Here is a 60,809-nt window from a genome sequence, read left to right as displayed (position 1 = left end):
GGTCGGCGGGCGCCCGCCTCTCCTCGGTGTGGGGCGCATGCTCAGCGTCATGAGACGCTAGTTGCTAGGGACTCTTCCAGTAAAGTCATGGGGAGCGCAAGGAGACAGACTCGGCCCAGGCCGTTTCGCCGATGTGGACTATTGGCGTTGGTGATGCTACAGCTGCTGCTCGTCGGTCACTATTCTGCCGCAGTCGATGCAGCCAGAAGTGCGGATATACCTGTGGTGGAGAATGTGGAGGAAGTGAGTGCTCATACGGCTGGCCGTGTTGCGCAAAGCGGTGCTTCTGCAGGAGTCGATGCAGGCGTTGCATCGCAGAATGCAGGTCCTATGGGCGTCACTGTTTCATCGGAAGAGCAAGAGAGGGCAAATCTCGAGCTTCTTCGTACTTTCATGCTTGAGGCAGATGCAACAGAGACGGAGAAGTCGTCAGACACGCAGTATTTGTAAGCATTTAGAGAAGGCGGGACATTGCTTACATGTAATCGGACTACGCCCTTGCCTTAGCCGCCGCCACCGTGGTGCCGCCATGATGCATGCCTTCGACTAACTGCTGGGTGGCTCATTTCGAAAGACTCGCTGAGTTCCTGCTCTGTAGATTAAGGCGCTCTTTTCCCCAAAGTTGCCTTCAGATTCTCTTGCGTGTGTGTGTTTACGTGCAGTTTGGGCGTCATGTCCCAGAAAATCAAGCGACATTTTTTTGTCGATCTTCTCTCGGTGGTATTGCTGTTTGCCGGATATTATATTCTGGCAACTGGACTTGAACCAAGGCCTACACCGAAGCCTACATCCAAAGCACCACGAGCCTGACCTACACCGAAGCCGACAGCCAAAGCACCACGGGTCTGAATGTCCATTGGGCGGGCTCTGAGGAACTTTATGTCCAAATGGTGCTCATAACGGTGGATGGCAGCGCGAATGTCATCTTGGATGACTTTTGCACTACGTGTGTGCATTTTATGGTGCGGGAGGCTAGATTAGACCGCATGACAGCTCCGATATGCATCGCAATTTTTTGATATTGGATTGAATTTCACTTGTGTTATTGAAGTATGGGAGAGGCGCTTATTGTGGGCGTTACTCGAAGTAGCGGGATGCCACGGCGTTGGAGATTTATCTCCGATTGTTAGATGTCCAGGGTATTCTTGTATGGACTCAAGACGAATAATATGGGCATTCGAAATATGAGCAAGGAGGCAGGCTTCCTCAGTTTCGTACTGCCTTCACAACGGCGACAAGCCGTCATGACGGGCGCATTATCAAAGCACATTTTCGGTGGGCGTCGTGCTGGAGCAGTAGAATATTAAAACGAGACCCCGAGCGCACCCTTTCTAGTAGCATTGTGGCAAGCAGCAGGTATCCCAAAAGGGAGGGCAAGCCTGACTTCAGGGCACCATAGGCATCCATCCCAAGGTCTTGGGACTGCTAGTATTGCATCGACAAAGTGTCATATTTTCTTGCTGAAATGTTGAATTGGCAGTACTGGGTGCACCGTAAGAAGTATCAGGATTCGCCGCATACCTGTGAAGCAATCCCTTAGAACACGTTCCATCATTTTGTGCCTGTAGTGCTTAGAACTGCAAGCACATCAGCTGCTGGTCTTTCTCCACAGTTTTCAGTTAAATGCGTTGGCTAGGTTAACATCAAGATGCGAAAGAGGAGGATTCTTGCGTTTGCGTAGCTTTGTGCTTACTTTTCACGGCCTCTTCATTAGGTTTTGCCAGGTTAATGCACGTCCTTCAGCAAAGATGCACTTGAAGTCATACATTTTCGCCTAGATCATCGCTTTTGTTCTGCTGCATTCCATGTGTCGTGGATGCCTACATTGTAAGCAATGGTGTAGCTTTGGCCTCACCTTCGGGCTTCGCTCCAAGCATTTGCTGAGCATTGTGGAGTATACAGCCATTCGATTTAGGGACCAGGTTCAAGGTCCCAGTGGAATTATTTGTAGTGCTGGTGTCCGCAAGCACGTGTCAACACGCAGGGCTTTCTACTTGACACTCGCCGTCTAACTTCAGTGTGACGGGTCTTTGTAGCCCTTGGGGCGAATAGCATGGCGCCTGCTATTTGTTTTGGGAGGATTTGTAACCCGCGGATTGAATAGCATGACGTCTGCTATTTGTATTAGGTAGAATTTGTAACCCTTGGGGCGAATAGCATGACGTCTGCTATTTGTATTAGGTAGGATTTGTAACCCTTGGGGCGAATAGCATGGTGCCTGCTATTTGTATTAAATGCCGTAGAACATCGGGGATCACATTTGCTGCCTGTGAAAACGACAGAGCTGTGTCCCGTGCAGTAGTATCACAACTATGAAGGATGAACAAGTCTCCTAGTTGCCAGCAAGTACTAGTGAAGCGACTGCAAGGTAGCTCAGTTGCGCACAGTCCTTTAAAAGCAGAAGCCATGCTTGCTCCACGTGGCCTCGACCACACCTCCGCAGACAGCTGTAAGGCTCGAGGGCTCGTCGTCTTGTCGTTAATGATGAGGGCTGAACAGTCAACTAGGAGTTTAGGAGAGACGGCTAGGAATACAGTCTGCAAGGTCGCAAACGCTGTAGCGCCCCTTCTGCTCTACTAATGCGTGGCGGATGCCCCACATTGTTTGGTATGAGTGAGTCAGCACTTCCAGCGTGTGAGTGGCGGGCTTTCGGTGTTCCTGGTCTGCTTCAGTACCGGTGTGACTACCCTGCTGCGGCAACAACAGGTTAGCATGAGTCCAGCTTTAAGCAGGCTAGATAGGGAATCGAGAATTCTCCGAGCCTCTTACGCTGACCAAGGGAAGCGGAAGATAGAGAAAATCGACGTAAAGGCCGATATGTGCGCTGTGAAGAACCAGCTCTTAAGGTCCCGACGTAGACAATGGGAAAGATAATTAATGCAGCCAACATGTTACGTATGTGGTATTCTAAACAAGCGTATCAACGAAGTAGCCCAGATGCGACGTTCTGCCTCTTTGGAGTTAAGCTGGCAGATTGATTGCCCCAGTGTCACTTGATGCGGCACTTCCACAAGCTACGGAAAACTAGTATAACGAGGGGAACTGGCCTAGTGCAACCCGCGGGGACCCCGCGGTCTTGAGAACAACGAACGTGCCCATGGCGTGGAGTTTTGTTGCTGGGATCTGCTAATGGGGCTCACTGGAATTCAGGTCCCTGGAGGAACGGAACGAATCAAAAGCCATCGAGCCGGAGGCAGAGACAGAAGGCAATGCAATGAAAATCGCCTACTAAAGCTTACGGTGCTTACAGAGGCACCTCACAGGTAGCACATCGCCTAGTGAAATCGAAAACTAATGCATAATTTGCGCGTTGTGTTGAGCTACCGAAAGAGAGTTTCGGTCTGTCAATAGCAAGCGCAGGCCATCTTTCAAGCGCGAAACCAGTGGTCACTTGCAGCCACCAATAGGGCAGCACTGCGTTTCTAGCTGGCTGAAAATTCTTGAATTCAGTGCACTCATCCAGATTTCTGCTTGTAACAATATGTTTGAATTCAGCTGGCGCATGCCTTTCTTTTAGTGATCCAAATTCCTTCCTTGTGCCTAGAAGGCCTGTGGGGCCGATGCATGCTGATATAAGGCCTTTATCCGCAGCTTCCAGATTTTACCCACGAATTCTGAAAGTATTTAAAAATCACCGTGGTATTTGGCGTTTTCATATATTGGCGACATTTGGGGAGCGGCAAATGCATCGAGCTCCAGTCAATGTTCCATTCCCATAGCGCGGAAGGGTTACAGCTCAGGCCACTCACGCTTTTTACTGTGCGAAGTACTATGTAATTTTCGCATAAACAACGCACAGAGGATGGCTCCCACGAAGGGCAACGTCCAAAAAGCACAACAAAAGGCTGCACGACGGGAACTGCAGCAGAGAAAAGCCGCAGCTAAAGAGCAAAAGAAAAAGCAGAAAAAAGGCGAGGTAGACTGTGATGAGACTCCAATAGAAGTGCTGCTTCAGCAACTGGAAGAAGAACAGCGACAAAGACAAATCAATAAGACCCAAGCTGTACAGTGTGAACAACCGTCACCTAGGGCCCATGCATCTCTAACCCTCGTACCAAGGTATGGTCACGGCTTCTATATGTTGTAATCCGTCGCCATTACTTGGTGGTTATCTCTTCATTGAATGATGAGATGTTTTGCCGACTGCTTGCGTGTCTCACTGCGAAGTGGGGACTTCTTGCTTTTTGGTGGGGAGAGTTTTGACGGCAAGAAAGTCCGTGTCTTCGGTGACCTCTTCAAGTGGGATATGGACAAAGCTGAATGGAGACGTCTCGAAGCCCCCGAAATGCCGAAGGCACGCTGCTCTCACCAAGCCGTATATCACAAGTGAGCCCAAGAGCTTGCCTTGCGGAGCCATTGGCTGCAAGGAACCAGAATGGACTGAGTTTTTTTGGTGACAAAGCGCAGCCGTATTCGAGGATACTTTGGAGGAATTCTAGGCGGTTTGTAGGGCCGAAAGTGTTCGGATATTTGGAGTTCGCTCATGAAAGCGAAAAAGTTGGGGTTTGTCGAACTGCCTCATGTTTCTCGTGCTGCTTTCAGTGACGCATTGTATATATTTGGAGGTGAATTTTCGACATATTATCAGTTCCACCATTTCAAAGACTTTTGGAAATTTGATCTGAAGACGAATTTGTGGAGCAAAATACTCGTGGAGTCCTCTACACAGGTTCCTTCACCTCGGAGCGGACACAGAATGGTTTGTCTTCAGCGGGTTCTCTTAAGTCCATGAAGGCTTGAAGAAGCGTAAATTACTGGTTTAGCTGCACAGCGAAATAGGAAGAGAGCACCGATGGGGACGTTGGGATGCTTCACATGGTGCTGCAGTTGGTTTCATGTTGTTCCGTGGCAGAATATTGTTGGTGTGGGTCCGAGAGGTCATGCCAAGGAGCCATGCAGGAACTTCGGAGAGTAGTTTTGCCTAGGGTCGGAAGTAGAGGCGCCGCATATGGATAATTCGCTAAGGCGATACAACTCTACATTTGCGGATGCTGCAGGTCGTTTGGCGTGGCTTGTTGATTCTGTTTGGCGGGTTTCACGACACGGGGAGAGATACACGCTACTACAACGATTTATATATATTTATCTTTGGCGAAAACAGGTTTGTTCGCTGATTTAACCCCCTGATTTTGCGCTGAGTGTTGACTCAGCGATCAGCCAAAGAAGGTGACAGTCCTGCGTTGAGCTTGATCTACTGATAGCTGCCAGTGTTATGTGTTGGTAGTTACGGCAGTTTATTGAAAAAATAACCAATCTAGTGAGGTTAACTTTTGTCAGATGGAGGAAAATAGAGTTTCCTCCTCATGCTCACATTCCTGAGGCCCGAGGCGGCTGTATCTTTATTGCTGTTGGAGATGCGATACTGCTTCATGGTGGCTTCGCCAAGATCAGAGACACTAACAAACGTGTCCAAGGGAAAACATTTACTGTAGGTTTTGGATTCACAGGCCCAGCCAAATCTCGTGTATTGAGGTTGCCATGCATTGTGGTACACGCATTTCACGCCAGGGGTGCTTGGCGCATGTTAAAGCCATAAGGTCTTAGTGAAAATCGTTTTATAAACTAGAAAGCAGCTTGCAGTGAAGATCACTAAAATTAAGTGTAAAAAACGTCAAGGGCTGTGAATCGACTCAGGACTCGTGGCTTTTGGACTTGAAGCCTCTGGCTAAGGGAGCACGGACGCAAACTCCCAACTGGGAAAAAATTAGAAATGGCGGTACTCCACCCTCGCCGAGAACAGGTGAGCTGATGCATGCTCCTGAAGATCCTTTGCCGTGCACTTGCTGGATTATATGCTATTGTAGTATAAGTTTGGAGCTAGTCTGAATGCCGGTGTTTGCAGTTTCGTGCACTGCCTGCTGAATCAGAATCTGAGCTGCCCTTGGCCGACGTTCTGGTAACGTGTTTTGCGGACTTCCCTGACTTTCTTTCAGGAATGTGCGCAACTGGATACAAGTCTAGTGTGATTGTTTTTGGCGGCGTCGCCGACCAAGATGATGGAGGGACAAACCTGGCATCCGTGTTTTTCAACGATCTTCATTCGTTTGATATGACCAAGAGGTAGGTCCAAAGGCATGTTTTCTGCTCTTTGCGTCGTTCACGCGGTTGTCTGGACAATTCTTCAGCAAGCCCCGCCTGCTTGGAGAGAGCTATTTTTATGAATACCTCGCATATTAGTTTTAGGAGAGAGTTGTCTCAAACTTATTTTGCTTAGGCGCTGGTACCGGCTCGAGCTTAAGGATGGAAAGAAGAAGAACCGCAAAAGGCAACCTTGCGAGCAGCTTGAGCAAGCTGTAGGTAAGCTTGACGAGGCGGATTTCGTGGTCAGCAATTTCAGCAAGTCAAGTGCATTGATACCAAAGATGTGCAGAACTGCTATTAAGGACACAGCGAAAGTCATGGATGTTGGTTTCCAGGTCAACAGGGCCTTGTGGAAGAGCAAAGCAACTGCGAAAACAACGCTGATGAAGAATATTCTGACGGTGAAGAAAACTGGAAAGTATGTTGAAAGAAGATGGTTCATGTTAAGCACAACAAAAGGGTTTTTGGGTAATTTGAGAGTATGCGTGTAGTGCTGTAGAGCTCACTAGCCGCGTTGCGGGTTTCAGTGGTCTTTTATCTCAGGAAACATTCGCTTACTTTGATGCCAAAGGCCGCCTGGTGAAGCTACGTCTTCAGGATTTTTCGGAAGTGAAGCAGCCCCTAATGCCTACTCAAGACGACGCCCCTAGGCGGAGAGAACCAGATAATGAACCGGCAGTCCATGGGGCTTCTTTAGTTCATGGCAACGAGAAGAATGCCGACACAACTGAGACTCTGTCCAGTCTCTCTGAGATTCATTCATGTGTGGAAGCGCATAACTCCGCCGAGTGTCATGATACGCAGACGCAGCCTAATGGTTCCCCGGCTGATGCAACAAAGATCGACGCAGCTCCACTGAGGGCATTAGAAACGCAAAAGACTCCTCCACTGTTTTCGGCTGATATGCCGCTACCGCGTCTTCATGGAATGCTTTGCGTGCGTGGTTCGAACTTGGTCCTCATGGGGGGCATAATGGAGCTGGGGAGCAAGGAGATCACTCTAGATGACTGCTGGACCCTCAATCTAAATAAGAGGTGTGTGATTTGGGTAGAAACCCATGCATAACTCCAGCATTGGGCGGTTTTTAAAGTGGCTATTGCGCTAATTCGCAGCTGTCCAATTACCACTGACATACTTAAACGCTTCCTGGAAGACTTTGCCTCACAGTTGGTGTTCCGCGTAGATGACAAGCCTTTTACGGTTTTAAAAAGCAGTAAGTATGAACTTGAAGCGGAGTGCTTCTGAGAAGATTTGCCTACAGAGATCGCTGGATTCGAGTGCTGGAGGGCACTATGCACGAACAGGAATGGCAAGGAGCAGACAGTGACCATGAGAGTAGCAATGAAAGCGACGGCGATGCTAACAGCAGCAGCAGTGGTTCCAGTAGCTTGGAGAGCGATGAGCTGGACGACGGAACATCAGAGTCGGATGAGGGTACGCCATGTGGCACAGGTAGCAGGCTTTGACTGGGATGACGACTGCAGAGGTACACCGCACATGAGCTTCTTTTGCCCTCAGAAGTACCACGACGGCAAGGCAATGTACAGCGGGTGCGACGTCGCGTGCAGGAGGAAATACAGCAGCTGAGGGTAAATGGAATGCTGCATGGAATAATTTGATCACTTTTCGTATCATATTCAGTGGGTAGCATCGTAGCAACGCTCGACATACTGGTAAACTGTCAAAAGCTCCGCAGCTGCAGAGTGCATTCAGAGCATTCTGTATGATTAAAGCCGGGTCATTAGCTGCACTGCAGCCTTCATTCGTATGGCATAGATGCCCGAGAATGCAAATATGTTCGTCGCAGGAGCAGTACGACCTTGACGACCCCCTGGAAACACCTGCGCAGGGCGAGTGCTTAAGGGATTTCTTCGATCGCACAAGAGCACACTGGATTGAGAAGGTGTCTACTGCAGGTACGGGACGAGTTGCAGTTTCTTTCATTAGACTGCAGAGCCTGTGCCGTCGCATGCCACTAAAAGCATTGTGGCAGGTTCTTGCCATGGTGAATTCATCTTTAGAATCATTGAAACCCGAGGAAATTCATTCGACTTTGAACAGTGCAGAACCTCCAATCAAAACAACGATACAAAGTGATTGGAGCAGTGGAAATTGTAAGCATTCGTGTATGCCCTGCTGTGGTGGCGTTCCTGTTCCTCAGGGAACGTAGAGCGAAACAGCAAGGAACTGACGCGGGAAGCTTTTGAGGCTGCCTCAGCCCGCGTCTCGTTTATCCGGGAACCACTGCACCGAATAGACGAACTGCTACGACTAGATGAAGATCAAGCAGAAGAGGATGATTCGCCAAATGACAGACATACGGGCCACGCACTTAAGCGGCACTAGTAGCAAGACAGTTAGGATATTCTCGGTCCGAAGGTAAGCAATCTGCAGGCGACGTCACACAGCGGCGAGAAGTAGCCTGCGTGAGAGCCCAGCAAATGTTTCCACTTCTTCACTTTACATGCAACATCCCAGCGACCATTCAGTCGCTGCGTAGTCGCTTTGAATAGCTGTCATGACTTAGTGTCGCCCTCAAGGAGTCGTACTTTAAGCTGTCTCCCCAATGCACGCGCGACATGGGAAGCCACCAGCAGGGTAGAGAACAAAGCAGCATACATAGTCAAAATGTGAGGCGAAAGCAGTTAGGTCTTGGGCGTGGTCGGCATCTGATGTTCCTTCGCCACGCGGCTGCTTCTTCAAGACTTCCCCTCGTCTTTATATAGACTTCCCCTCGTCTTTATATGCGTCTGATGCCCCCTCAGAACCCGAACTACGATGAAAGGTGTCCAGCTATTAGTTGACGAGCATGTGTTTGCTTCGCTTCGGAGCTGACACGTGTGTGCGCCCACAAAGCTGGCAGGGATAGGGCGAGCGCTCTGAGGGCCGCACTTCGGGTGAAACGGAACGAGCCGAGTGCTTCAACGAAAGCCTTGTCTTCTTAGGGCGATCAACCCGGCGAGCCTTCGCTCCAATCGGCACCTCGTATGAAGGTGTTCCGAGGCCAGTTGGTGCTGTGAACAAGAACTTAGTTTGTGCATTTAGAGACCCATACAGCGCTCAATCTTCCTACGCCGTCTTCGGATGTCACACACACAAAGGGTTTGTTTGGGGTACTCCACCGCCAGAAGTAATGACATAAACGGCTCATTGTATACCGGGGCACTCTATCCTCACACAACTGGCACTGTGGTGAATCGTTGCTACTTTAGAAGCACGGTAGTCGCTGCGGCGCTGCGACGCTTACTGGTTGCGTCGCGAGTGGTTTCCTACAGCAGCTTTATTCGTCTCCTTGCGTCGAGCCAACAACGTCCCTCCCCTGACTGGCATGCGTCCTAACAAGCACGTTTTACACAGTGCGCTTTGGACAGCCTACGATGTTTCCTAGGAAACAGCATTGTCAGGCTCCAGCATGCTGGAGCTTTGAATGCAGGAAGACAATTATCTCGGAAATCTTTGCACGAAAGCAGGTTATAATTACCTCCTCGGGATGCCTGCTCAGAGGTTGCATCCTCCTGCGTGGATTCCCGAGATGAGGAGGACTCCTCTTCCTCGGCTGCAAAACACAACGTTGATCCGCAGAAAAGCACTAAGTATGCATTTCACGTAACTGGGGAAGTTTCTCTTGAGGGCCCCATGATCTGCAGTGTGGCGGCCGGGGTGACTGCCTGCACAGAAGCTTTTGTTGTTAACTAAGGGTAGCATATGCTCTCTAAGTTAACGCTGACACTCTACATGGTTCCACGGCGTGGTCACGCCATCCGCGAGGAGATCATCGTTAGCATCATCGTCGTAGAGTGAACCACCCGAGTCTTCACTACCCTGCAGAACTTCTTCAGCAGCCCTTTCCCTGCGCTCGCATACGTGGCTTTCTCTGGCTCTTGATTTGCTCCCAACTACTGCATAGGCAGAAGAACTGAAAGGCTGCAGGGATAAAAGTTTCAAATTCATTTTACAATGACGACAGAAGGGCTACAATGTGAGCTCCAAGGTGCGTGAACTCACGCGAGAGCAAGGACCTGCCGCTCAATATCTCCGCTGTGAAGGATCTTGTTTGATAGTGCAGCTGCACCCTTCTCTTCCTGTTCTATGTACTCCGCCGCATCTGGGGTAACAGCATTGTTGGAAGAGTTCTGACACACTTGCTGTGGTTGAGGGAATACAAATAGCAGCTGCTGTTCCGCAAGACCATCACGCCCCAAACACCATTACCGCATGCATGGCAAAAACTCGACTGGAATGTGTCAGGCTTTCTTAGAGGACACCAGAGTTGATTACCTTGGAGAGTCGCCTTCAGCGGAACAGAGCGCAAGGCAGCAGGCTTCATCTTTTCAACCACAAAAGAAACAACTTCGTCTGCGTTTCCTCGTAGCTCTCGCAGAGCCAAGTACAAAAATCCTGGGCCGTGATCGGGAAGCATCTCCTGTAGCTGCCTGAGACCCATATATTCAACCACTAGTAGTGGCTGTAAAAACAAGATGCTCTCAAAGACTCCAGTGTCTGCAGAAGCATGCAAAAAAAGCATTCGTGATCTAGAGAAAAGCCCTTGCGTAACTCACTTTACAGTTGCTGCATCTGTTGGGTTCAGAACCCAAACCGTCTCTTTTTTTTCAGAAGGAACAGCAAGCGATGCGCATGTGGGCACCACTGCATCGCCACTCTGTGAAAAAACCAACCAGCGTCAGCTCCCGCAAAATCACCCGGAATATTTCTTCAATCTGCGTGCTGAAGCGTCCGCTGCAGCAGTGTCAGCAGCCCTTGAACCCCTGTGGCACTGCTATTAGCTAAATAGTCATATGTAAGCTGCATCAAACAGGACAAAGTTGGTATCAATATCCATGGCGCTCTTACATGCTTGGGAGAGGACAAAATAGAGTCGACGTAGTCTATTTCATCCGCACTCCTGTGGCACAAGTCAAAACGAGCTTCTGCACGTTAAACGCAGAACCTTGATAGTTGTCCGTACGCTGTTTGTTGAATACATGCCTCCGAATCCTCATTCTGCTGGTTAGTCTTGTCGCCAGCTGATGACCAAAAGCAGGCATCTCAAGGGACATACACATCAAGTGAGCGCCAGTGATCCAGCAAACGACGAATTCCACTAAAAGATAGGTCATTGATAATACATTCTGTGGTGCCACCGTTGGGGGAGCAGTCCTGCAATGCCGCAGATGAAATATTCACAGTGCCGCCTGCACCTCAAAAGCGACCCACAGTTATTGGGGAAGTCGTGATGGTTTATTGGCGTGCTTCAAAGTCACCTCAAATAGCTGAAGAAGCGAAGCGCCCCAATCCTGTAGTAAATTACTTGATTGCTGCTCTAGCCACCGACTACGTCTTCTGGTGTCTCCGGTACTGAGCTCCTCCCGAATTGCGCGGCTTTGGGCAGTTGCGTCCCCAACTAGACAGTTGCATATCAGTAACCGAGCCCTGATAGCCGCCTGATGAAGGCTTGGTGGCATGATTGATGTGGACCTTTCGGTCCACGGTGGGCGTGTCTGGAGCAGGTCAATAGGCAGCATCACGAATGTGTTCAACCCAAAGTTCCACACCAAGGCACACTACAGCTAGCGCAGCTGTTGAAAGAACCCGTATGGAAAGCGAACAGGGGCTGCTTAAACGCAGCTTGTAGATTTATACGTAGAATGCCTAAAATCTCACCAGTTTTGCATAGACCCCTCTAAGGAGGGCTGCGAAAGGAGCCTCGACAATTTTAGGGGCTTCCGGCTTCCTGAGCGAGTTGAGCATGGCTTCAATAGTGGGATGTGACGAGTCCTTATCTTGTCTTCTTTCCCATAGCTCCAGTGCAAAGGACACTGGTAAACAGCACGTAGCTACTCGCAAAGCCGATAGGACTTCTATCAAATGCTGCAGAGCACCTGCAGCAGCCGCTTGCCAAGACGAAGAAGTATGGTCCGCCTGTGCAGCTGACAATTGTGGGCACAACACGGGGCAGTCTGGCCGCATGCTGATCGTGTCAAATCTCTTCGCTGCAACGTCAAGTGCACGAAGCACAGACTCTCTCAACTCGACTATCAGCCTCTGTCGCTTCGTGGGCTTCAGCGACGTCAGTAAGGTGAAGGCGACTTCGCGGCACAGATTCGGGTCTGCCGCCTCCCAGCATAAGCAGATATCCAAACAAGCTGTAGATGGCAGAGAAAGTAGCTGCTGCACCTTCAGGTTTACCAACTGCAACTTCGCCAGCCGCAAGAAAACCCGCAGCAAGAGCCTGACCACACCAATGTGAGGACAAGTGAAGGAAACCCCAGCGCTGTGCAGTGGAGAAGCATGACATTTAATGTTTCTGCCACTAGACTTATCAGCGAGGCAAGAGCAGCTCTGTGCGGCTGTATCCTCCGTACTTCTGCGTTGTTTGAGTCAGAGGGTATGCCTCGGCAGAGTAGCAGTCATACGCTGAAGGCAACTGCAACAGCAGTTCTTTTAGCCACTTCCGCAGCTTGGGGTCAACTTCCAACTGTCTGATTAAAGCATCTTCACGCATGTGCAGAAGCAGCAAAGCGACGACTTCGACTTCAGCTGCACACGGTCGCACAGCAAAACTAGGAATGAAGTGAAGGTCTGTACGGTTTTCGTGCCGCACCTCATCTAGCCGCAATTTCCTGGGGAAGCCAAATGCCGCAGAGTTTGTTAGTTGCTTGCCGCCGTATCGTACCCAGCAGATGGCTTCGCTCATCGGCAAGCAAACTTCCTTGCAGGCGCCACACCTCAGGCCAGCACACCTCTACAGTCGCCATCGGAAAATTGTTCTAATGTGCAGTTTGACTCCGTATGAACGATTCCATTAGGCCTAAAGGCAACGAGCCATGTTTTGGGGCTCACAGTGTTCGAAGTGGTCCTGTAAGTCAGAATCTCCACAGGGTACCAATAGTTGTCTCTATGGCTTATGGCTGCACTCATACAAAAGTAGCACGCAGTACGTGAACATACTTCAGCTCCAAAAAATTATGTGGCATATTCTGGAAACTGAGCAAGTGGGGCTGAAGGGGGCCCTCAAAGAAAGCTCTGAGCAGTGGATTCATACTTCTAGTGTCTGATGTTGCCGAATCAAGTTCATAATATCGTTGGTTTTGAACATGTGGCTATTTTTTAAAGGCCCTCATGTACATGCCTTCTAAGGATGCACCTCCGGTGCCTGTTCCTGTGGAGACCGCATCATGTAAATACATTTAATACTGCATTCGTGGCTTCCCAACACCAAATTGAAGAGACCTAAGTGCTACAGCACCAAAACAGTGGCATGTTTGAAGCTTTAACAGCAACTGAAACGGTGAAATGCCCTCCAATGCTCACGAGGAGGTCTGTGACCAATGAGGGCATTCAACTTTCTATTGGCAAGTTCGGGTAGTTTTCTGTTAGCTAAATGCGGCATAAAAGGTCTAGAGAGTAGTTTGAAATACATACCAGACTTACAGGACCTTGGAATCCTATAGATGCAGTAGATGCCTCATAGTTAAAGCTTCCTACAGAATTTGAGCAGATTCTTTGCACGAGCTTGTCTGAACAGCTTCCCTTTTAAGGGTGAGTCACTTTGGGGGAGAAATGGGTGCACGCCTGCGGTGATGTCCAGTAATAGGGCAACTCGGGGTTGTCATGGCGCACAAAGTAATAACAGCTGCACACGCACTAGAAGCAGCAGAGTCATGGCAGTGCTGGAGCACTGCCATGACTCTGCTGCTTTTAGATCAGCATGCAGGGGTAGCGACCGCTTAAGTGGCACTTGCCTACTCCGGGAACACCTCTTGTACTCCATATCGACCATGTTCTACTGCTTTGGGTGTTGCACCAGGCACCAATTTCTTGCTGAAAGAGAGCCCTTAGCAACAAAATAAACCCACCAGGTCCGTTTTGTGATTTTTAAAAAAGGTCTGTGATAGTGAAACTTCTGGTTTTCTCTGCTCAGGTTGCCCGTGCAACACAAAAATGGAGGGAAGTAGTCCTCCTGTGGCTTGACAAGCCCAACACTTCTTTTCCTAGTCAATACCATGCTCACTAGACAGCTTTACACTGTGCACCACTAGTTTGCCATCTAGGTACCGCCACAGCTGAATCTTGAAGCAGGCGTCTTAAGCCTTAATCCCTGTGAAGAACGCAACTTTTTCCTACGACGGCTCTGCATTGCCTTGCTTCAAAAGGAGTGAATCTCAGCTGGTCACCTATATGTGTCCCTATAGCTGGCTCAACTAGCTCTTCTGCCCCATGCAAATGACCTTAAAATTTAGGAAGAGCACGAGCTTGATTTGGGAAACGCTGCAGCTCTAAATGGGATTAATCCAGAATTGGTCTTTGACCTAAGAACTGACTCTTCGAGTTACGCGAAGTCCGTGCCAGCTACAGGCCCGGTCAGCCCGTTCAAAGTTTGCACCGAGCTTGATAGAGCTTGTCAATTCGACATCAATTAAGTTTCTCGTTTGGAACCCCAGTTTACGGCATGGTTTCTCTCTTCAGTGGCCGTAATTGCGTGTGCATTTTTACACTTTGTTGGGTATATATATATGTATATATATATATATATATATATATATATATATATATATATATGCGGGTATGAATGTGGCTGTATCATGACCATCCTAGAGCAAGGCACGAAGGCGTTAAAAACTCATAAGTGTATTGCTTTTAGACTTCTTTTCCTCGTTGCATTGTGATGCATGCAATCAAATATGTAGGCTTGCGCATGCGGCAGGGCCTGCACGGTGAGAACAGCGGTGGAGGATTCCTGATAGGCGACAAACTACGTTGCCCTGGTACTGCAATGCCGCGGCATGCACTGTCCAAAAGCAAGCATGCTGCGAAGGGATCGAGTCCCTTCAATCAGGGTCAGCATCGATGCACATGACTGAACGGGGAACAGGCATCAACGCGATCCTGGAGATTCATGCTGTAAGATTTACACCTGTTGGTCTGATTCGCCTCTCCACTTCCACCAATTTCCTTACGTAGAACAGCTCTACAATGAAAAATGAGGCTTAATTGTCAAAGATGCCGGTGGCGATGCCTAAGCTTGCTTACCTAGGCCTTCTTCCTTCGATAAGTCGGACGAGCAAACTTTTGACGGATATCAGGATAAATAGGTGGAGAAGGCGGGAGAGCAGATATAAGCGGCCAAAGGAGCTCTGGGTGTGTTAGTTCTTAACTAAAGGTGTTGTGTCAGTACTCAAAAGTGAAGCGCGTGCACCGTTTTCAAGTGGGAACAGACACAGACAACGTTCCGCACACACTATGCCTTACTTTGAGGTGCATTTAACTATGACAAAGAGCCACAGAAATGTTTTGAGTAGCACTTGTCATTGAGAAACAACTTGCTATCCGTCTGTCCCCGTGGTTCTGCTCAGGCGCAGACGAAATTGTGTGCAGCAACACTCGCCTGTTTTATTCCACAAGGCAAGCATATTTGAGATCTTCTGTTAAGCGATCTACAATTGTAGTAATAACATTCTACTATTTTTTCACGCAGCAGACAGCTTTTATTGAGTCTTACTTTGTTTAGCTGCTGAAATCATTCTATTTTGCCCTCATAGTCATACTCCGCACTCAACGGAATTGACAAAGTGAGTATGTTCCTTGCCCAAAATATTTCCGGTTCTCTATTGTACTGTCACACGAATGTTTAAAACATAAAATGTAATTTGGCGTCTGTCTGACTGTTAGCATTTGCAATCCATGGGACACGGCTGTAGGCTGCTAATATTCAGGCTGCTAAGTCAATCAATAGTTTTCGTACTGTTCGCACCACAACGAGCAAGCAAATGGCCTTCGGAAGGAGTCTAAGTTAAATTTATCTCACTTATGATAGCGATTAACAATATATTGAACAGAAAAACAGATCTCTCCGTGTGGCTGGACGCTACAAGCTCTGCAGCCAGGCTCAAAGCTTGCAACTAGTGATGATGGAGGTACTTTGTCAGGCACTGAAAATTGAACCAGCTCTGCCTCTTTTGTCTTTGTAACTTTGAAATTCCCAAGATTTCATTTTTGCTGTTACCTAGTGATGCGCGTGGATAGGAGTAGTTTCTAGTTTAGCCGGCAGTTGGCATCAGCGCAAAGGCTAGGCTGCAGGCAATGCACTACAAGTCAGGGCCGCTCCAGAAACGTGTACGCTGTCTTGCGCCCCAAAATTATGAACAGGCGTCAAAGCCAACACTCACTCAGAAATGGTGAATATGCAACATAACGTGCAAGTCATTGAAACAACTGAAGAGCCGTCAGCCGGGACAAACAGCGAGCTCTCAAAAAGGCTTTTGCGATGATGTAGTCAAAACGATGAATGGCCAACTATAACAAGTTACTTGAGTTGCACGGAAGACGGGGTTGCCTGGCTACAATAGCGGTCACTTTTCTTTGGGGCCGGCGCTGGACGCCGTCTGATCGGCCGACGTGGAACTTTTATACGGAAAAGGAGGCACAACCGTTCAGAAAAGGACTTTGTGGAACATCAACAGACCCTGAAGAAGGAAAGCGTAAGCCACGTGAGGGCTTCTCTAGGCCTGGCGGATGTCCCTTTCACCGATATGAGGGCCAAACCGCTGCGATGGTACGAGAAACACGTAGCGCGCCTTACATCAAGGATAATGTGGAGACATGCAATTGGGACAAGGTGAAGCAACTTTTGAATACTAGGTTATGTACCCTCTCACGAACAATGCTTTTAGAGCAGCTGGCTAGAGCCCGGTGGAATTGAAACTACAAGAGATTGTGTTCCACAATTCGCCTCCCGAGCAAAAAAATGTGTCAATATAGAAATGGATAAGTTTCTACTTCTCAACTATACCCAGCAGACAGTAATCAAAGAGGGTGGAAATAAAGGTCTTGTGAGGGGATCCCTCGCTAGGCACCAGATTAACAGCCTCGTCAGGACGCGGCCGATATCCAGCTGCTCCACACTGACAAGGGTAAAACGCCAAACGTTGTACTAAATGCCCTTCCTTTCTCCTGGCTGCTCAACTGTGATCCTTCTATCGAAACTACGCTGTGGGCTCGCCTCCTGCAGCAGCTCGTGCACCTGCCCAAGTACCTCAGAAACAAATGCAGCTGTCCTGGATGGAGTTGCGTTTTGCTGGAGCTGGAATGATCTGGAGTTAGCCAGAACTATGATGTGTTTGCGGGTATGGCTAAAAAGTACGGAGAATGACGATGAGACGCTCCTACTAAAGCAGATCCTTGGAATCAGCAATCGATTATATATTTGTGGCCTTGGCAAAGTAAGGATATAAAACGCGAGGCAGGTCTAACGCCACCAAGCTCATTGTTACCATCAGGAGAAGGCCACGGATTGAAGATGTGTCTGTCCATTTGAGCATGAGACACAGCCTTGTAACATAAATGCTATCCGCTTCATATATTATATATGTATTTGTATTACGTCAAGAATTCAGATCGAATTCATGGCCCACCCCGCTACTTCGGAAACTACGGTGACCTGGCGCAGCGCAAGATAAACCACTAGACGCTCAATAGCTCGCCTCACATCATGTGATTTTAACGGTACACTCACAATTACTTTTCACTTAACAACGCATCAAGTGCCAGAGGTTCTCAGTTCCTCACTGGGTTGGGTATGGAAACAAGGACTCCAAAGCACCACTACAGCGAGTATCTAAAAACACACAGGAACAAAAAAGAAGCAAAGATATCTCCCTGCTAGCCTTCACCCCAAAACTGTACAGTTCTTCGGGCGAACGTGTTATGATTACGAGAAAAAGGCTAATCTGGAGGAAAACGATCCACAAGTATAGCTGGTTCTTTGTGCCTTGCATGTAGCAGCTGTGGATTTCGCGACGAGTCTGGGGCTAATTTGAAAATGAGCCAACCAACACCCTCATATATTCACGGCTGTAAACAGCTCCCATCCCTTTCATTGTGACAGTCATAAGAATTCGATTTCAAACAAAGACGCACCTGCAACACTCACCGTGGCTAGGTTCTGTAAAGATGTGGACTACACAGCAGAGTGGTCCCAAATTGGAGTCTACGTTGCTGTGCGTGTACATGCAGGTATCCGTGTGGCTCTATTATATATAATGGAGCACAAACTTGTTCGAGTCCAAGCAAGACAGGCCTCGAGAGCCGTCGCATCATACGTACGCACGAACGTGAAGCTGCGTTAGTCCAAGTGTTAGCGAGGAATCGTTCGCTCGCGAGTTTGTCGAGTGGACGTCCGTGTAATATATATGGCCACATTTAAACATTAAAAACGTTTTCAGTAGAAAATCTGCTTGGTACCTTCCTGCACGAGCATTTCTCCTACGGGCCTAAGCTACACAATGCACGGGCTCTGCTGTTTCAAGAGCTTGTTGACAACATAGTGCAGCAAGGTGAGGAGCTGCAACAAAAGCTGAGTGCATAATTGAAATATAGAAGGAATGGGACATTCGCATTGTCACATAAGTACTAGCACAGGGCGTCGGATGTGGAAAGGGCCAGAACCACTGGACCACATCAGCTAGAGCCCAACAAGTTTGTCTGCGGGCCCCGATCTATCAGCGAAGAGCAAACAACAACAGCGCGCAGGAGCTTTACTCCCCCAATTTGCTGACAATTAGCCATTACATAGATCAAACTGACTTGTTTTTGAAGTGGGTGAAGCGTCTTGGCTTCCGGTCGTCGCGTGCCGGTGTGGGTGGAGCGGACTGGTGATCTGCTATATTTGTTTTAATCATATCGCATTTCGCAACGTGAGAATTGTTAGTAAAACTGCCTCTACGAATTGTTTATGTATTTCCTACTTGGTTTTTCGCAATATTTAATCTCATGGAAGCGGAACACATTAAAACTCGGCGTGTACATGCCCTGAGGAGGCAAAGTCATTCATCTTCCACACATTACTCATGACTAGCTTCGGAGCCAAACGCCGCAGCGGGCGTGACAGCCAAAAATACCAGGATATCTGTAGTTCGTCAGAGACCCGCATGCATGAACCGGCCGGCCCTATTCAACATAGAATGCTGCCGCCTGGCGCCTCTGCCGACTGCCGGATCCTCCGAAGGTCATTGGCGTACCACCGTAGCAGGTTATCCTCAGCAATATTGTGCTTGTTAGCGTTGTTGCCTTGCGGAATCCCTCAGGAGCATAACGAGCCCCTCAATGATGCTGGAGTTGAGCTTGCCATCCCACCAGCTGCAGCTGTGACGCCTGCCACTCCAGCTCAGCCACCCCTCCTCTCCCATGCAGCTAGTGCTGAAAAAGAAGATGATCGCATGGCCGTTCCTACAGCGCCTCCTTCTACAGAGGATAGCGAGGGCCAAACGAGTGCTCCACCCTCCGTCGAAGCTGCCGATAAGACTTTGACTTCAAATTCAGTTTCTTCTCAATCCTCTGATTCTCCCCCAGCGGCTTCTGCCCCAGCGCCGGCCCCACCTGATGCGCGCCACTACGAATCCGCCCCACTCTTCTCCCCCATGACCGTTACGATTGTTATTGGGGCCGGTGAAACGGTGAGGGACTGCACCGAGGAACTCCCATCCCAGAGCTTCCTGATGGGCGTCGCCCGACGTTTCCAGCAGCTCCAGCTATTGCCTCTCCTTGTCGCTTTTGGCCAACAAAGCTTGCGGGTGGTGACGAACAACACACGATTTGGTAACCAGATGCTGCCTTCTAGTCCTAGGCTGCTACAGCCCGACTCCCTTCTGCTCTTCCGAGAAGCTTCACCGAGGGAGAGGCATCAGCAGACAATGCTCGTAGAAGTAGCATCACGAACACCCATGCTGCCGCAATTTGTCTGGGAAAATGGCTCCGGATTGAGGACACGCAATGCAGCAATGCAAGCTAATTTCACCCTATGGCCTAAAAACGGCACTGGAATCCAAGAAAACATCCACCGCTCACTTTTGGGCCAGACCGCATCCCAGTTGTTTTCTCAATCCCGGTTAATGCGTGGCGCAGGCTCGCAACGTCAGCCGGTATTCGTGCCACGACGCGTCCAGCAAAGCGTCATAGAGGGGCTTCAGCATCAGGTCCACTCCAACGAGCTGCAGTGGACTGCGCCACAGCTGCAGGGCTCATTTTTGGGAAATGTACTGCAGGCCCTCGAAGGGGCTCCCATTCGAGTAAACCTGGGAGACATGGCGTGCGCAGCACTTCCTACGTCTGCTCTTAATCGAAAGCTTTCCTGCTGGCTCCTGGGAGCGTTCACTGAGCGCATTCTTTGCCGCACAGCCTGGTTTGACCCGTGCCAGGCCATAAGTGATGAAACAGCACACGGAAAACCGCCTTTGTCTCCCGTAGTGTTGCCGCCAGGGGGTACTGAGACACTTGCGTTGCCTCTCAAGAACCTCCTACATCCAAGACGAGGCATCCCTAAGAAAACCCCCAAAGATGTCATTAGCTTGGAGGGACCCACCTACCAGCTACTGTGGCAAGCACTTACTCGACTAGATGACATATGGGCCCTCGCCTACTGCGGCCGAGACTTGAAGCCTCAGAACCCTGCAGGCACAAATAATACTATGCAGTCACGCACCAATAAAGACAGAAGACGCTTGCAAGGAGAAGCTCAAGAGCAGCAAAAACAAGGTGATAAGAACGAAGACAACGAAGGGAAAAGTAATCAGGAAACAGAGAACAAGCAAGAGCAATCACCGCAAGTCCCCCAACTTTTTGAAAGCGCATCTCTTCCCGGCATTAGAGGGACTCCAGCGCTGTCGCTGTGGAGTTTAGGACCGACAACCAAGCCAACCACACGCGTTGCATTGCCTTCTGGGGAGTCAGAATCCACAAAACAGCCAGAAGGAGAACCAACAAGACTGTTTACATCTCCCCTCTGGACTTTACAAAATCTGACTCCTGAACCGTCTACAGAAGGGAAAGGAGGTCAAGGGTCTGATGTGCCACCGGCAAACCCTTTAGCACCTGTATCGACGCCTGTAGGGAGCGAAAAAAATTCATCCCGGGCCCGTAGCTCAACCCGTGAGCTACCTGAGGGAGTGCCGCACCTGCAGGGTCAGGACCTGCTACCTGGCTGGAGGACGGAGCTAATATTGAAGGCTCTTTCCCCAGGCGTGGGGAACAGGACGAATGTCTTAGCAGTGGCTGGGCGGAGAGGAACGGAGGTGCTTATTGCATTTCGAGGTACAAAAACGCAAGTTGAGTGGATTTTGAATGGCCAGGCGGAACATGCTTTTAATTGGTTGGGGGATGGAGAGGGTAGGACAGCTGCCGGTTTTTCTCACATATTCAGCGCCGCCTGGCCAGCACTGCAGGTGTACCTTGCGTCCGTAGACAAGCCTGAGGCGCCTCTGAGTCGGATCTTGGTAACCGGTTACTCTCTAGGTGGAGCAGTGGCAGCTCTCATGGCATACGGCATTGCTTTGAACTACCCGACTAAAGTAGACGCAGTTATCTTCGGGGCTCCGCGCACTGGAGACTCTGCGTTCATGGCTGCTTGGGCGAAGAGAGTGAACGGGCGAAATGTTGCGTTCACTTACGACCCAATACCTCGAACGCCCTGCACGGAAATGCCTGCCTGCGACAAGCCAGGCAGCAGGGGCCCGCTTACCCTTCCAAAGAACTTTCTTCGGTTTGCAAATCACTCCCCCAGGATGAATGGCGCAAGTGGCAGGGCAGAAATCCCAGCCATAACTAACGGATATGGCGATTTCTACGGTCTCGTTTCTTTTGGACCTGATGAACTTGGGGGATCGTCACGCAGCAGAGTTAGTCCCATGTACGTCAGCTATAATCATATTTGCGCTTACCCGTGTTGGCTTGCCACAAAATTCAATCCAGGAGAACGTCGTACATTGTGCGAAATGCCGGAATTTTCCAACCAGTGGAACCCAGCGCTCTCCCCTGACACATGCCCTGCCCTTCTTTCTTAACAATTCTAGCATTGGAGTGTACACAGACCTAAGCGCTTGTGGCACGTATTTTTGGCTCTTTTATGTGTCCCTGTGTCTATTCTGTCCAACTACGCTATCAACGCGCTTCTCAATTCCTACAGAAGCCACTCTAGGCCGCTGTATGTTTGCGGCTACTGCCTCCCGACGAGATTCGTTCACTCAATCAAGTAGCCAGGGGATACGTTCATCGGTGTACAGCGAAGAAAAATTACCTATGCTTGCTGTTTCTGCACAGTAAAGAAAGGCGAAACGCGTGCCATGCGTCAGCACTGCGTCAGTTGGTCGTTCAGGCATAGACATACTACCTTGGGCGCCCGGAGGCATAGGGGCCACGAGGAACTCAACATCATTTTAGCATTCCCTAGCGAGAATAGCCAGAATTCTACGGTGTCACTGCCATTAGGCATAGTGAGGCTCGAATTTGTTGCGGCTCTTGTCGATCCCAGCGCTTGGTCGCTAGTAAGAACCCAGCCTGCGTTTCTCTGCAGGCGTACATGCTTCTTCTTATCGAGGCAATACCCCTCTGCAGCTGCAAACATAGAGTGGAGACCACTTCGGTTCTTTCTCCACACACTATAGCTGCTGAAGTTATAGTTTAAGTTTCACTCGCAGCGGCGAGAAAACTGAAAGTCCGTATATTGCCTGGCTCCGAGGGCAAACCCAAGTCTGCGCAGACTCCATCGAGTTTTTGGTTGGCGAGCAATCCTCATATGCGAATACAGGGCAACCTGGAAACAGTTGCTTCTCCGTGATTTGATGGTGCAAAGGGATTCAGGGTGAACGGCCTCACCGAATATTTTTCTGCGGTCACTATTGAGAGCAGGACAATTCATAAAATATACTGCCATATCAAGGTTCATAGACAGATGCCCTGATTTTCCCTAGCAGGACGCACCCCCCTGCTGCTACGAACTATATATTTCCCTCCTTTACGAATATAACAAGTTGCAAGCGAGCCAGTTCGTCAGGGCGGCTGCCTCTCTGGTAACCGCCAGATACTCTCGCTGTCAAGTAGGCAGGCGTTGGCTTAGACGGCTACAACTGTGAAATGCTGCAAATATGGCCATGCATTGTGGTACTCACCTCGCTGAGAAACAAGCGCGGAAACATGCGTCGGAATAATAAAGCTCCTGCGTCGAGTACACTTTTTAGAATAGTCTCGAGTCACACCTATTTTTTCTTTAGAGGAGCAGGTGCTCGGGTTGCAACAGGTGGCTGCACTGTTGATTCTACCGAAGTATCGCTCTGGGTATCCGCAATCTTTCCTATCAACTAAAAAAATTCGGCAGCCTGTAATGAGCCTCACCCACGATATCTGTGATGACATCAGTGACGATAGGACATAAAGGAGACTAGTTCATAAGGCGTGTTGCTTAAAAAAATTAAACGAGTCCCACGGACTTCCCCGATCTTCGACTCGAGGCAATACTTCCGACGTGAGCACCGAAAGTGAAGAAAGGTATGGGCTCGTATTGAAGAGATCAACGTCACATCTTTAAGTGCGCCTGAAGCCGAATTCTCTTGTTATAGCTCTGTTCACTTATGCAGGTTTTTGTTCGCACGGACAAACAGTAGCAAAGCAATGGTGAAAGAGCCTTCACGCGCTGTGTGCGTGTCCCAACGAGCACGCGTTGCCTTGCTTGCCTTGTTCCAAGTGACTATGCTTATTAATGGAGAAGCGAAACAACTCCCGCTCCCTCGAGAACAGCAGCCCAGCGTCCCAAAGCGGTGACCTCTTCGGCTCCCCGAGAAACAAACCCAACGGAATCGTTTGCGTCTCCTGGGTACGAGCTTTCGAACTTACTTTGCCGCCAGTCCTCTACAGCACAGGTGTAACCAGCTGCAGCGCATGATGCACAGAACACCACCGTTTGGCCCCGTCGACTCATAAGATGATGGAGCCTTGAAAATAGCGTAGAAAAGATGGCAAATCGCCGCACAAATCAATACCCCTCACCTTCGTCGCAAGCAGAGTAAAGGCACTCCACAAGCCCCTGGTCGGAGAATGCCTTCATGCACCCTTCCACGGATGGCTCTTGTTGCTCGGGATCCCTAGAGGGAGCACATCAATGCAATCTTTAGAAGCACCAATACCTAACCGGACACCCGCAATTTTGTCGCGTTATACTCAATGAGCCACGGCTAAAACGGCGGCCAAGCAGACTACCTCACCACAGTGCCTTGAGACGGGACTGAACTGCCCCCTGCAACGCCCTGCAAGCCCTCTGCCCATCGCTGCAAAGGTCATCAACAGCCGAAAGACATTTCACGTCCACTGACTCCACCGCAAGCAATAAAGAACCGCGAGAAAGCGCTTCACTTAAGTTGATCTGCAACCAAAATACACCAGAAAGCCACAATATCGCAGGCTGGTCTCGCATATATCGACATGGCGACGCCTGATATGATCATCGACTCCTGCTTGCCACAGCAGTGTCAACAAGAGAGATAACAACCACATATCATTCGCAAGCTTCATCAGATTTTCCCGCAACACAAGAAAATTGTTATGGGGGAACCTTCAGCCTCGTCAGCTAGTCTGGCGCTATAGCCAGTAGTAATGCTTGTATGAATGATGGACAAGAACAAAGAAATATGGTAATGGGGTTCTTACAATGAGGCTAAGCTGGAGCACGGGAAGCTCGTCATTTGAGGGCGCCAAAAATGTCTTGAAGATTAGATGAGGCAATGAAGGCTCCAATCCTTGATCCTCAACTGGCAAAAGATCAAAAGAAATAGAGCAGCGAACGCCAATCTGCCACCAATTCGTGCAGCCGCAAGCAATACAAATTGCTCCTACAGCATTGTCCATAATGCGATGCAAATAAACGTACAGATAACAGATGTAACACTTGTGAAGGAATGAAGAACAAGGAGCAGCTGGTCATGCAGCAGAGCGACTCTTCCAGCAGCCGCATGTGCATGAAGCAGAAGCGCCCTCACAACAGACAAGTTCGGGAAGGGTGGGGCTCCTAGGACTTCAGAATGACTATCAGTCGCTCCCGCTGCACTGCTGCTGCCTGTCTCCGCAGATGACCAGTTGCTCATGTCATCGCTGCGGTTAAAACCCCTCATATCAGTGTTATGGCGGAAACGGTCAGCAGAGGATTCTGCTGAAGTGAGACCAAACGAGTCTTGCGTCGTCGCTGCCCCCACATGCTCATCATCTTCATCACCTCTGCATCTTTGCTAACAAATAAAAGACAACAACCGCGTTAACGCAATTTCTTTAACAGCAGGCAAGACTGAGCGTCTTGACACGCGTTTGCCACACAGCAAGAAAACAGCTCACCTGCTGTAGCATCTGCTGTAGCGACCGCTGCACAGCTCCTAGAAGAAGATAACGCAGCAGGTCCACAGTAAACATCCACCTCTTATGTGGAGGTAGAGCATCACCATTGGTCGCGCCAGTGGCCGTAGCTGCTGCTGCTGCTGCAGCTCGTAACACGGGAAAACGAGATTGCAGCTTGCAGCTGGTAATGGGTAAGAATCGCGGTTCACTGGCTTTGCCTAGCCCTGCGTGTGCCTGATGTTGCCGCGATGCAACACCAGTCTGGCAAGCTGCTGAAGCGCCTGGTGCAGGACACACTTCATCTGGGACCGTTGCACCGGCGTCTTGTGCTCTTCCTCGCCGAGAGGCGAGCAGTGGTGTGCAGACTGCAAAGTCGCTGTAGGGGCCTCCTGGAGGAAAACACGGCCTCATTATTTGCACGCGCTGCCTTAGTGGTGTCGACGAATCAGCAGCAGCAGCAGGGGTTGGTGAAGCTCTTTTGGCTGCAGCTGTTGAAGGCACGGAAGCAAGTCGAGGAGCAGGCTGCGACCGCTTTAGCATCTGTGCTGGCTCCGTCACCTGGCGGTCCCAAGAAATAGCGATCCTTGTTGAAGCCACGGGATAATCGGCTGAGGCGGAAGGCCCACAAAGCGGGCTACTGCTGCACTCGCGCTGCGCCATTGCATCTGTGCCACAGGTTCCAGCAGCCAACTGGAGCGCAGCCACAGTGGGAAGGGACCGAGGCCAAACTAACTCGGCGACTAGCCCTGTAGTGCTGACTCGATGTATGCGGACCCCACTAAGGCGTCCAAATGCTTCGACAATGCTCTCCTTGTGGCGGATATCCGCAAGAAGCTGCAAAACAGAAAAAAGTGCACGGACGCTGGAAAACAGAATGGAAGTCTCCATAAAATCCAGCAACAGCAGGAAGCCACGTGCTACACCTCGTCAAGTTATGTGCCAGGAGAAGCTAGCAACACTACTGTAGTCTTCTTGCACACCCGCAGATCGCTACTTGCGTCGTCGAATCCCCTTATCTCTGCCTCCATCGCCGCTATTTCCTCCGCCAGCTGCGTAACAAGCAAGATACAACAGACCTGCAATTGTAACAAATGCAGAGGCTTTATGCGAAGCTGAAAGCGATCAACTCACCTGGGTCTCCTGTTCCAAAAAGTGGCCCAAAGATGCGGCCGTTCCGTCAACATTTTTGGCCGCGGACTGCAGCGCGAAGTGGCGTTCTTCCGCCATAGCACTGCGCACGCTCAAACATGTTTACGGTGAATTAAAGTTGAACCGTGTTATTATCAACATGGTTAGAACAGAGCGCAATTGCCAAACCGGCAGGCGCGTGAACAGTTCTGCAACAGAACAGTTCTGCAACAGCAGCGACACTGAATCATGCGATGAGCATGTGTTAATTCCAAGCAGAATCTAAAATGCTGTACAGCAACAGTGCGCGAAGAAAAACAAGTATCCATGGCGCTCAACGCAAAAGAAATTCCTGCGCCATATCTTGCAGAGACCATCGAGACCGTTATCCGATTGCCCAAGAAGATAGACACTATGCATACGACGCACATGAAGCTCGACTCCCAGGATTCCTTGCTCAATCGGAGTCGTTTCGCCTCTGCAGCTCGCTCAGTCTGGCTGGAAGCGGCCTCTAAAGCCTCCCCCAATTGCTGCAGCAGCAGCCAAAGCACAACAGATGCATGTGTCTGGCAAAGAGCCTGCCTTCGATGTGGCATGATTGTTGGTCTTGCATCTGGTGAAGTGCTGTTTCTGGAAACCAACAGTAACACCAGATATACCTTCAATTCCTGTGATGTCTGCTGAAACAGCGGCTCGGTATGACCTCGCAGCTGCTGCTGCAGCACCTCCTGAGTCTTTCTATAGACCTCTTCCCATTCCCTCCGTGTTTTGGCTCGTTGCATTAGCAGCTGTTCTGCTGCTGCTGCAACAGAGGAGGCGCCACGCTTCATCAGTCGCTGGCTTAAAAACTCTTGGATCTCTGACGCCTCATCGCCTCTTTCATGCATACTGCCCTTCCCAGTATATTCCCCCTGTGTTGCAATACCCTGATGCTGCTTCTCGCTATTCTGTAACTGCAGCACACGCCTATTCGCATTCAGAAATTTCTTGACATCCATAAGCCTTACAGACACAATCGGAAGACCAGTTACTGCAGCAGTAGTCCAGCAGCCGTGAGACCACAGCTCTCCACTCACTTCTTGTAGGCGCCCCTCCATGAAGTCCACCCAAGGTATACATGGAGAAGCGCGCTGCGCCTCAGCAGCTGGTTCCGCTTGCGTATCCTGTGCAAATGGCTTAGATGGTGCTGTTGCTGCTGATGTCCGTTCCTCTTGTGCAGGTGAGACGTCATTATCTCCCTCCGCAATGACAGTAAGGGCTCTCGGTAAGCCCTGTAACAGTTTGTTCGTCAAGGCATTTAACGCTCTCCATTGTGTGCGCCACTGTGGGTTGACGCTGATGCTGGTAGTTTTGTCTGCAGTCGCGTTGCTCACATTCTTCCGGATCTCGCTGCTGTTGCCGTGGCATTGACTGCTTGTGCCCGATGCTGCTGCTGCACCGGCGTCAGATTCCCTCCTTGGTTCTTTGGGAGAGCCCAAAGGCGAACAAGACGCCTCGCAAACGCGATCATTGCTGCAGCAGTTGCTGGTGGAAGGCCCTCCAGTTAAGGCACCGGCAAGTGCGTCGTCATTTGGTTCTGAAGTGGCTTCTTCTAAGTTGACCGAGTCCCGGCACCGTTGCTGCTGATCGCTGCACGAACGATTGGGGACTGCGTCAAAATGCGGCTGTGGCTTTGCGATGTCCAGCTGTTGTCGCCACTGCTGTTGCTCCTCCTGTTGCTTCGTCGGCGATTCCTCTATGTTTGTAGCACCGCCACATAAGTGCACTCCCCTCTCGTGCACATCGTGCAATGCTGCATCTTCTGTATGCCGTTGCTCCAAGGGGTTTTGCTGCTTCTGCTCTTGCCTGCGCTGCTGTACCGCTGCTTCGGCTTCAAGCTGATGCCTGACGCTAAGAAGGAAAGACATAGCAGACGTGCTCACGATGCGGGACCCGCCTCCTCCGGTAGGGACTGCTAGCCGAGGAGACAGCGGCGCGTCTCCACTGAGGGGGTCAGGTCCCGCAAATGGAGTCAGGGGAGTTGAGGAGATTTCAGAGGCGCTTGGTGAATCATGCTCTGCTTCAATACCGGAACCCCTCCGTTGCTGCTGCTGTTGCTGGACCACTATCTGCTGTGTGCCTGTACCATTGAGAAGAGATGCGTGGTCAGTTCCGTTCGGCTCGCCCTCTTCGAAACTTGCTTTGAGGCTTGCAACAGGAGCAAGAGCTATCGCTGTTCCGTACGTGGGTGCGTTCACCGAAGTGAAGGGCACACTTTGCTGCCGCATTTCAGAACAAGAATCTGCTAGGCTGCTGGTGGAATCGTTCGTTGAATGCAACGGATCTTGCTCATGCTGTTGTTGCTGCGTAAAATGCGCAGCAGCGGCAGGCGGATCCCTATGGCTGTCTATGGCCTCATCCCTAGTATGGTGGAGCTTCTTTTCTGCCGCTGCCGCTGGTGAGGCTTGCACCGAAGCAGCAGAGGAAGGAGCACCAGCGCCACTGAAAGCAGCAACACCGCCCGATGTTCGTGACTTTCCTTCAGGCAGGGGCCTAGCAGGAGCCTTTCGTTGGGGGGTCGGGTCTGCATGCAACGGCTCGCTCATGGCCGGTGCCACAAGACAGGAGGCAGAATGCAGCAGTAATTCTGTTTCCCCTTCACTGCTCACCACCAGCACTCGCGTCGAAGAACGGCAGCAGGTAAAGGTGCTGCCGTCTCCGACAGAAGCTTGAGTTTCACCACGAGTTTCAGCTGAAGAAGGTCCGCTCGTAGCCTCTGGTACTGTCTCTGCTATGGGTATTGTTCCTTCTGACGTGGCTTGCCAACTCGGCCATACGAGTTCCTCATTCGTCTCCTTCCCTGAAACCCCGTCTGGTGCAGTCTCTGTTGTCGTAGGAGCTGACCTACCAGGTGATGCTAAGCGTTTCTTGGCGGGTGACTCTTCACTTTTCGATGCCTGTGCTTCAGAAAGGTGCGTGGTGCAGAGTGGTGGCGTGTGTACTGTTAATTCACGCGCTACCTCGAGTGAGAGTTCAACGGATGTAACGACCCCCGTAACCGCAGTTTCCTGTGCGAACTCCGTTCGACCCTCCATTTCAACCGCTGCAATTTCTGCATCATTGGAAGTTTCACGCTCCTCTGCAGCCTCTTTAGCTTCCAAGCTTGCCTCCGCGCTTAGCCGGCTTCCTTGGGTAGTCTGACGGCGATGCTGCTGCTCTTCCGCTACGTAAATACAGTTCTGAAGCTGTGACTCTGATGCTTCACCTTGCTCTGGGCACTGAGATGTACGAACTTGACAAAGGTTATTAAAGGGGCTTTGTGGGTCCAGCGGCATGGCTTCAGACTGGCCAGTGGTAGAGGCTGGCGTGCCCTGCTGCTGCTGACACTGATGTTCTTGTTGCTGTTGCTGCCGCTGGTCAGACGAGTTGGCAAGCCCAACTGAATGCCTCTTACTGCAACGAGGCTGCACTCCACCTACTTCTGTTTCTGTGGGCACTAATGCTGTCTGCGAAAAGGCTGTTGGCGGCGCGTCACCTTGAGTGCGTGCCACCGCATCAGCGGGCTCATCGGCCCATGGGGACTTCTGACAGTCACCACCGCCTAATGCACTTTGACGTTTAGGAAGTGGGGTGAAAATGACGCGCCGAGAAGAGAGACTACGCGCACTAGTGCAGGCTGACGCCGCCCTGAGGATGCTCTTCACTGGACTGACACCAGCTATTGGATGCTCCGCGGTTGGTGTTGCTGTAGCAACGGCAAAGGTCGCTACAGTTCTCGGCACTGCTTCTGTACACGCTGGCGACAGTGGAACTTCTGCACGAGGTTTTGGCGGCGTGTGTCTATCCAAGCTCATCGAACACTGCTGCCAAGACGGCGCGCGCAAACGCACTGGGGTGGCTGGGGCGGAGGCTGACGCTGCTGGTGCTGTCTGTTGAAAGCGTGATGAGCTGCTGCTCTTTCCCAGGCTTCGAAATTGTATATAAGTCTGCTGCAGGTGCGTATGGGTGTGCCTGCTGCTGAAAGGAGATGCGTTTTTCTCTGTGTTGCGCCGCGTCTCCTCCCTTAGCCTCGTGTCGGACATGGAAGAGCCGTCGGAGCTAGTGCTGTAGCACCGGGACCGCAAGCGCCCTTTGTCAAGGCCCTGCTCAGGCTCGTGAGGCGCTACTTCCTGAGCTTCTGGTACGGCCAAGTTCTCAAACGGTGAGTCTGCTGTCTCCCGCGATCCTGCAAAATCACTCTGCTTCAGCGAAGGGCTTGAGCTATGAGGTGGCACGCTGTGCTCTACGCTGGGAGACTTTACAGAGAAAGATTCTTTTCCCGTCAGACACAACTCGGTTTGCTTCTGCACAATCAAATCCTTTGCAGGATCTATATTTTCGTTGGTGCTTTCGAGGACGGACTTCCTTGCCAAGTCATTCTGTTCGTCCTGCACTTCATCCAGAGTACAGTGTTTATCCAGTCGAAAAGATGAGGTCGACTCTGTATTGTGAGCCGAGGACCGCCGCAGACGAGTCATAGAAGTGGAGGACAAAAAGGGAACCAGGGGAGGGTAAAGGTCTGCCGCCGCCCTCTCCTCTGCTTCGGCCGTAGTGCCGGCAATTTCCCCGAAAACTGACAAAGTGAAACTGAGGCCCGAGCTGGGGGAAGCTCTGGAGTTGCCTCTCTCGGCTGCTCCCGTGGCATGAACTCCTCCACAAGCATCCGTACTAAGAGCCCCTTCTGAAGGAAGAGTTGACGGAGATATTGCTGGCTGAGTTGCAGCAAGTGTTTCTTCATTTAAAGGCGAATCCACCATCCTGCACGAAAGATGATGACTTGCAGCCGACAATTGCAGTACACCAGGCCACTCTGAACCACGGAAGACACAGCCGCCATCAGACGTGTAGTGCCGAGCACTATAATTCATCCAGGATAGCCAGGAGAAGAGAGCCTGGTAATTCAGATACGAAAATCGAGCCAGGTTTCGATACTTCTCAGACGGAGTTAAGCCCGAAATCTGGTGTGTATGGTGAACACACCGTTGGGGCTGCTGGGGTCGGTGGGTTAGGGGCGGGAGTTGTAGTGACACAGGATTGCAGTTCGCTGTAATGGTCCACAACAGTGAATGCTAGAAATCATTTCTTTCATATATTGGTGCTTCTCGTTGTGTGATTTCACCTGTGCTGACATCGACTGGTGATCTGGCGCTTCACCCGTGTTAGACAGTACCACTTCAGGATTACAACGCCAGCCCTAGTGAAAGTCGTGTGCTTCCAGGGGCAGCAAATTGATTTTCAAGGTAAATAGGGACATTGCCAGAGCAAGGCTGCCCTGTGGGTATAACCTATGGATGTTGGGGCCAAAGGCTGCGAGGGCCTGTCGGAGGAGCTATATAGCGGGCTAGCCTCGTCACCTTACTACGCACAGTCTAAAGAAACCAAGCATACAAGTCAGCTTAACAACTGATAGATGTGGGGCTACGCCATATGCAACAGCTCTGCGGAAGGTATAATGACAGCAAATGCAACACGGTCGTAGAGAGCTTTTGTCGAGCGGCTCTGTGTTGGTAGCTACTAAGGTACTCCTGAGGAAATAGCTAGCGCTGTATTGAGATGTCAGATGCTGCTAATTTTTATGAAAACCAACAGGCCCCTCAGTGTGGCAGCTAAAGGCTACCACAGAGACGCTGCACACACTACTTCACTGTGTGCTTGAACCGTTCCGCTCCAGGTGACTATTCAGTTATAAAGGGCGGGTATGATATCAAATCGTACATAATGGCCAATTTTCGCTCATAGAATGTGCAAGAGTGACCCCTAGGAGGGTATCCATAGAACATGGCTTCGAGCATGAACGTAGTAGCGGAATCAGTGGGATGAGGAAAGCTCTAAAGAAACAATTATTGAACGCGCTACCCTCAACACCCATCAGGAACCGCTTGAAGATTTCAGTGGACGTTCATGTGCTCAAAACCCACTGTGCATTACTCATCCGATCCCCGCTACTCATGAAGAGTTTTGACTCTCGGTGCGCCCCCTGAAAGTTTGATTATATTCTCCAGCGTCATAAGAAATGTGGAGCTAGATCAAATTCTATTTTCCTCTTAGGAGCATGTCTTCCGAGTGGAACCCTCACCAAAACAGTTTTACGGTGCTCCAAAATTTAGAATCTGAGGCAGCCCCGATTCCCGAATCGCATATGCATTGCTGCATTGGCAATTCTCCGGGCATACTCCTCTGTGTTGCACGCCCCTTCACGGACAAGCAAGAAATCGAAACACATTTAGCTTGGATCCGTTCGACGCAGAGCCGTATGTCTGTAGAATTGCTAATATGACTCCCTAATCGATTTTCATCGCACCACCTATCCGCCTTTTTGGACAAACCAGTGCAGTGCATCGCTCTTAAGTGGTAAGCACGGTGATGCCACCAAGCGAGAGTAGGATTCACGTAGGGAGAGCTTACAACAGAAGTGCTGTCAAGCAAGGTATTAGGGAAGGTCATCCTCCGATGTTGAGTACAAAGATATTACCGAGGGTCACAGCAAACTGCTCACATCTGTGACAGTGACAGGGTCTGCCCTTCCAGTATGTGAAGCTTTGCTGGCCTCAGCTTCCACCTTACCGCTGACAACAGAGAATAAAGCCTTTTTGGCGTGAAGTTCAGCAAGAGCACGTTCTAGCATGCAAAGTTACCGGTGCCATGCCGGGTGGCAGGAGGGATGGACCAGCTTAACGTTGTAAGCCTATTTAGCAGACTAGGCCCAGCGAAATACGATTCTTTTGTGCCTACATAGATGCACGCTTGCCTCTAAGTGGCAAAGACACTGGATCATCTTTTGAAGTATATTGTATTTTCGTTTTTATTATCAGCGTTTCCTCAGAATGAAAGGCTTTGCCCGTGTCTCTCGATATGCTTATTACTTTTGATAGTACCTCTGACAATGCGAGCTCCAAATCCTGGCCTCCATGCAGAGCACCTTGAACTTGATCTGTTGCAGTAGCCAGATCTCTTCAACTGCAGCAATTTTTAATTTCAGTATGTGCAGCACAGTTTTTTATCAGCCTCTGAAGTTCGTTCCTGAGCAACGTTCTAGTGCTGCTCACTGCAGCTTTTCTCTATCCAACATGACATTGCTGTTCCTTTTGGGAAACTTCCACTCTAGGCGTTTTAGCCTTTGTCCTTGACCTTCGCTCTCTAATTTTCCTAACATGCCTTTGAGCCCGCTGTTTCCATCATCGTTGCTGTGCTTACTGCCTCTGCAGTAGCAGCCAGCGCACTTCTGAAACTGTATGTCCGCTGCTGTTGCATATCTTCTTGTGCGTAGCTCCTAGCAGTCAATGGTGCTTACACCCCCAGAGCAATTGCTGGCATGTTCTGTCCGATCCAATGACCATCGCCGTCTCCCGCTCTCCCCGTGGACGTTCTGTCCTAGCGTGTGAGTGTAATCGCTCTACAACAGCAAGTAGCTGCGCCATCATGCGATGTTGGCAGTGGCAGTAGGTGATCTCAGGTGTTCAGTTGTACATTCTTCAAATGTCTCTTCCTCACTTGGGCCATTGGTCGCTCTCTGACATCCTCCCTTGCTTAAATTCAGCCTCTACAGTAACTGTCTTGATGCAGACCCGTTTTTTCTTTGACGCAATCCAATTATCTCGTGTTCTTTTCATTGATTCTTTTGATATCCTCCCGTTCTTTACTTGCGGGCCGATTGCTTGCCTACGTGTCTATTTATTTTATCGTTCTCCATTGCTATGTTTTTTTGCTTTGCGGCTTCCGTTTTTGCTTCAACTGATGCCACTTTCTTCATTCGAGTTGCATAGATACCTCACTCTTGTCTCCTCCTACTATTACCCACCATTTGTTCTTTCTAACTTGCGGCATTACAAATTCCTATTGTATGTTACCTGTCCATTGACTCTCTTTTTTGAGCTCCTATAAACACCAGCTTGTGTTTTGTTAAGTATTTTCTTGCCTAGTTATCCGTGGCCAGTAATGGGAATCTAATAGATTGATTAAACTTGAAAATGCACGTAAAGACATATCAAGATTTTAGGCGAATATATAGATACAAGAAATATATCCTTATATTCGCCTAAATTTTTGGTGAGCTTTTATGTATGTTTCCAGTGTCAGGTCAATCTATTACATCTTCACTACTGATATCTGAAATGCTCAATACGTGTTCTCCTTCTAGGCATGGCGTGGTTGTGCGACTCGATATTCATCCTGAAGGTGAATCTGTGAGCCTGTTTTTGTACTGTCTTGTGCCATGCCCAGCATCCTTGCTCGGTCGCTGCACTGCCGCAGGGGAAACGGCAATCTCAGACTAACGCCATTTGAGGGGCTTAATGAATATTTTGCCGAGCGTGAAGGGAAGAGAACAGTGGAGCAGTGGACCTAGGATGCAAGCTGAACAGCATACGATGCAATAGAGTAATGTAACTCAGATGCTTACGAGATGGTGGGAACATGAGGGGACGATGTGGTGGTTGGTGCCGATTGAAGGCGTCTCTTGCGGCGCTGTCAAGTTCGTAGCATTGCAGGCAGCCGGCGATACTGTAAGTGGGTTCCACGGAACGCAACCTTCAGGAGCTTTCTCTTACTTCACGAGGTACTGGAAGGCGTTGCCTTTGCGTGGCCGCTCCAAGATTTAGTCGACCTGGTAATGATCAGTAAGATTCTCAACCGCGTAACGCATGATAAGCCAACCAACAGTGGCTTCTTTAGCAACCCGGCTAGGGTCGCGAGGGCCGTGTCGCACAAGGTGAGTAGGGCGGAAAATGTCTTGAACGTCGACGGCAATGCCGGACGATACGCCACCGTGCCGATTCGCTCGCTGATGGTAAGCGAGCCGCGATCAGAAGGCTCGAATTTAGAGCATGATTTGATAGCTGCTAAATCGTTGTTGCTGAGGCAGACCTTGTCTCCTACAGCATACTCGGCAGCGTGCCTTCTGATCTCCGCGTATGCTTTCTACTGCCGCTTCGTATGTCAGACGTGCTTTGCGAGCGCAGAGCTGCTAAAGCAGCCTGTTCATGGGAGGAAGGGGGTGCCAAAACAACTAAAATGCCGAGGATGATGGTCGTAAGATGTTTCTTTCCAATCATGACGTCACCTAGAAGAGTGGCTCAATTTATTATCAGTGAATTCGATAGCCAGAGTACCCATTCTCTCTACTCAGACTGAATGTAGCTCCGAAGCATTTGCTCCAGGGTGAGACTGACGCGCCTAGTTTTCCCACCCGTGTGAGGATGAAAAACAGACGGAAAGGCACGCATTATGTCGGCCGCACAGCTGCTGCCACAGATCTGAGAAGGAACGAGGGTCTCGACCAAAAATGAGAACCCCTGAAAAGCTGTGATAGCGAATAGGCAGCTCGACAGTACCCAGTGCTGTTGGCGTCTTCTTTCTAGAAATCAGTTGGACCATATTGCTTGGAGAGTTAACGACCGCTAAAATGGGCTTCTGGTGCAAAGCAATGAAGAGCAGGCTAGTGACGCCATCCGGACTTGCACGGCTGCAACGGCCAGTGAGAATAAGTACCGGCTGGAGAACTTCGGCGGCCCTCTGTGGGGGAAGTTGGATAGCTCAACAGGCAGCACAAGGCCCATGTACTCCATAGCATAGGTTGGAAAACTTCGGCGGCCTTCTGTGTGGGAGCTTTAAAAGCTCAACAGAGAGCACAACGTTCAACCTAACCCATAGTATAGGTGTGCACTCATGGCCAGGAGTAGTACTACCTGCGCGTGAGGAGAAGAAAGTATTTTGGCGCCCTTGCAGCCTCGGTGTCACGTGATCTATATGGCCTTAAAGTGCACAAGCACGCAATACGGTAAACTACAGGCCACAAATCCGCCATGCACCCTCAGTACAAAAGACGCCGACAGCGCAATTTAGTGCAAAAACTGAGCGGGCTCTTGCGTGACTCGCATTCAAGGGCTTCTCTAGTTAATTGCACCGCAGTGAGGTGCATTTCTAGGAATGCAAGAGGTTTTGACTAAGCGGGAGTCCATGCTTGCAGATATTACGGTGGAGAGAGAGGTACGACTTGAGAGGGCGCGTGCAAAACAGCTGCTGGAGGGCAATCGTGATTTTGTCGAGCTGCAGTGTAAGGAATAGTGCGAAGCTGTAGCAGCCAACGTGCGTAACGCTCTCGTGCGCATGCATGCAAGCGCTTGGTGGCCAACCAGTAGCCTCTGGGTGTCATAAGGTTTTCGGCACCACTCAGCAGCAAAAGCCAACGCGGCGATTACCAGGGTTGCGAGAGCAGGAAGTGGTGGAACTCCCGGGGCGCTCAACTAGTGAAGGCGGAATCGGATATTGGGGCGGGCAGGGCAGTGCATCCACCACCTGATTGTGTGCGCCTTGCAAATAACTGATGTTGAGCTGTTGTGAGCTGGTAAGAAAGTCAAGCGAACTAGCATCGCGGCTATGGGGAGGTTTCGAATTGTTGAACTGCTCTTAATGAGAGCTTGTTAGGAGGTGTATCCTGTAGCCTTCGCAGTGCGTGAAACTCCTATGAAACGACAAAGAGAGAAGTTTCTGGCTACATGCTGGTATTATATTGAATGCGATTTTCCTAGCAAAGCTCACTACCTGACCAAAGAAACCGACTGAGTGGTGCTTTACATGATAGCCTCAGCAGCACGCTGCGGAGAACAGAAAATATTCCGAATATTTTTTTGTTACCTATGGCAGCACACAGGCTGCCTTCCCACCAAATAATGCAGCGAGTGTCAGGGATTACTTCTTCAGAGGTAATTCGGCACCCAGTTGGAGGAGCAACACGCCACACCATCAGCCATGGCTAGAAGTCTAGTCCAGGTCAACAACATGAAACTAAACTAGATAATTGAAGAAGCTGTGGAAACCATAACCGCAGGGCTAGGCCATCGCATGCATACCCTCAGTAGGCGTGTAAGACTGCAACAACACGAGTTTTTGTGTAGCGGCCCAACGCTTTATATAAAAGCATCATACGCAAGATTATTCTATGAGCCGCATGTAATAATTTTGCGAACTCACTGTAGTTGAGTCATATACCTCAAGTTTTCAGTGACGGTTGCACCAAGCCCGTGGGGCATGCATGCACAACGTCATTGGCTGCGCTGGTGCGACACCCCACGAGTGCTGCGGGGCTGGAAGGGACATAAGGCGATGGCTTAACAAGTATACTTGTTTAAAACGGGTTTCTAGCGCGTCCCCCTGAATTTGTTCGCCTTAAGCTCAGCGAAAATGGCAATCGGCAAGAACAAGCGCATGAGCAAGGGCAAGAAGGGAGGGAAGAAGAAAATTGGGGACCCTTTCCTCAAGAAGGAGTGGTATGATCTGAAGGCTCCATCTCTCTTTCAGCAGCGCAGTTTCGGCAAGACTCTTGTAACGAAATCTGCTGGGACCAGTACGCGCCACACAAGTTGTTGCTATGCAGTGCTCAGCTAGGATCACAACTCATGCGCCAATAGGGCTTTTCTAAGACTTCCATGTGTCCGAGTTTAGGCTTTTTGTTAAGTTGCTTAACTCTTTGTGTGTGAACATTGCCTAATACTTGCAAGCATGCCCCCCGTGTCTTCATCAGCTCATCAGATGCCGCTGCACCGTTTCGATCTTTCCGCAAGTCACCTGCGCTCCGGTGGTCACGCCGTCAGGGCATGCTGTTCCATTATTTCATACTTTTTTTCGATGTTTTGACGGGTACCTGCCTGCAGAGTTGGCTGTGGATTCTCTTCGCGGACGCGTGTACGAAGTGAACCTTGCAGACCTAAATCTCGATGAAGATCAAGGTTTCAGAAAGATCAAGCTACAGTGCGAAGAGATCCAGGGACGAAACTGCCTGACAGACTTCCACGGCATGAATATTACGAGGGATAAGCTGTGCTCTCTCATACGCAAATGGCATTCGCTCATCGAAGCTTTCGTAGATGTTCAAACAGTTGATGGGTACACACTCCGCATGTTTTGCATTGCCTTCACCGAACGCCGGTGAGTAGCAGGAAGGTCACTTATCTGATACACGCCTTGACGGCAATATTGAAGGCCTCTGTGATGTTACCAAGGGCTTTTGTAATGTTAGTTTTGCATTCCCGGCTGCGACTCTGTGCACGCATTGACAGACCCAATCAAATCAAGAGCACGTGCTATGCGAGATCTTCTCAAATCCGTGCAATCCGCAAGAAGATGGTGAGCATAATGGCTGCGGAGGCTTCCAAATGCCAGCTTCGAGATCTGGTTAAAAAGTTTATCCCTGAGTCGATCGGCAAGAGCATCGAAGCCGCCTGCCGAAGTATCTTCCCCCTTCAGAACGTCCTCATACGCAAAGTGAAGGTCATCAAGAAGCCTAAGTTCGATCGTGAGCTTATCCACTGTTGATATGTTACAAGCAGATTAGATCATTTCACTTGCCCAAACATAAGCTAGATATTCCGATTCGGCGATGTGCGTTGTGCTGTTTGTTCAGTTACCAAGCTCATGGAACTTCATGGTGAGACAAGTGAAGACGTGGGTAAGAAGGTTGCCACGGAATCGGCTGCCGCACAGAATACCCTAAGCGCCGAGGTCAAGGCCTAAGTCTGTATGATTCTCTTCGGCGCCCAGCGCCTGTGCTGGTTGCAGCTGGGTTCTTTTCCCAGCTGCCAGTGGGGGTGCATTGCTCTCCGGGCAGTGCTGGGGTCAGATTGAGAAGACTGAGCCGATCGTGGCATATCATAGCTTCGCTGTTGCGGCGCGTGATGCATCAAACCTCACTCAGAATACGGCATAGCCTCCGAAGGTTGCGTTGTTATTTAGGGCAGTATATTGTCAGTATCACAGTAGTTGAATAGGGAGTAGGGCTGCACAGCTAGGAGGTGCTGGTTGACTCTACTAACAGTTTCGCGAAGATACTTTCCTGCCCGCTGTGTTTCGCCGTTCTGCTAGCTACTTGAACGTGGCTGGGGAAAAGTGTTAAGAACTGACATTCATCATCTCCCGCTGAGCAACATGCATATGCATAGAGCGAACGCTCATTCCTATGGTTGAGCGCCTCTTACCAACTCATTTACGTTCTATCGCCGTGCTGTGTGTGTCCCTTCGCGCAAGGGAAGTGAACCGTATAGTGGTAATGGGCGTCACACGCGTGCCAGTCATCCATTTAGATTCGTTCGTGGCATCGCTGCGACTGACCTCACAAGGCCAGGCTGCAAGCGTGCTGCTGCTCCGTGTCGCGTTAGGTGGCCTTGCTATTGCGAGTAGTGCAGTCGCGGATGCCTTTATAACGGGAGAAGTGTTCAACAGTTAGTGAGAGCACGTTTGCCCTGCGGTTAAAAACCCCAGCTACTTCCCACTTGCACCAGGGACGGCTTGCACCCACGGAGTATCTAGGATGGCAGGGACAGACGAGCAAGAAGTATGCCTTGCTGAACTAAGCATTTGTCCTGAAGATGCTCACATGGATTTACGCTGGTGTAACTTCTGGGCTTAACCAAATGGAGATGGATATACGGTCTGTTTTTGGAGAAGCCTGACTTTATTCGGGCCTGTAGTGACCCCCTCCATCCCTTTTGTCACATAAGAGGCGCACTAGCCTGACCCAAGTAATGGTTCACTTTTTTTGGGCTCACACTTTCATGAAAAGCTCCGGATATACTTCAGATGGAAAGAACAAAGGCTTGACGGACTGGTTCCACGGCTTCTAAGCTGTAGTGTCAACGCACATGCCCCTATTAGAACCATGAAAACTTGAAATGCAGGTCTTGTACACTCTAGGAGGATGGTATGTTCTTTGAGTCCACCGCACACCATACGGCTCGCCACTGGCAAACATCCACTTTGTAAAGCACGTGCTCAGTTGGTTACTAGCGCGTCAGACCATTTAAAAGAAGAACGTTTGGGGCTGGAGTCTTCTAAAGTTGACTTGGTATTAGTTCAATTTGAATCGATTCTGCGAGCGGGGACGAGCTCTGGCGTTGAGCATCGTAGGAACAGCGTGGTCGATTACTAGAAGAAGCTGCCTCCCCAATGACATATTTCAGATATTACTAAGATGAGTAGCTAACGAATTCATACTAGCTGAATTGCTCGTGAATTGATGGCGAACTAAACGTAAACTGGCCTTACTCCACTTCAGCGATCCATGTTGTCTGCGACGGGGAAGTTTGCACTTCAGAGCTACGTCTTTTCCCCGCTTTCTTCCGCTAGGTAAGCTAGGAGAGTATGTACTGTAAGGTTTTAGCTACTTCGATCCCACAAGAACAGGCTGGTAGTGATGCCTCGCTTAAGTCCCCCTCTCCCCCGCCCTCCCCTCTGCCCTCCCTCCCCTCGCCGCTGGCCGTGCGCCCGCCAGTGGCAACGTAATGGCCCATCGTCCCGTACATGCAAGTTGTGGTTTGCCGTTTTTTCTTACCCTTTCCACTCTGCCTTTTTTGCTCTTGGAGCGGGACGCTTGCCACTAGAAAGGCAATTACGTTCAGCAACGGCCCGCTGGCAACCAGCTTGCTCTGTTACTTCGCTTCCCCTCGCCTCTGTCGGCCACAGGATTTACTCTCAATCGTTTGTACTTTGCTACGCTATAAAGACGTGCCAACGCCAAATATGATGGAGGACCATTGCACCTTTCTACCCGGCTGGCGAGACACCGCAGCGCAACTGGCAGCATGCACATAGTTGGGAGGCTCATGCACTGTTGCATCCAACGTCTGCCAACCCCACGCCGTCCGTGCATTTTTGTTTGTTCCGATAAATTTCAGCAGCATTGCCATCTCACGAGCTGAAAGCTGCTTCCTGTCAATTTAGCAGCCCCCCTCGCACTGGCTGCGGCCCTCTGTACCTGTACGCAATTTCGGCCCCAAGCGCCCTCCTTCGACTTTAGGGGCGATCCGTCTGTAAAGGCCGCATCAGCTGGCTATATTTCCCATTAGTCTCAAGTCAGAGTGTATCTGACGATTTGCTCGGGGGCGCCACCAGAGCCAGGTGACTTTGGGGTCTGTGCCACGATTGACGAGAAGTGATTCATGGGACCTTCCAGAAGAGCGGCCGTGTGTAGCTTCGCTTGAGCTGTTTCTGGCTGCATGGGGAGCACCTCGTGCCACCATGCCGGCTTCATGTGCTCTCCCATGACCTTTTCCTCTGCTGGTCTCCGCAAAGTCCTCAGCAGCTCTACCTTCATCCTCCGGCCTGCTGCTTCCTTCTCGCTTTTGCTTTAATTGACGCATCCGTTTTGTTTACTCTTGACGCTGTTTCTTAGCTTCGGGCCTCCATCGTAGAGTACTCCATGCGGGGTCGGCTCCTCAGCGCTCATTACTACAAGTAAACAGCCAAAGCTACCACTGGCAGCAACGGAGATGAGCGCCCCACCGCTGCAGGATCCGCCGTTGGTGGGCATGGCGACCCATTTTGGGACTCAGGGAGGCACTGTACCTTTTCCGAAGCGCAGCATGCATCTCCTCTCACAAAGCCGTCTGATAACTGATGGCACAGCCCATCACTTTATTCTGTGTTCACCGACGGAAGCAGTAGACATGACGGCGGTGCAGCGCCAATGCTCTATGTTTTCGCCGAAGGGGGCAGAAGGAGTCACCTTGTACCATGCGTCGTATGCAGGGTGCCCGAGCCGCCGAGTGGTGGCCGTGTCCGTCCCAATTTCTCTAGCGGCCTCTTCAATCCTAGCTATGGAGCTCCTTAAAAAGCGTCTGCTTGCGTGGGAGGACGAACTCAATGCTTCGTTTGTGACCATGGATGAGGACGAGCCGGCTGCTGGACCGGGGGATGCAGCGTCAGGGCGGCAGCATGCTCCAGCAGCTTCAACTGGTGCTTCTGCCCCAAGCGTAGCCGCAGGTCAGGCACCAGGTCACCAGTCAGTGACAACTGGTGCTGGGAATGTAGGGGACGTCACGTCGGGCGCATTGGCTGGCGGGGCGTCTTCACGGGCCCACCCAGCACCCAGTAATGTGACAGCTGCACAAGGCGTGGGGACCACGCCCAGTCAGCCGAGTTCAGGCGGTCAGCGGCCGACTTTATTCAACTTGCTCGAGGCGCTAGCGAGTGATAGTGTAACAACTCCAGATCAGCGGAACTCCATTCGTGGAATAGTCACAGATTTCCTTAACCACGATCTTCCCCACTCGAAGGTGTACAGTTTCATCGGGGCTGTAGTTGGTCACGATGTGCTGCACACGATCGTCAGAAAGCTCGAGAATGAACCAGGGAGACTTGGTGTACCTGATGCGGGCGGCCTGGCGAGAATAGAGAAGGCTTTTGGGCTGAGCAAAACTACAAACCAGCAGCCAGCACACAGTGCTCAGCCCTCAGGTGGGCAGACATGAGATGTTCGCATGGCTGGGTCTGTTGCTTCTGCTGTTTGCGTGAGTAGCAGTTGGTCTACAATTGGATGCAGACACGTTTTTTATTTTTCATCTGAAGTGATTGGGGGTTGTTTTTCTGCTTCTTTCGTCATTGCGCCTTGCGTGTTGCTGTCTGTGTCTTGCTCCTACTTGTCAGGGAGCGCCAGCAGCACAACTCCTCACGGCGTTGCAGCGGGAAGCGTTCGCTCTGCGACGGCGGTCCCACAGGATCAGCAGCATGCTGCTAGTGGTGCCTTTGACGGTGGTGCTGCGGGCACAGGGCTCACAAGTAGAGATGCAATTCTAAGGGTGATTAGACGCAACCTTGACTCCAGGCGGATGCCACCACAGAGTACGAAAGATGGTAAGTAGCTGTAGCGTGAGCAAGCAGTATCATTTACAGCTGTAGCAGTGACAAGAGCACCGGGAGCGACAGAAGCAAGGGTAGGATCTACGGAATAAGCATATTGTGTTTGCGTAGTATCAGCTTGCATTTTTTTCCTGTTGTTGCTGCAGTGTTTGAGAAAGTTCGGTGGTTGCCAGTTAGACGCCCGCTGACCCCAGTTCCGGTGTTCGGGCATACGTTAATATCGTTCAGCAACAAGGCAATATTCTTTGGGGGAACAAACGAAAGGGGAGAAGGCGTTAGCTTTCGCAGTGCCTGTGTCATTAACCTGAATTTCTTCTCTTCTCGCATATTCGTTTTTTGTGGCGAGTATCCGTCTGAAAGAGACGGTCACAGCACAAACGGCCTCACCTTGCAGCATAGCCCTGGGGTTATTCTCTTTGGGGGCCTCTCGGGCAATCTTTTCTGTAACGATGTTTACATACTAGAGCTTGACTTTAAAAGGTGAGACTAATACATGTGCAGACCAAGTTAGGAGGAGAAATAGAAGCGGGCTTTACGCCGTAGCCGCAAGTCGCCGGAAGCCTTGTCACCCTCCTTGTTGCTCCTTCCGTGCAGTTGACAAACTTGTAGAACCTTGTCCGGTTATTAGTAGCATGCAGAAGTGAATTAGCAACTGTCCAAGTCTTACGAGTGTGCGTCCGCATCTGCGTAGATGGGTGAAGAAGCATCCTGCTGGGCTACCTCCAGCACCTCGCGATCAACACGCGGCCTCAGTGTTCCCCGCAAAGACGGAGACAGGAAACTGGAGGGACAGCAGCTCTGACAATTTGTCGGAGTTCCTGTTCGTCTTTGGTGGGCGTACGGGGTAAGTATGGGAAGTAAGGCGGCGCAGCCAAAAGCCTTACAGGGTATAGAGACGCTAAATGTAGTCATAGTCTACATACTGGAAATTGAAGTTTGGTGTAGCCTAGTTTTGCTTGCAGGAACCCAAACGTTTCTTTCCACTGCTTGGACGATATGTGGGCTCTGCATCTACCAAGCAACACGTGGACAGAAGTTCGCGTGGGAGGCACGAGACCGCCTCCTCGGTATGGTTTCTCCATGATATGGTCAGAAGATCTTCATTTGAGCTTGTTCGGCGGGGAGACACACGGTGCCAACGGAAGAGTGTCATGCAGGGAGCGGGTGCTGCTGGAAGACTTCTGGCATTTCAAGATTAAGGATATAGTGAATGAGGCGCACTCTGGACCTGTCGTTGTAGGGGAGTGGCAGCAGGAGGTCTACGAGGGAAAGATAGGGCCACGCTCCCACTACGCAGCTATCTTCATTACCCAGCGTTACCAGGAACCTGTCAGTATTCTTATCTCGATTTATTGTCCCACATTCCCTTGCTGAGAAACTGAATATGCCTTTGTAGGATACGCTTACGACAAGTGTAATTTTTGGATTTGAGCGATTGGGCAGTTTGTTTTGTTGATTCGCAGAGGGCGGAGCCTCGGACAATTGAGCGACTCATGCTTATAACCAGTGGGGTAACGACTGTGATGGAGGGAGGCCGTGCCCGCGCGACAGAGACAGATCAGATTAGCGTTTATTTCTTCTCCAAGAAGCAATGGTACACTGTAAAGCCCCGGTACCCTGCGGATTATGTTGGGGAGCCATTTGGCGCACGACAGCGCCATGTGGCTTGCTTCTTTGAAACGCACAATCCCATTGCCCGGCCAACCCGCCCGCCTGTTCCGTGTCTCTTTATCCACGGTGGTTTCCGACGTCATCAGGTGCGTGTCGCTGTTTTCCTCGCGTTATCTGGTCAGTTTTTAGGTGGAGAGGATAAGGACTTCACCAACAAGGCGGATGGTAACGCTTTAATGGATCTGAATTTGTCCGCATGCTCAGGTGCTTGGGGATGCATGGGTCTTATCTCTCACGGGAGATGACCCGTACAGGCTCATGTCCCAAGGGGGTCCGTCTGCGGTTTCTTGTCCCGTTGGTGGGGAGTCTCTGCACTCTCATTTAATGAGTCATGGGATAAACTCAATGCGGCTGACGCCATCATGGTACCAACGCGACACGCACACTCCGGGCATTCTTTGGGCGCTCTGCAGCCAGCAAAGGTGGCTCTTTGGTGCAATAGCGCAGCTCGTAGATAACGCCATGCATCCGTCTGTAGGATGCCGCAATGTCTGGATCAAATTCGAGGAGACTCCAGACAAAGATCCCATGCTTTCCGTTCAAGATGACGGGCAGGGCCTTGACTATCCGGCAATGAACAAGCTATTGCGCCTTTACGGCAGCTTTGAGCCAGGCGAACGCCGCAGAAGTGCGTCATATCTGTTCTTTTAACCCTCTTCCGGGCAGCAGTACATTTGCCTGCAGTACACTGGTTGCACTGTGGCTCTCGCATATCAGAGCACAAACACATTCATAGGATTTGCAACTTTCTGCGGTGCGGGCGATTGCAGAAGGATACGAATACGGTTGCGGCTTCAAGATGGCGTACGGCCGCATAGCCTCGAGCTGCGCCATAATGTCCAGAACTCAGGGAACTATTGGCATAGGCATGCTGTCGCTGGAGCTGATGGGGCACTGCGATGCTCGGGAGATTGCAGCACCCGTATGCCTTCGCTTATAGCATTTGCTTTGTTTTGCGGTTTAGGAAACACCCACGGACGATAGCGGTAGGCTGGTTTTGCTGCATGTGAACTCCTGTGTCATTTTGCTGTGCGTGCAGATGTGCATGTGGCGTTTACCGAACAAGGAGCTGATTAACAGAGACCCGAATAACATGGCGGACCACCGCCATCATCAGCGCTTGTTGATGACGTCAGCCCAAATATACAGCTCATAATCAGTTCTGCACTCAAGTGCTGCCAGTTAGTTGCAGTCTTTGAAGCCTTCGATGCTTTCCGTCAAAGCAGAGCGCTCATGTTCAGCTGTATGGGGGAGGATTTCATGGAAGTGGTGACAGACCACTCGCGTGTTGTCTTATGTGAGTGCAGGTATACTCCTTTTACGACGCCTTCCCTGTTAGCGGAGCAAATAAACGTGCTTGGCACAATGCCGGGATCTCGCATGGTATTCTGGGATTTACGGGACGATCTGGATTCTCTAGTTCTGGATCCTCGAGATAGCATGCTGTACATGTCTTCAGCCCCGGATGTTTATATCCCGAGGCAGGTCAGATGTAACGCTTCCTCCCCTGGAAGGGGCAGCGAAGCAGAGGGAGTGCCCCAAGTCAGTCAGCCGGACCACGCGAGCTCAACTACTGGGGCTTCTAGCTCGGAGGCGAAGCCCGTGGACGAGCACACAGTTCCGAACGGATTGACCACTGATGGTTTAGGTGCTGCCAGCGATGAAAAGCCTCTGCAGCCAGTCCGTGACCCGTGCCGACCGCGCATTGACGAGGCAACTGTTGTTAATGCCCAAGTAGGGCCGGATATGCTGGATGTTGACGAAGATGGGAAGCCCCTTAACCCTCCAATGCAAGGAGGAGCTACTCATGCAGAGGATGGGAGTCCCGGAGAGAGCATAAAAACAGAACAACCAGATGCAGCGGGGATGGATACCAGCAGTGTCCCAGATGATACTCAGGGTGATCGGATGAAAACCCAGAAGGCATTGCCTGCATACTTTCCACTGTGGACAACAGCTAGGCATTCACCAGATTATTGCCTGGCGACTTACTTATTTTGGCTTCACTTGCACGCACCGGCAACAACCCACGTTCAGGATGTTCCGCTTTCTCCACAGCCGTTAAGTTATGGTGGGAAACAGCGGAAGGCTCGAGAAATCAAGTCTTTACCTGAGGCGATGGAAAATGCTACTGAAGTTCACGTCACCAAGGAACAACAAGAGGCGGCGGAGTTGCAGGCAGAGGCAGCAGGCGGTCTTATTGCTTCAATATCCCGCCCGCAGACATCCCTAGGGGAGAAGCGGTCCGCAGACGGGGAACTTGCGGCAGACGGAAGTCCCATTTCTCCTTCATTATATATGTTTCTGAAACAACGACTCTATGCACCGGTAATTTGAGCCCGGCATTTTGTTGTCGCATGAAAGCAGTCGTTGGGATGCTTTAATTTGCCAGGGGTGTTTTTTCTCAGCAAGCGTGCGCTCATGCATGTTGTCATTTACCTGCGAATTGATTATGCTGTGATTGGTGGAACAGGCAGAGTTATCCTACCTCTTCACTCCAGCCGATCACGATTCTGGATGCTTCGCGCTCATGGGTTTCCTGAATGATCCAATGGGCGAGTCGTCTCAGCCGCGGGTCTGTGAGGCGGGGGTAATGCTGTACTTTAGACAGCGCCTAATTCGCAAGTTAGAATGCATGTTCCCAGATGCGCCCACGTACATTGACGCGGCACGTTGCCCACGTGAGTTCCTTACCGTGCGTTTTAGTGAACAGTACTATCTAGATTGTTTACAGTAACGCGAACTTAAACCAAGTACAGCTGAAGGTTACTGTTGCATTTGGCGTGTTTGCGTGTTTGGCATCAGCAAACGATCGTCTCTTCGGCATAGATGGGGAGCCGCCGCAAATTTGTCGATATGCCTTCACAGCGGTAATTAATGTCCCAGAGTGGATGTTTCCTTCGTTAAACAAGCAGGAATTCCTTCATGAAAACAACAAACCATACCTGAAATTCAAGGCGAGATGTAAGCCGCACGTACACAGTTTACCCCGTGGCATGTTGCTGGCAGGCGTCTGAGGCTTGATCCTAAGGACAGCTGTTGCGAGCTGCCTGCGTTTCGGCTTTTTTGCAGGCATGAAACTTATGCAAGATTACCTCTCGCGTTGTAGGGACCCGCAGGCGTTGAATAGTTGGTTAGAGCAGAGGTATGTGGAGTTCCAGTACCACCTTTGTACAGCTTTCATGATAGTGGTGTCCAGGAGGATGCGTTAGTATTGTCGTGGTCCAGTGTGTACATTTCGACTTCGCTTTCCTCAGAGCAAAACGACTAAGTGACTATCAAGATGCGCAGAGACTGAGCAGGCCGAAACGCCGGCTGAATGAAGACCTTACCGACGAGGAGCAGCCTCGCCGAAGTCCGACCCCGCCGTTGGCGCATTCCAGTTCCGGGTACGTGTTGACGTCTTTTTATGGTGGCTTAGTGAAGCTGTTGCAGTGCAGCTGCGTGTCTGGTGCATTGCCGTCTGTGTAGCGTTTTTATGTTTTGCGCTCGTGATTTCAGGGCCCCCATTTGGACAGGACAGCGAGGCAGCAATGCAGGATCTGCGGATAACTCTGCTGAAGCAAAACAGCAACCCAACTCTGGTGGTGCTGAGGAGCCGCTAGCATTTTCGAACGATACAGAAGCTGCGGGGGAAGATTCGGGGGCTGCAACGGCACTGAAGAAGGATGAAGTGGGTCCCGATGTGGCCCATGATGCTGAAGGACCAGGACCACTTGAAAGCGCGCCTGTCGCCAGCTACACAGAGTCCGAAGAGAGGGAGACAAAGGAGGAAGGTGGTGCCGATATCACTGAGGAAGCAGCGGTTACGAGCAGATCTGAGGAGCCCTGGGCTCAAGAAGCAGCCCCTCCAAGCGATGCTCCTGTCACAGAGTGAACGACGCTTTATTTCTTTTGTTTGCTAGCAGGCGTGGAATGCTGATGCCGCTTAGTGGCAGTTAGCTCCTTCGACACTTTTACTGAGCACATTTTCCCCATAAAATGCTTAGGGAACCGTAGCTTTTGTCTCCTACAGCTATCATTGCCCGCAGCAAGGCAGCGTGCAAAAGCACCTTGCGGGCAAGTGGCTCGTACAAAGCAGTACTGGGGACCGTGTAACGTATGGGGATGGCCTGAAAGCCTCGGTCCGGATGTTTCGGCTGTGCCCGCGAGCCCCAGGTCAGATGAACGAAGGTCCCCAGCAGGGACTAAAGAATGCAATGTTTATTGGCTTCTGTGGCAATCCCTTTTGCAGCGGAAACCCCGAGCTGCCGCGTGCTAGTCAGGAAAAGCAATGCGAATTCGTTGGTAGTCGTTACTGCAGCTGAAGTTTAGCGATGGCTTATTAACAGGTGTTACTACTGTCTACGCTGGTTGTGTAATGGCAGTTTCAGTTGCCTTGTTACCTAATCGGGCTGCATGCTGTAAACGGCATGCAGCGCGAATAGGCAACAAGGCAAGGCTACAGCTCGCGTGGCCTCTGGTATGTACACCCGGAGCGCCCAAATCCTGGTGCTGTTTCCCCGCATGCGCAAGACACGTAATTTTTGTCGGAAAGCTGAACAAATCACAATGCACGCTGAGGAACATACGGCCATGGAACGCACTCCACTCCGGATGATCCGTACAACTTCCACGATTTTACTGTTGGCCTTCGGAGTTGGCCATATTCCGCTCAGTGCTACAATCGACGCAATTTTCTTTATAAGTGTTTCACCAGAGTATCAAATAGCTCTCAGCGAATGCCACATCTCCTTTTGGACACTCGGCAATTCCAGAGAGGTGTGCAGGGATGGCTGCTCAGCTCTCGGCAGCGCCCGCCTTGGACTGAATACTTTCGAAACCAGTACGGCGATCCATAAAACCTGTGGTTTCCGTGCATTTAACAGTTTCATAGCTTTCAGAAGGAAAGGCGAGGGCCTCACATACCTCCTGACGCTCGTGTGCCCAAGTGCAAGCGTAACGACGGACCCGTGCGCTTCAGTTGAATACCCACTGTTTTCGCATAGGGGATCGGTCGTCGTACTAAAGCCGACCAACACGCCGGTAAATCTCGGCAGATTCATTGTTGGTCTTCAGCGGTGAGTTGCTCCAACTGACAAGTTTTCGAGTGTTCACATGAAAAATGGCTTATGTTGTCAGGACACCGCTGCGAGACCCTTCGGTTGGGTCTACGAATGCTGAAGGCGCATGGCAGGAAGGACTCCGGGTTTTCTGGGGAGCTACTTGTCCCAACCTCCAAACCGCCCCATTCATGAACAGATGGCGCGTCACCGCCGCATTCATTGGGTGGACTATTCTGCTAGCGATGGCGTGGCTGCTCATGATAAGCTACGTTGATGCCCTTCTTCAAGCTGGCAAACAAACTCTGGCCCCCTGCCTCGTGGACGCGCAAGCAGAGCAGTTGAACCCAAGAGATGTCTGCTCATAATATTTCCTGGACTGCAACGTGCTCAACAGCATACGCGTTAGAAGGGACACAGTCCTCCTTGCCTGCAACGCACAACGTCCCACTACGCAGGAGCAAGGTGAAGTATGAAAAAGACCGCATCCTCGCGGTGCTCAAGCCCGCTGAATGCACAGGTCGCGCTCCGCCTCACATGTAAAAACTACGACGACTCCCCATTCGATAGGCGCTGCTTCGGCTGAATGGCGTCTGCATACAGCAGTGCACACGAGTTGCCCGCGGATCTCCTACGCGGCCTTCCGATCAGGAATCTTCAAAGTAAAACGTGTAAAGCTCAAACATGCAGTGTCGCTAACTATTCATTTTGCTCCGTAATGCAAGGGACATTTGTGAGACACACCGTTTCTGAATTTCCTCCGCTGCCGCTGGAACAAGCTGCATTTCGAAAACTCGAGCGCAGCTGCAATGTGGGCAGGGCGGAGGGGGCATTGCATCCCTTTTAGATAACGGCGATATAAAAAGGGGCTTCCCTCCGAAGCTGTACCTAATAGCTTGCTTCGGACTCCTCGAAAGGCGCTTTTGCAGCTTCAGGAACACCTAATGAAAGCAAGAAACGTCATTTACGAACAGAAGCAATGCGAAGCCTGTCACATTATTTAAGCCTCTGATAAAATAACGGGCCGGCGTACTTTATCAGGGCTTTCTTCGTAAGCTTCTGCCTCCACGGCGCCGCTCCTGAATGCACAGCACCACAGCAGTCACTAGAAGTATGGGCGGAAAAGAGACCTGCCACCTTTTCTAAAACTAACAAACGCTTCACATTGTTACATCTGAGACGTACTGATTGCCTTCTGGATCTTCATCGGCTTCATGCGCTTCACTGAATCACACGGACAATTCGGGAGGTTTTTTTGGCGTTGAAGCACCACGGCGTACTTGTGCAAGACCGTATATAGCCAAAGGCTCACCTCTGTTCGTACTCCAGCTGTAGCTCACGCGCCCGCAAGCCTGCACAGTAATGCGTGGTTCGACATGATGACACTTTTGCATAGCCTCCTTCAGCTCACGGACACCTAGATCCCAGCAAATGGCTGTGAGATGGAGTGATCACTTCACAATGTTAGAGCTTGTTTGAGATAGTCCACGGTTTCCCCTGCATTCATGCAGTTCTAATGCTGTTTACCAAAAGCCCAATGAACTTCCATATAAAGCAACAACGATCCTAGACACCACAAAATAGGGGAATACACGCCATTGTACGCCCTACCAGTGGCGTCCAAATGGGAGCTATCTGGTGGCTCATTTTCAACTTCAACAAAAAATGCCGGCATCAGTTCACTTGCTTGTTGCAGCCGAGCAGCGGACTGTGACGTAGGCAGCGCCACTGTTGTTTCGCCGGCCTTCGGTTTCCCATTGCCCTTCTCACTACAGGTGTTTGCAGCAGTCCTGGAGCCAAACGCAACCTGAAGCCAGTCAGAAGGGTCCGCTGCCGCCAAGTCGTCATCCTCTCGCTTGATAGAAGCATGCGCAGCCCCGCAAGCTTCTACCTCGGCCTGGGTTGGGGCAGGGGGCTCAACAACACCTCTCAGAACCTTCCAACCCTCGGGTCTCTTGCCGCACGTTGCTTGTGCATGGCAACAAAAAAAGTACAAACACCTCTTGTTTGCGCCGTAGGGAGTCGCCCTGAACTTGGAAAACAGACAATTGGCGCATAATCAAAAGGCAAGATCGGTGAAGCAGCAACAGACGGTCACTGCACTCATCGATGGATGGACAGGTACTTTGATCTTCAGTGGGCGCTGCATGACTTACACTTGGCAAACAAAGTCAAGCACCACTCCACATAGCGAGCACTTGAAGGGAAAACCGTCCGGAATCTTGCCATCAATCCAGACCTACAGGCAAATTGCTTTGCGCAGCCTTTCAGATGGCGAAACGAAGCAATATCCATGATAGTTCCCAGTTGCGAACGGCGCTGTCCAGTAAGTGACACAGCAGCTAGCGGGCTTAAGACTTACCGGATTCCCTCCGAATTTGCTCAGCTCTTCTGCGGCCGTTTGGTCGCCATCAGGCACACTGTCCCCAAAAAATCCAATTAACACTGGTGTTTCACCTGCCATGCTTTACCTCAGTGCTTCGTTAAAGTCCAAAGCGTATCAATATAAATACTGTTTGCCAAGGAGTAACTGAAAAGCAACAAATTATCACAGCCTTTGTTTCGTACTACATATCAGCATCAACGACGGAGCGCTAATGGTTAGATAAGCGCTGCAGATCCTCACAACCGAGCAAGTATTGGTTGATACGTGAGCGGCCAAAATCGCAGTGGTCGTCCATTTTGTAGATCTACACGATAAACCATGAAGCGAAATGAATTTTGTACAGGAGTACAAGGAGACAGCCCCGCAACCAGCTGAACAGCCCTTCCAAAAACGCAGAGCAGGCGCTCTCCCTGTGCCCTACGGGATCATGTTGAGGTGGAATGTGGGACTATCTGTGTAAAATTAAAACAAAGCATTCACCCAAGTGCGTTTTTTATTGGTTTGTATGCTGATCGCCTCTTCACTCAATAGTACTCGTTGGTCACACCGGGAAGGACAGCGCCACAACAGAAACTCCGCATTTTCTTCCCCGTCGTTTTGTTCTACGAATTTTATGGTATGTGCCAAATTTTCAGCTGAGCTGTAGTTGAGTTACAGCGTTACCCCTCCAGTGCAGCGTGTTTCGGGCATCTGGTTACCTGTTTCCCATTGTAGTGAAATGGTTGGATGGGTAATCGACACCGCCGGTTTATGATTTTTGAAAATGCTTGTGCTTATATTTCCTTTTATTTTGGGGGATTTGCTTAGTTATTTCGGGCGCGGCTGCAGAAGTCGAGAAGTGGCAGTTGTAGCGGTACAGCTGCTGGCGGGTTTCATGCAGTCCATCGCTACCATTGTTCAGACCCTAAGCAGCTCGTTTCTCGATAAGCAACGTCAAACTACAACAATCTGTACTCAGAAGAGTATTGGTAGGGGGTGATTTCCTCACTGTTCGCAGGGCCACAAGAACTGATGGCATGCGAAGTATAGTCTGTCTATTTCCACAACACCGCGAAAATGGCAATGGTAAGCTGTGATATCCCGGCAGTAACCTTTGCCTTTTTGAATTTGGCTCCGAAATCAGGAGAGAACACCGCAGGAGCTCTGCTGGGAAACTCAGCTGCTTGGACAGCGGACGTGTTGGTTGCCGTGTCAAGTTGGGTAGGGCATGTGGGCTTGGTTCTTGTTCTTTTCTGCGTGTGTGGACCATCTCAATGCCAATCTTTCGCTTGCCCGTTCCAATTTCTTGCGCAGGACGACCAAGAAGCGCTTGCGCAAATCCAGCAGATGGTGAAGTTCATTTTGAACGAAGCCAAGGATAAAGCTCAGGAAATAGAGGCCCGTGCATTGGAGGACTTCAACATTGAAAAGCTTAAACTGGTGCAGCAAATGAAGGACAAGATACGTCAGGAATTTGACAAGAAGGCAAAGAAGCTTGAAGTACAACGTTCAATGTAGGTTCGAGGAATGGACTCCGTATCTGTGGCAGTTCATCCCTCACGCGGGCATTGCCCTTCACTTTACGTGTTTACAATGCATTCGTTTGTGCCGACTCAGTGACCGGTCTACAGCGATCAACAAAGCTCGCCTCCGCCGGATCGCCGCGCAGGATCAAGTTGTGACGGAAGTTTATGCGCAGTCTCAGAAGCAACTAGCGGCCATCTGCTCAAATACGGCCAGATACAAGGAACTTCTAACGGATCTCATTGTCCAGGTCGGCAGCTGACGCAGCAGCTGATGCGTATGCGCAGGTAGCGTTTGCCATTACTTTCATTGTCGAAGTGAGTTTAATCTTGGTGGAGTGTGACTTCCTTCTCTAGGGCTTGTTGCGGCTACTGGAACCAGAAGTAGTGATCAGATGCCGTGAAGTGGACCGATCAGTAGTGGAGAGTGTTCTCCCAGCTGCTGCAGCGAAATATAGCAAGATTCTGAATGACGAAGCAGGTCTCAAAAAGACAGTCAAGCTGTCCATCGACAAGCTCGGGAGATACCTTCCACCCCCGCCTACCGCCGACAGCACGGTACCCTCATGGTGAGTTCCGTGCCTGCACTTGACAGATTACGGCCACTGACGCCCATGGCACAGCAGGGCAGTTGCGCAGCTGTGGGAGAGTCAGGTTGAGCGCTTTGAATTGCTTCGTACGTTTTCGCAGCTGCGGTGGCGTTATCCTAGTGACGGCGGATGGGAGAATTTCATGTGATAATACTCTAGATGCGCGTTTGAAGTTGGTCGTAACTGAATGCGCCCCGGCTATTCGCATGCATCTATTCACAACGCCGATCAAGCACTGATGATGTTCGGCTTAATGCTCGGACGAAGTAGTGTTGTCCAGCAGTATTCGCTCGAGGCCTTACTTCCGCCTTCTCTCTAAGTGTCCAGTTCGTCGCTGCTGTGCGAATGTTATGGCAGCCGAACCTTACTCTGCAGATCTGGCATTTCCAGAGTCCATTATCACTAAATCTGTTCCATCCGCAGAGCGCAGGGTGCACGGCGCAAGTACTGTGGTTGCTTGGTGCAGCTCAGCGTTTTCGAGGTTCTATATAGCTGTATAAGGTGAACAACCTGAAGGGAGTTCCTGACTTTCACCTCACTTTCAGCGATCCTGCCATGGGATATAATTCGCACTAAGTAACTGATGGAATTACTGTGTATTTTCGCAAAGGATGATGAAGAGCACGAGCAGCCGTGACCACTCGTAGTTTGACCTTCAAGCGACTTAAAGAAATAGGTCTACATACTTCCCATCGTCCGTTCATAAAGAACAACTGACTGTACAGCTAACGGAGCTGAGACTCGGTGCTTCGACACAGCAGCGGTCCGCCAACAAGGTACAGCCACGCCGGGAACTTACGAACCCCTAGGCTGGGTGGCAGCGCGAGCCCACTGTAGGTAATCCTGCGATACAGCACGCACGAATTGACGGGCTTGCGTCAGTCGGTCTGTGAGGATTTGGGAGCACCACACAGACCTAGCGTAGCACTCAGCTGTACAAGCAACCGAAGAAGCGTCGGCATCATGCTTACTGTGTTGCCATCGACGATTTCTGTAAACACAACCTGAAACACGCACAAGTCGCGCACCATACGAATGGGGTCCCGCAGACGCCATCCAAAACAAAGTGCTCTTCGTACCGCGACTGTTTAAAGCTCCCTTCACCAGATTTGAATTCACTGGGGCGCATTTTGGACAAATTAGGGTCTAGTTTCACCTCTGGAACTTCGTAGGAGTGTTTTTCTTTTATAGCCTGTACCACCGCTTGAGCATGTTGCCTCTGCGCCTTGATAATCATCAGGACTTCGGCGGATTTCTACAGAAGTTCACACAGAAAACTGCCACGCGCACCACAGCCCAATAATCTCAGCCTTAGCTTTTGAAGAGGAAATGCATATGACGAAGAAGCCTTCTTGTTTGCGGGCCCTTCTGTTCGACGGCAGACATCTGGCTCACCACAAGCTCCCCCTTCCACTCGTAGACGCTTTCCACAGCAGGCACTATTTGTACGCATGCAGCGAGATTCTTCACGATTAGATTCTCTGCAATCTTCAGGAATAAAGAACACAGCCACCACAGAGGGGGAAGAACGAAATGCTTAGGAAACACTGGTAAAGGAAGTTCAATTTCCCCGCCACTGCAATCGACAGCTCTCTTCACTCACTTTAGTTGCTTAAAAAGAACATGTCTGTATGCATCTCGTTCTGGGACATTCAGATATTCACCATGCAGCAAGCGGAATATACGCAAATGCACTTAAACACTGAGGCAAATAAAGCGGTGAAACACGGCATGCCGAATGCCTATGAACCACATGGGCTCTCAGGTCGCTTACAGATCGTGCCTCTTCACTGCTGGATGCTGTCGAGAAGCCGACGACAAGCCCTTCCGTGCTCGCCATGGCTATGCGTTGTGCACCCTGATTTTCCATCTGCACGGCACGTGAGCACTCGCGGTCAGTGTACGTTGATAACTTGAAAGACTTCGACGCCACCAGCCATTTTGCTAGAGGAGAACTGCCTTGACCTTTGATTAAGGGATGTGTGATCGGCGACAAGCGATGTGAAGCCAGGCAGATGCATCGTCTCCCCACACACCAAGGGATAAGCATGCAGGACATGGACGCCGCTACCTCATAGTAGCATGCACTTTGCTCTGATGAGAAGTTTCATTATATAAGTTCCCCAAGGGGCATTACACTCACATGAATTGCACCCGAACTCAAGAAGTTAGTTACGTACTGGGTGAGAAGAAACACCAGTGTGGAGACAAGGAAGGGCGTTCCAACCATCTCTAAATGTATCAATATCGTAACTACCAGGAGAACACAAAAAATTCTTGAGACTCTCTCGCTGGAAAGTATGCAATGTAGCTGCATCCGCATGCACGCAGAAGCCACTATTTCGTCCGCCCGTTATCTAAAACTGCTTCGCTGTTGCAGAGAGCATTCTAATTCTGTCCTAGTCCAGAATTTATTAGTACTACCCACAGTGAGGTGTGTAGACATTAATTGGCGTACCGAACATCTGTCGTGCATCGCCGTGCTGTCGGTGCCCAATGTGTTGGGTGCTGTGAGGAATGTACCTCGGCTATTTTTGCTGTATACTGCTCATCCATAGGAATAAATAAAGTAGTGGAAAACTGGCAGTTTGGAGCAGAGGGTTGTGGTCAGTTCCTGTTGAATGTTTACCAGAGTTCCAAACTGTTACGTTGTCCAGCACTTGCTCGCGAATAGGTATGAGAGAGGCACAGAACTGAAGAGCGGAACGCCGCTGGCACGGAACTGCTGAAGGCACAAAATCAGTTTATTATAGATGCAAACAAAAACGAACGGTTTTCGACTGTTCCTTGGTGGCAACCACTAGATGAAGTTAAGGCGGGCATGACGGTGAAAGGAGTCGAGCAGCGAATTGCTCCATCCCGCATCACTCTCACTCTCAACATGCAAGGAGTCGCACAACGTAACACAACAGCGATCAAATGGGCTGCAACGTGGTATTCTAAGCGATTCTATGTTGCAGCCTGAGGAAGGCAGTGCCGCAACGGGCAGTGCCACAGTGAAAATTTGGGACTGCGCTGAATACCTGAGCATCAGCATGTAATAGTGTGGCTATTACTCGCCAGAATTATGGTTTAACAAGCAGTGGACAGCAGAGCTGAGGATGACAAACCTCAGCAAAACTGTGCCACAAAGTGAGTCGCGGGCGCAACTGTATCCGTGAGCACCGGCGTTGGTAAGCACACTTTACGAGTCTTTAATGGAGGCATTATGCACCTTTTGAGCGCATATAGACAGGTAGAACTATCGTAGTCGCTGTTGCGGCAGTTTCCCAACGGTAACATTTTCAGGATTCCGCTGCGGGCACGAGAGAAACCAGCTTGAAGACTCCATTTCAACCCACTACAAATGCCATAAGCGGTGGTGAGGACAGAAAACTTTAATTTGGAAATGAATTGCGAACGAATGCGGGAGCAGGGCCTTCCAAATTCCATCGCTAGCGCCGATTCAGAACCGCTACAATATTGAGCAAAAGACCAGCCTGTGGCCTACTTATCACTTCCGTTTTGGCTCCATAGGCTTACATCCATCATTACTCACCAGAATCACCCTTTAGGCCTTAGGTGCATTTTGCAAGGGAAACATTTGTTTCACCCGGACATATACCCTTCTCTGCTTAGCTGTGCCGAACACAGCAGTTTCAGTTGCTCTTGCCCCAAGCCTGGAGCTTGACTACAGAGCACGATAGGCTTGGCAACCCAGGCGCGCGCGTCAATTGCTTCTCTAAAGCAATCTACATATTTGGCATTCAGTGACCCTGGAGACCATTTCTCCAGCACGTTATCACGCTGCACACAACTTCCCCTTTCCCAACAACGCTTCACTTGTCACCGAAAGAAACTATTGTTGAACATCTTTGTTCTCAACTCTCTCCAGACCTCGCTATGCCTCACTCCTGCTAGAGGCCGCACCATTCTTCTTGCCTCCGCTCTGCGCTTCTGTTGTGCATCTGTAGGACTTTCTTGTTGCAGGTCTGCTCCACAATTTGTCTCTCTAGAGGCCGTCTCTTTCAGGGCTAATACGGAATCTGCTTCTTTGTGCATTGCTTCTGCTCCTCGCGCTGCCGCTGATTGAGCGAATGTACTCTTGGGAAGAATGCATTTTCTCTTCTGCTACAATCTCATAAAGTCATTGTTCTAAGATTTTAAGTAATGCAAACTCTTGTATCATTTTCACGCTTAGTGCAGCTTCTTTCCCGGCCCTTTATTTCCTTTTGCGTTTTCGTTCAGCAGTAGGTGTAAACTTTTGGTAGAATCTTTATAGCTGTTTGACTTTCTCTGGTCTATTATCACGGCTGTAAACTCTAGTCATTCCAATATATTATACACGAATTTTCCTTATTCGTTTCCCTGCTTCACCTGATTTTCTCCATCATTTGTTTCGACCGAATTAATCTAGATACTTGCCCTCTTCCCGATGTTTCTGCTTGCATTGAGCCTACAGTTAGCCCTATTTAGTGTAGTGCACAGGCACTACAATAGGGCTTCCTGGTGACCGTAAGAAGATAGCTAGCTGGTGACTTACAACAGGTCTTCACGCTGAACAAGGACAGGATCTTCTTACTAGTATCGAAATAAGGCAATTTACCATCAAATTAGCCTGTATACACTAGACTTGTCTGTGAATGTCTGGAGATTGGGGCTGGCGATTGAGCCGGCACCGGCGCAGGCCTCCTCCCCAAGGAGGCAAGAACACCGAGTGGAGGAATTTTCAAGAAAATGGAATTGGAAAGCTAAAAGTAGCTACATTTTGTGATATTTGGACTATTATTTCAAGGAGATGCGCTGAAGGTAGAAGGTTATCATAGGCCCCTAATCGTGGGGCAGGTAGCAGCATAGTCAGAGCAGTAGGCGCTGTGCACTACGTTTGGGGGCTGTTCCGGGAACGAATCTTTTTTTACTGAACCTGGGAGTAGAAATACTATGTTTAAATAATTCACACCTAGATATCTTAGCTCGGTAAGGGATGCATCTCCTCAACGGACGCGTTATCGGCCCCACACAGGAGACTTCTACAATGTCAGTAAGCAAAATGCCGATCGGGACACCGGCCCATCATCATCATGCTATTCCGAAACCCGCCGTCGCAGAGCGGGCGCGTGGGCGTAAGGAGGCGCCCCCACAGGTGATACCTATGACGAGTACTAGCGTTCTGCAACACTGTCATTAACGGTTTCAACCGACCCGTTTGGAAACAAGAGCCAAGGAGTCTAACATGTGTGAAAGTATGCTTACTTTCCCTCTGCACTGAGGCCACTTTCCTGCCGGCGCTTCGTGGGCAGTAAATCTGCGGCCTACCAATCGTTGACAGAATGCAACGAAGGTAATGCATGCAGCAAGCGAGGCAGTGCAAGCTAGGAAGCTACATAGTGTCGAAAAGAGTCGCAGCAAACGGAGCGTACAAAATGGTAGCTGACAGTTGGCGGGGTTGCACAGTGGACATTTTCTGTTTTTCCATCGTTCTGCAGATAATCTGCGGAGGTAATAGCTTGCTTGATAATGAACCGGTTACAGAGCAGCTTCAATGCGCAGGAGTGAAACGGAGGGTTTCCATCGAAATGAGTAGTTCAGTGAATCTGTGGTGGCGATTGAACGCTTAACAGCAAATTCAAGGGTGCCAGCTGCTGTCTTTCTCCTGGAAGTGAAGTGAGCCATTCTGTTTAGCTAACTTACGAGTGCTGAAATCGAATCTTTATGAAAAACAGCGAGAGTTACGCCAATTACTAGATCTAGACTGACGTGGCTCCAGTGGCGAGAGCGACTCACTAACGGTTGGAACACTACTGCACATTCTCAAATACAGGAATTTCAAGCATGCTATAATTTACACAGGCAGACTCTTAAGGCGAGCTATCTACAAACACTTTTGGCTGTTTTTGAGGATCTCGGGCATCTGGAGGGTAGGGTCTGCGCTTCTTTTGAGAGCATCCAATATCGACTGTAGCTGAGGGTAACGGCAAGCAGCGGTGAACCTTCTTCGCCAGCCTATGCAAGAAATAGTCCCACTGCAATGCTTTGATAAAGCAGAGTTTGGGGCTGGCGAGTTGTAAAGCCGCCTGTTGTTCGGTAAGTGTAGTGCACAGCGCCTACTGCTGCGACTATGCTGCTACCTGCCCCTCGAGCAGGGCCTATGATCAGCACCTAACGTAGGCCCATTTCCTTGAAACAGTAGGTTATATTTATCTAAATACAGTAATTCTTAAGTTTCCCAAAATCTGTTGTTGTTCGATTCGCCCCACTCGGGGTGCTCACCTCCTGGGCCCTGTGGGGAGGAGGTGTAGTGCCGGGCACTACAATTGACCCTCGTCGCTACACCCGAGACTTACTGACGCGAAAAGCATGAGTAATATCGAATATATACTTAGGCATAAGGCACCGTAGGATAGTTGAAAATCATAAGAGAGAACAATGGGCTCGTTAGCCCGCACCGGGTGCGAGGTTGGTTGCGAGGTTGGTCGCGAGGTTGGTGCCGCGACGCGACTCGGGCACTGACCCTCGGCGAAGGTCAGCTCTCAGTTCTATTATTCTGGGTTTTCTTACCTCAATAATATGAACTCAATTGTACGGGGTTAATCAAGGTTTTCCATAGTTGTTGACTATAGTCAGGTACCTACCTGGCTGA

General features: G+C 50.3%; 10 protein-coding genes across 10 annotated transcripts; 5 read left to right on the top strand and 5 right to left on the bottom strand.

Annotated features, from left to right (window-relative positions):
* Positions 1 to 546: 546 nt before the first annotated feature.
* On the bottom strand, positions 547 to 956 carry ENH_00062890 (hypothetical protein; the record flags this gene model as incomplete). Its single annotated transcript, XM_013577197.1, is given in 2 exon segments — positions 547 to 738; positions 744 to 956. Coding segments are annotated over 2 exon segments (405 nt in total).
* A 2,846-nt stretch (positions 957 to 3,802) lies between these two features.
* Positions 3,803 to 8,427, top strand: ENH_00062880 (kelch motif domain-containing protein, putative; the record flags this gene model as incomplete). The annotated part of the gene is made up of 14 exons (XM_013577196.1): positions 3,803 to 4,059; positions 4,168 to 4,326; positions 4,543 to 4,699; positions 4,998 to 5,101; positions 5,278 to 5,428; positions 5,635 to 5,740; positions 5,934 to 6,060; positions 6,215 to 6,297; positions 6,417 to 6,499; positions 6,625 to 7,115; positions 7,343 to 7,515; positions 7,600 to 7,670; positions 7,889 to 7,997; positions 8,243 to 8,427. The coding sequence occupies 14 exons, from the start codon at positions 3,803 to 3,805 to the stop codon at positions 8,425 to 8,427; spliced, it is 2,256 nt and encodes a 751-aa protein (XP_013432650.1).
* An 897-nt stretch (positions 8,428 to 9,324) lies between these two features.
* On the bottom strand, positions 9,325 to 12,836 carry ENH_00062870 (hypothetical protein, conserved; the record flags this gene model as incomplete). The annotated part of the gene is made up of 11 exons (XM_013577195.1): positions 9,325 to 9,416; positions 9,563 to 9,637; positions 9,810 to 9,931; positions 10,087 to 10,186; positions 10,360 to 10,514; positions 10,641 to 10,741; positions 10,933 to 11,009; positions 11,390 to 11,579; positions 11,743 to 12,310; positions 12,444 to 12,618; positions 12,755 to 12,836. 11 exons carry the CDS (start codon positions 12,834 to 12,836, stop codon positions 9,325 to 9,327), a joined length of 1,737 nt encoding a protein of 578 aa, XP_013432649.1.
* Positions 12,837 to 18,926: 6,090 nt separating this feature from the next.
* On the top strand, positions 18,927 to 21,914 carry ENH_00062860 (lipase domain-containing protein, putative; the record flags this gene model as incomplete). The annotated part of the gene is made up of 1 exon (XM_013577194.1): positions 18,927 to 21,914. One exon carries the CDS (start codon positions 18,927 to 18,929, stop codon positions 21,912 to 21,914), a length of 2,988 nt encoding a protein of 995 aa, XP_013432648.1.
* Positions 21,915 to 23,602: 1,688 nt separating this feature from the next.
* On the bottom strand, positions 23,603 to 31,130 carry ENH_00062850 (hypothetical protein, conserved; the record flags this gene model as incomplete). The annotated part of the gene is made up of 11 exons (XM_013577193.1): positions 23,603 to 23,775; positions 23,893 to 23,987; positions 24,108 to 24,265; positions 24,550 to 24,650; positions 24,770 to 25,124; positions 25,228 to 26,061; positions 26,190 to 26,276; positions 26,359 to 26,458; positions 26,695 to 26,885; positions 27,015 to 27,308; positions 27,432 to 31,130. The coding sequence occupies 11 exons, from the start codon at positions 31,128 to 31,130 to the stop codon at positions 23,603 to 23,605; spliced, it is 6,087 nt and encodes a 2,028-aa protein (XP_013432647.1).
* Positions 31,131 to 37,551: 6,421 nt separating this feature from the next.
* Positions 37,552 to 38,880, top strand: ENH_00062840 (40S ribosomal protein S3A, putative; the record flags this gene model as incomplete). The annotated part of the gene is made up of 4 exons (XM_013577192.1): positions 37,552 to 37,714; positions 38,022 to 38,295; positions 38,427 to 38,662; positions 38,771 to 38,880. 4 exons carry the CDS (start codon positions 37,552 to 37,554, stop codon positions 38,878 to 38,880), a joined length of 783 nt encoding a protein of 260 aa, XP_013432646.1.
* Positions 38,881 to 41,630: 2,750 nt separating this feature from the next.
* Positions 41,631 to 48,547, top strand: ENH_00062830 (hypothetical protein, conserved; the record flags this gene model as incomplete). The annotated part of the gene is made up of 15 exons (XM_013577191.1): positions 41,631 to 42,597; positions 42,787 to 42,993; positions 43,146 to 43,479; positions 43,691 to 43,843; positions 43,962 to 44,328; positions 44,463 to 44,756; positions 44,875 to 45,298; positions 45,441 to 45,592; positions 45,710 to 45,801; positions 45,978 to 46,998; positions 47,144 to 47,351; positions 47,476 to 47,634; positions 47,743 to 47,815; positions 47,928 to 48,059; positions 48,172 to 48,547. 15 exons carry the CDS (start codon positions 41,631 to 41,633, stop codon positions 48,545 to 48,547), a joined length of 4,959 nt encoding a protein of 1,652 aa, XP_013432645.1.
* Positions 48,548 to 50,074: 1,527 nt separating this feature from the next.
* ENH_00062820 (programmed cell death protein, putative) lies at positions 50,075 to 52,176 on the bottom strand (the record flags this gene model as incomplete). Its single annotated transcript, XM_013577190.1, has 8 exons — positions 50,075 to 50,142; positions 50,250 to 50,305; positions 50,457 to 50,653; positions 50,746 to 50,791; positions 51,025 to 51,064; positions 51,324 to 51,739; positions 51,869 to 51,951; positions 52,075 to 52,176. 8 exons carry the CDS (start codon positions 52,174 to 52,176, stop codon positions 50,075 to 50,077), a joined length of 1,008 nt encoding a protein of 335 aa, XP_013432644.1.
* Positions 52,177 to 53,154: 978 nt separating this feature from the next.
* ENH_00062810 (vacuolar ATP synthase subunit e, putative) lies at positions 53,155 to 54,429 on the top strand (the record flags this gene model as incomplete). Its single annotated transcript, XM_013577189.1, has 5 exons — positions 53,155 to 53,163; positions 53,392 to 53,591; positions 53,695 to 53,851; positions 53,958 to 54,169; positions 54,291 to 54,429. 5 exons carry the CDS (start codon positions 53,155 to 53,157, stop codon positions 54,427 to 54,429), a joined length of 717 nt encoding a protein of 238 aa, XP_013432643.1.
* Positions 54,430 to 54,985: 556 nt separating this feature from the next.
* ENH_00062800 (CutA1 divalent ion tolerance domain-containing protein, putative) lies at positions 54,986 to 56,420 on the bottom strand (the record flags this gene model as incomplete). Its single annotated transcript, XM_013577188.1, has 6 exons — positions 54,986 to 55,033; positions 55,162 to 55,194; positions 55,347 to 55,445; positions 55,586 to 55,678; positions 55,965 to 56,060; positions 56,334 to 56,420. 6 exons carry the CDS (start codon positions 56,418 to 56,420, stop codon positions 54,986 to 54,988), a joined length of 456 nt encoding a protein of 151 aa, XP_013432642.1.
* Positions 56,421 to 60,809: the final 4,389 nt, after the last annotated feature.

The sequence above is a fragment of the Eimeria necatrix genome, genomic scaffold (genome assembly GCF_000499385.1).
Source record: "Eimeria necatrix Houghton genomic scaffold, Enh_scaff55, whole genome shotgun sequence".
Classification (NCBI taxonomy): Eukaryota; Apicomplexa; class Conoidasida; order Eucoccidiorida; family Eimeriidae; genus Eimeria; species Eimeria necatrix.
The sequence above is the reverse complement of the archived record's forward strand: the minus strand, read 5'-3'. Positions and strand labels throughout refer to the sequence as shown.